Source organism: Vulpes lagopus, chromosome 16, assembly GCF_018345385.1.
Source record: "Vulpes lagopus strain Blue_001 chromosome 16, ASM1834538v1, whole genome shotgun sequence".
Taxonomy (NCBI): Eukaryota; Metazoa; Chordata; class Mammalia; order Carnivora; family Canidae; genus Vulpes; species Vulpes lagopus.
Window position 1 is genome coordinate 6,106,802 of NC_054839.1, and position 72,089 is coordinate 6,178,890.

The window sequence follows — 72,089 nt, forward strand, 5'->3', positions numbered from 1 at the left end:
CATGTAGCTAATGTAACACTAAACACTGTATTTTTTTCAGATCTATTTTTTGCTTCCTTTGTCTTTCCCCTCTGATACTTATATGTAAACCAAACATCAGGCTGAAAGAACTTATTCATTGACTTCAAGGTATTTTGACAATGAACGTAAACATCCTCAAAGTAAACTCAACTACCAACATAAAATGTTTTTCTCCTTGTTGTGATCATGTTCAGCAATGGTATCAAAGAGAAGGGAAACTTCCAAGTATCTAGCAGTTTGACCATGTTTTTCAGAGGTTTGTGGTCTTGTGGGAATGGGTGCTTTGTGCAAGAGACATGCTCTTCTGCATACCAGCTAGGGCCCTGACCAGGAAAGGAACATTAGAAGTTGGTTCCCTGTGCCTTACAAAGTAGACATTCAGCAACGTTTATAAATTCTCCTTTTAAAATGTAATAGCTCTAGAAAGGATTAACCTTATTAATCATTTACATCTTAAAATAGCTCTTAAAGAATGCTTTCTTCCAAAATACCTTACTTAGAGCAACTGCCCTGAGCACAAAGGCAATTGGTTGAGTGGAGGGTCTTGCCAAGAATTGAGTTACCTGGAGGCTCTTAGAAGAAAGACAGATCTATGAACTATAATATGTTGGCCTTTAGGTAGCCAGATAGAAATACAAAGATTCTGAATATTTGGAAAAGAAGCAAAGACCTTACATAATAGGATAGGATAAATTTTTGCCCAGGAGCCTACCCTTTCTGAAAAATCACATTTTATGTCACTTTTGTTTGAGACAGACCAAACATCTAAAGAATTGAATGAGTGTTGGAGTTTCCACTGATGTGTTTGGCTGTTTGGAGTTGCCTATTGTTCAGAAACCACCGTGGAAAAGGTACTATGGAAAGAGAGCAAATAAACAAAATATTTGATTTCTACTCTGCAGGAGCTTCTGTTAGGCTGAAAGGCTGAATTTAAGAGGTTTGCAGGAAGATTTAATGAACTCAACAATTTTTGGTTTAGCTTCTTTTGTGTGTAGGCACTGTTTTAGATTCTGGGCATATGCTGGCAAATAAAACACACCAGAACCCTTATCTTTGTGGAAATCACACCATGCTGGGTGAAGACAGACTATGAATATGATAAATAAGTAAAGCACATAGTGTATTAGAGATTGTTATTTTTATACAATATGCTGTTTCTAAATAATATGTTAGGCATTATCTAGTGTGTTAGGAATTGTCAAGTGCTATGAGAGAAAGAGCAAAGGTCACAAGGACATGTGTAGAGATTGTATTATCAAACAGGAGAGATGGTGAGGCTCACTAGGGAATGTCATTTAAGCTAAGACTTGTAGGAGGTAGAGGAACTGGTTATGCAGATTTTTTTCGGGGTGGGGGATGATTCTAGGCAAAGCAAACAGGCAAAAGGAAGGTTTTGAGGTAGAAGCAAGGCTGATCATTTAGGAATAACAAGTTGGCTGATGAAGTAGAATGGGGGAGTAAGGGAAGACTTGTAGAAATGTGACAGAAATATAACAGGGAGCTTGATTAGGAAGTGCTTCGAGGTCATGAGAGAGGATTCAGAGTTCATTGGAGGAACCCATTGGGAAACCACTGGGTGGTTTTAAGCACAGGAGTCACATGACCTGATTCACGTTTTAATGGGATCTTCTGGCTGCTGCACTGGGAAGAGATTGTGAGGAGGCAATGGTTGGAAGCAAGAAGACATGTTGTGGGGGGTGGGGCATTGCAATAATCTCAATGAAAGATTCTGGTACCTATGGATTGTAGCAATGAAGGTAAAGATAAGTGGTCACATTTGGGTAGATTTGAAGGTGAAGACAACAGAATTTCATTTTGGATTTGGTACAAGGTATGAGAGGAATTGTGTCAAGGATGATTCCAAGGTAGCTGGAGGGATGGAGTTGCTATGAACTGAGAGGGGAGAGGCAGGGAGCAGGTTAGCAAGCCAATATCAATATCAAATTAGTTTTTGTTTTTAATCATACATATGAGAAATCATTTGGAAACCATCTCATGAGAACTAAAATTAAGGAAAATCTTGTCCTGTTTGGACGAGCAAATGCATCTTTATTTAGGATAGTCTACCATAATGGGCTCTCTTTTGATGTGTCATTGTGGTACAGGATCTTTTTAATGTGGTGTTCTCTGATTGAAACACAAGAGTGACAGTGAGGTCTGTGTGGTCGGTCGAAGGAATGTTTATGCTTCTCGGATTTATTTATCCCAAGAAAGTACTAAAACATATTGAATTGAAAGTTATTTGTTTGGTCCTAATAAATCAGAAACTGAAGATTTATGTTTCAGTATTTCAACACTATTAATTTATGATTCCTGTGAGGTCATAGACATCTTCTGAGTTCTATAATAGCTGGTAGATTTTTTTTGAAGCCTACACAAATGTCTGTTTCCAACAACTCAGAGTCCAGATTTTTTGCCCAGCTTTTATACCTGTCCTTTTTCTTCTTGTCTTCTGTTGTCCTCCTTCTCCTCCTACTCCATGACTTCTAATCTTCCACCATAGTATCCGGAAGACTCTATGCATCTTGGTTTCTGGCCACTTCACATGCTTTGGAAAAAGTAGGTTATATCAAACTGGAAACATTGTGTCTAATATATAAAGTAAATAGCAGAGATCATCTGGGTTTTATATATACTTACTACTATTTTTGTATGGTTACATTCTACTCCAAAATCAGGGGGAAAATACCTATAGCATACAATTAGATATATCTCTTTTTTTTAAAATTTTTATTTATTTTTATTTATTTATGATAGTCACAGAGAGAGAGAGAGAGAGAGAGGCAGAGACACAGGCAGAGGGAGAAGCAGGCTCCATACACCGGGAGCCCGACATGGGATTCGATCCCAGGTCTCCAGGATCGCGCCCTGGGTCAAAGGCAGGCGCCAAACCGCTGCGCCACCCAGGGATCCCCTAGATATATCTCTAATTGCAAAAATTCCACTTTTCAAAAGCTACTAAGGACATGGTGCTGGATGGAACAAAGGAGCTCAGCTATGGAGAGAAAGCAAGAGGATTAGTTTGCTAGCGCTACATAATGCCACAGACTGAGTGGCCTTAACAGCAGAAATTCAATTTTCACAGTTCTGTGGGTAAGAAGTCTGAAATCTAATTGTCAGCTAGGTTGGTTTCTTTAAAGACTGTTGTCCTTGGCTTATAGATGGCCACTTTTTCCTTATGTCTTCATGTGGTCTTCCTTATATGTGTATGTCCTAATTTATTCTTATATGGACACCAGTCATATTGGATTATGGTCCAACCGTAGAATTTCATTTTACCTTAGTTATCTCTGTTTATGCCTTGTCTTTAAATATAGTCACATTCTGAGATACTGGGGCTTAGGACTTCAACACAGGAATTTGGCAGGGGTAAGGGGGTGGGTGGACAGGATTCAGTCCATATGGGGGGGGGAGGGGAATAGGCTTACAACATTTTACCCGCAGAGAAGAGCCTTCTGAAATGAAAGCCCAGGGCTCCAAGAAGAAGCACAAGGCACTAGAAATATCAGGGCATGTCCCTGCCCTTCTCAAATCTTCTTGCATTGAGATTTGGGAACCAGCAAATCAGGTCAATTCAAGGCATTCTTGAAGGACTTTTGCTCTTTGGAGATCAGAAAGCATGAAAAGAAAAATTGTTAATAAATGAAGCCAGCAGATTGATTATCCTTTGTTAGGGTGACAATAATAAACTTTCATAATCAGTGAAAACTTGTATTCTGTTTGCATCACTTATATAAAAATTCCTTCAACATTATCCATATGCACACCATTGTTTTTACTCTTTCTATCATTCAAGTAAATTGAGATTTTTAAGGTATAATGATACAATTTTAAAAGAAAAATAACTTTTCTAAAACAAAAAATGGTAGGAAAATGACATTTTTTTACACTGCTGTATATTGCTTTCATGTCAAGATTTAATGAAAGGCTACTGAATTCTCCTATCTGCTTCTCCCTCATTGCTTGCAACCTGTTGTTTTGGTTGGAATATATAAACAGAACCCAGCCTCATATAGATGGGGGGACAGGTATTATGGTTTGTTTACTGATACTATACCAACACTCAACCAGTGGTCATTACTTAGAGAGATTAGTTACAATGTTGAATACAAGATTGTATAAATAATTCCTGAGGTCATACCAAAAATCTGTTGATCTATCTTGCATTTTGAGTAGATCTTTTATCTGTTTTTATGGTAAAAATCATCTTCCATGAAAACATATTGATCAGCTGAGTGCTCTTCTTGAGACAACCATTGTACATGGGTACACAATAGAAGTGCTGTGTATGTCCCACTTTGCTGCAGGGAACTTTAAAAAAGACATGCAATCAAAGGTTGAGTTAAAGTTAACTGTCAAGGACATTGGACACAAGATTAGAAATTTCCTTTAATTGTGAGTGTGCAATGGTGAAGAGTACCATACCTGTGGGTACAGCTGGGTGCCATGGGCGTGAATCAAGTGAAGGGCACAGGAGTTTATCGACCATTGCTTTTGTCCATCAGTGCAAATGTCGACACAGTGGAAAAGGCAAATGATATCTTGCTATCATTATGAAAACAGTTTTGACCTGGGTCCTCTGAAAAGATCCCCTGAAAGATGTCCACAGAATGGATCGATTTTAATATTGATGTAAGGAACTGTTCTGTGTGTTGGAACATATTAAATTATTGAAGCCTCAAACTCACCTAGGAGTCTTCTGCTCTTATGATTTTGTAGATGAGGAATCTGAGGCATAGAGTCACACTGGTCCAAGGTTGCACTGTCAGTAATTGGTGCAGCTGGGATAGGACCGAGCCTGTCTGGCTCTAGATTTTGTAGCTTCAGCTACTAAACTGGCCTCATCTGTCTCTCCCTAATCCTCCACTACCTGATATTTAACTACCTTCAATTATGATGAGACATTCTCCTTCTCAAATATTATTTAGAATGACCCCTCTTTTTAAAGAAACGAGAAATATGTATTCACAGGTAGCTATTAAGTAATGCTCAGATTTTCTAACTACAATTACTAAACTACTCTCTTTTTCAACAGCTAACCATATTCTTTGTGTTAATATATTTAGAGAGAACATGTGTTCAACCATTTGCTTTGTGGTGAAACTACTTTTTGAATGTATTTATAAGCAGATTCACACAAACGCATGAAGAAAACCAGAAATCTATGCCATGCGACCTTTCAGGATTCCTTAGTACGCACGGAATGAAAGTTTTTCACTAGGATGTGAAAGAGGAGGAAGGAACAGAAGACTGCTGATGGCCAGGCCCCGGGCGGAGCATCCTTTGGGCAGTGACTACAGCTCTCGCTTTAGCACACAGTCTTTTATACGTTTCTGTCTTTTTTTAAAGCTTAAAGTGTCCTTTCTTTTCTTGGCAGTGGACAGTTCTTGAAATCCAGAGCTCAAGCCCAGACCAAGAGGGTGAGAGTCAGGCCCCTGGGAGGAAGGTTCACCTGCCACCCCAGGAGCTGCAGGGGAGGCGGGCCCTCGTGACCCTCCAGCCCTGCCCGCAGGGTTCCCTGCAGAAGAGCCCAAGGGGGTAACGCCAGCCACTCTCCCATCAGCGCCCCTGCTCTGCGTAGAGACACAAAACCCTTTCAGGGCCGCACTTTGGAGAGAGCACGGATCTCGGATCCCGAGCAGCCGGTCCCCCACCCGCGCTCAGGCACGCGCGCATGCGCACAGCCGCTTCCTGCTCATTAGAGGTAATTTGAGCTCATGCAGTCCAGGAGGCTTGCAACTTGTGACCCCACTATAACAGCTCCCCTTCCGCTCTCATAGGGCAAAACTAAAATAAAAGCAGTAACACAGGAAAAGGAGCTCGGATCCAAAAGATTTTGTTAACGTTAGCAATCCAAATAAGCAATGCACCTGATCGCAGGCAGCTCTAACCTTCGTGGAATCAGGAACCCTGCCGGTCTTTCCTCCTCTCTGGGTGACACAAATGCATTTTTGAATTTTATGGGATGTCAAACTGCCTCGAGTGGTGTGAGGAACAGCCAGACGGTTTTGAGTAAAAGGTTTCAGGCCATGATTGACAGGGCGCAGTCAGGGCATGGCTTTCCTGACAAGCTGTAAATTCGGCAGCGAATTACAGGATACAGGTGCCGCTAAGGAAGGCTCTGACCAGATAATTTGTGAACATCAGCCTGTACATCAATCGCAAGAGCTCGCAGATGGCTCCAGGATTGGATGCAGGCGCATCTTCTCTCTGCGACACGGGCTGCTTCCCCGCGCCCAGGAGAAGGCAGGCGGGGGTGCGGCTGCGGCCGTGAATTACAGCAGCCAAAGGGGGGGGCGGTTATGGATGATGCTGGTGAAAAGTGCAACCATCACTCAAGCCCGCTTTGACAGGGCCTTGCAATCAAGACTCCACTTCCTGGCCCTGGTGGATTAAAGTAAAAAAAAAAAAAAAAAAATGCTCCAAGTTCCATTGAGGACCATGCCACATCTTCATAAATAAGGCTGGGCCACAAAGGTGCTTGAGGGTGTACGCTCTCCAAACGTGGGCGACGTAAATCGAGAGTGAAATGTCTGTGTGAATCGCGGTGTCCCACTGACTGCTGGTTTTCTTGTTCTTGATAAAAACTTATTTTTATTCTCCTGCTAATGTCAGGTGTTTCTTCCCTCATTAGGATTTGAAATAAGACTAGGTTTCAAATGAAAGAAGGGGGATAGTAACTTTATTAGTGATATGAACATATTAGTCTATAACTATGTGTAAGAACGGCTCATTTTATTTTAACCATTCATGGGACAATCTAGGCAAAGTTTCTTGCCTGTCCTCACCGCGCTCCCCAAACTTCTACACTTAGTTTTCTGGTTATTTCTGTGAATCCCTTGATGTTTGGGTTGGAGCCTTTAAAGATCTTTTTTGTTTTTCTATTTCCACTGATGTTCAGTTTTAAATTAATCTTATAGGTGAAAACTTATGATTATTTCTTTGTGATTTTCTTTCCACAATTGCTTTTTGCTCCCAGAATCATATCTAGTGGTCTTTGTACTAAGCAAAGGAGAGATATATTATTTGAAAAAAATTCCAAAGGCATATTAGCCAAGCTCCCCTTCCTGCTCCCAAGAGACATATGATCCTACACTTGTTCCCTACAATATATACGTCCCCTTATGAAACATTAACATACAGCATACGTACAACCCTATTTTGTTTTTTCTAAATAAAATGACAAATCACTACACATTTTAACTTGAGTTACTTTAAAAAAATTAAAAGAATTTAAAGAAATAACTCACAAGTTAAGTAGAAGTTTCTACTGCTAAATAAAAAAAAAAGCTAGGAAAATATGATAAAACTGTTGATATGTTAGGAAAAGCCATTTAAAAAAATATTTTATTTACTTATTCATGAGAGACACAGAGAGAAAGGCAGAGACACAGGCAGAGGGGGAAGTAGGCTCCATGCAGGGAGCCTGATGTGAGACTTGATCCCGGGACCCCAGGATCACGCCCTCGGCCAAAGGCAGACGCTCAACCGCTGAGCCACCCATGCATTCCAGGAAAAGCCATTTTTATATTGTTATTTGCACAACTTTAGAATAAAATCAAAAGGAAAGTAAAAAAGAAATAAGTAATGCATGGCAAAATTAAACTGTTGGAAATGTACTCGGTAAGTTTTATTTCTCTCTTGGATTTTTATGTTAAGAAAATAAGATATGGCTAATAAATTTATTTGCTCTCTCCGTATGCATTATGCTTGATATAAAACAAATCTGGAAAATAGATGAGGAATATTTAAAAGGAAACCTTAAATATATCAGGTAACATCATTTATGAGGTTAGCATTACTCTGTTATCAATTTTCTCTGAGCATTTATTAAGGAATATCTTTTGTTTTAATTTGCTCAAGACAAAGCAGTTTAGAGACATTTACAATGAGGAGGGAGCTTCAATTAACCTTCGTTGCTGAGATATTTTATGTGCATGAATTACAATATAATAGGGTAATTACCTAATACCTTTTGTGAAGGAATTCTAATAAAGAAAGAAATTGATTCATGCATAATGGAATTCAAGCTCATCATTTCATTTCTTACCAAATTTTAAAAATTAAAATGGTTGTAAACTCTTATTTTGAGACCAGTAGAAAAAATTTCTAGCTTACAGATAATGTTGACGAAACTTTGGGATTGTAATTTATTTTAGAGTTAATCAATAGCCAAGCTACTTTAAAATGAGGCATCCTTAAAAGTCATTATGTGAAACGTGGTACCAAACTCCACTCTATTTTCTAGAGAAGTTAGACATAAGGATCTAATGTTTATTCATAGAAGTCTGAGTGCAAATATTATTTAATCAATAGGAATATATTTTCTGGACTTTTCCATTGCATAAATATGAATTTTGATCGGCTGCTTAAAATGATAATCCATGGACTGCTTTTAGCTTAATGGGAAATATGTATTTCTTTCCGAGGGTAACTGATGAGAAAACAGAGTGAATGCTTTTCAAATTACTTCAAAGTTTGAAAACCTCAAAAGTTGTTTTGAACTTATGAAAAACATAACTTATCCACCAGAGTTAAAATTACCCTCGTGTTTTCTTTCCGTTTCTTCTTAAACTCAGCGAGGAGCCAATTAATGTCACTAGTTTGCAACATGGGCTCTTGTCTTCGAGGAGCCCATGTGAAATGAATTTCCTAAGTTGGGGCAGTGGAAGAAAAGAGGTTTGCACATCTTTGCTCTCTCCGCGTGATTGTGTTTGTACCTCCACCCCCACAAGCGTCAAGAAAGGTTTGAAGAGAAAGGATATTGTTTATACCAGATACTTCAGAGCAAGCAGGGGAAGCTGAAAATAGTATCTGGAAAAAATTGTGACAGATTTCCCTTAATGAAAGATATTTAAATATAAAATTTCCTCATCAGATTTTTACGCCACACCTATTAATTAAAACAGAAGAACTATTCTTTGTGTTGATTTAATGCTAACAAAGTGTAGTGTGCACACACACGCACACATGTATGCTGTGTCTAAAACACATAAGAACCCAAAGATATAATAATTGATTTTAATAGTCATAATAACGATGAGATATTGTTTTGCAATTAAACTTGTCTTTTCTAAGGGCTATCACGAACCACATATAGTGAATACATTTGCTGCCAAGTATTAAAATGACTGAAAAACTCAGTGAGATGTTTTTTTTTTTTTTCCTTCCATTTTTCATTTGGCAGTTTGGCATTATATGAATAGAGCCTCAATGGAAGATTCTAAAAATAATGCTGGGGAGTAAAATTGTGTCTGGTTAAGGTTTCTCCACACTGTCTCTTCGAATTTGCCTGCAGTTAAGAATTTGCATGGACTGGAAGCAAAAAACCGAAATGCAATAACTTATGGAATGTGATGACCAGTAGCAAACCAGCTGGATGGTGGTAGTCTGCTGAAGACATCTCAGGGAGATTTCATGCAGAGGGATTGGAGTGGACTCCTCCTGGTTCCACTGGGAACCCCATCAACCCATGCTCCCCACACACCTTTCTTATTCAATCCACTTATATTCTGGGGTCTGAACTTGCTTATATTCACAGCAGCATTGGACAGTGTTGATCCTCTCTTTTCCTCTCTCCCCTTCTGTTTCTTAGATATTAACATTGTTTTTCTCTGCACCCCCTTCCACCTCATGTGACACTTTTTTTCCCCTTCAATGAGCATGCTAATGCAAACAACTTTGAACTTTAACCCTTCAGTCCAGACTTCTTTTCTGAGTTCGAGGCTTTCATGTTTAAGTGTTAACTGAACATCTTCACTGAATGTTGGAAACATTCTTAAATGTAGCATTCTGGATACTTCCTTCCTTCCCCACCCTTACTCTTCATTGGCCACCATGTCATATTGGTTCTCTCTCTTAAACAATTCTTGCATCAGTCCATGGCTTTCCATTCCCCTAGACCAGCTGTCAGTAAACAAAGACCTGCAGATCAAATCTGGCCCACTGCCTGTTTTTGTGAATAAAGTTTTATTGGAACACAGCCATGTCCATTTGTTACATATTGTCTATGGCTGTTTTTATGCTATTGCTGCCAAGCTGAGTTTTGGTGACAGAGGGCATATGGTCCACAGAGCTTAAAATATTTACTATGTGGCCCTTTATAGAAATGTTTGCTGAACTCTGTCATGGAGAATACTCACACACAGGTCACCATAGCAACTCATCCTAACTATCTCAACTTACTCCTAGAGAGACTCCCTGCTTGCTACCCCAAATCCAACTCTCTACAATACAATGGAAGTCATTATATAGAATATTATTCTCATTATGTCACTTTTCATTAGCCCTTCAATGGCTCCTCTCTTGCCTTTGGGGAAAAAAAAATCCAACTTCTTGACATGATCCACGGACTCTTCCATGAGCTAGCCTAGTGTCTCTCCTTAGAACTTGTGTCGTGACTCTCACTGCTCCAGATACATCAGGCCGCTTTCAGGTCTTCATGTGTGCCATGTGACTTCTTACTCTGGAATACCCACATGTTATTCCTTATGTCTGAATGTAGCCTCTGGATCAGATATTATAATTCACGGAAACCTCCCATTACCACTGAAATCTGAGATAGGGCTTCTCATTTGTGTCTTTGTGCTGTGTGTTTCTACTGTAGGCTCCTTGTTTCTGAATGGAAAATGGCTGATGTCTGCTTGCTACTTGTGATGGTTAATTTTAATTTTAATTTTTTTTAGAGAGAGAGAGAGAAGGAGAGTGAGAGAGAAGAGGGGAGGGGCAGAGAGAATCCCAAGCAGGCTTCAGCTTACTTATCCCAAAGCAGGGCTCGTTCCCATGACTCTAAGATCATGATCTGAGCCAAAGTCAAGAATCTGATGCTCAATCAACTGAGCCACCCAGGTGCCCCTGTGATGGCTAAAGTTTATGTGTCAACTTGGCTAGTCCATCATACTCAGATATTTGGTCAAACACTAGTCTAGATATTGCTGTGAAGGTATAATTTAGATGAGATTAACACTTAAACCAACAGACTTTAAGTACAGCGCATTATCCTCCATAATGTGGGTGGGCCTCATTCAACCAGTTGAAGGCTTCATGAGAAAAGACAGAGGTCCCCTGAGGAAGAAGGAATTCTCCAGATTGTCATCAGACTCAAAATGAAACATCAGCTCCTCTCTGGGTCTCCAGGCTGCTTGTCTACCCTGAGATTTTGGACTTGCCAGCCTCCACAACTACATGAGCCAATGCTTTAAAAATCTGTGTGTATGCATGTATGTGTTAATATATTTAATATGTCTATCTCCATCCATCCATTTGTCCATCTACATCCTATTGGTTCTGCTTTTCTGGAGAACACTGACTAATACACCTCTCCATATATTCCCATAGGAGGTAGGAAGCATGTTTATCTTGCTCATCATTATTGCATGAGAGGCTAGCGTGGAGCCGGGAGCATAGTAAGTATATTTGTAATAAAAATAAAGAATGGGAATATTATCTCACATAGACATGCAGTAGAAAGATAACATATGGGAGAGAAAAAAAATGATGCAGTAACATCTCAGGGCAACTCAAGACAGTTCTCTGCTGAGGCAAATGAAAGTCTCTGAATGATCTATGGGTTCCTGGTGGAATAAGAGTGCCAACAATGCCATTTTTCAGGGATATAGTATAAGTGCCAGGAACATAGCAGTGAAAGAGCATGAGTGAAAATCTTCCCATGTCTCAAACTATCATAAATGAGAGGAATAGGCCCATAAATTGGGAATTCGCACTATACACACCAATCCCTGGTGGTTTTGTTGTCCAGTCATTGTTATTACGGAAAGTTATTAATATTAATCTGATACCGTAGTAGGAACATGGGTTTTGAAAGTCTGCTATTCTCAGGAGCACTGTTAGGAGATGGTGCCAACAGTGGTAGTATTCCGCAAACTGTTTACCCACGGGGACTGGTATAAAAGGGACCGACCTGGATGTTGAATTAGCCTTCTACTTCATGATGGGAATTACAATGATCATGTGGCCTCTAAAAACATGTTCTCAATTTATAAACAATTTTCTCTTTTCACTCAGATACCCTTAACCACTATTTTCCATTCAAGGATTTAGCCACAGGCTTCCCAGAGAGGTGTGTTTTCTGGGGCACCACACCCTAGATATTATGTTTTCAGATTCTTTTTAATCTGATTTAGTCACTTTGTTTAATAAACACTTATACATAGTATTTATTATTTACAAGGCATTGTTCCAACTACTTTACTAATAATTAAATGATAGTAACACCATAAGATAAGCACTACTCTTATCCACATGTTGTAAAAGAGGAAACTGAGGCACACAAAAGTCAGGTAGCTTGTCCAGGTACTTGCAACGGTAAGCTGGAAGAGCAGGATTCATGCCTTGGCAAGGACCCAGGATCAAGTCTGAGTGGCTCTCCAAGCTGCAGGTTCTTCGCTCCATCTTGCTCTATGCCTCCTGTTGGGCCTGGTTGCATTACATTGTGCTTCCAGGCTTTCCCCAACTGGTCTTCATGACTGCTCAGTGCCCAGGATCCTCAAGCCAAGTCATGTCACGTTTAGGTTTTCCATTTAGACCTCATCTTGGTTCTCTTACTGGCTCACTGGTCACTGTAACTAGCTGACCACAGTCCTAGACAGGGAGGACAGCCACCCTGAAAGTACTCAGGATGTAAAAAAAAAAAAAAAAGTTATTTTTAAGAGAGAGAGGGAGAAACAAACAGAATTCACTTTTTGTATCTTGAGTCAAATCCTTGAATAAAATGGGATCTGTTTCGAAGTGCAGCCACTTGATAAATGAGGTGAGGTGAGTCACTCGCAGGTTCCAGGGAGAGAGGCACCACCTGGGTACCTTGGTTAATAGGCGTTTATTGTAATAAAGACAGAAAATATGTATCAGTAACCTTGTGGGCAGCATGTGGAAAACCAAAACATGATTCACAGCCGTTGCTCTGACCACTGGCTGTGGCTGCAGTGCTCTTGTGGCCCCTGATGTCCTGCTGGGCTCCAAAGCGAGCCTCCCACCACAGCCTCTGCCCCCGCGTCACCAGCCAGCCCTGCTCTGCCTCCTGGGTGCCTTCCATTCTCTCTGCCTCCTGCTTTCATGAATTCCCACTCCCCCAGGCTTCCAACTAAATGCTAAATTTGCTTCTATTAGTGGAATGGGACTCTGAGTCATTCATTTTTTTCTACTTCTTTCAATAGTCTTTATTTTATCAGGGAAGCATATATTATAAAGCTTTATACTTAAAAAAAACTATTGGAACATGCTAGAGATTGTTCATTGTAATATAGGGTCTCTCGTTTTGTTTTTGTTTTTTAACATCAGGCCCTCTCTACATGATAGTCCTCAAATACTTCGAAAACGAATTATAGGGCACCTGGGTGGCTCAGCGGGTGAGCGTCTGCCTTCAGCTCAGGACCTGATCTGGTGGTTCTGGGATCGAATCCCACATCGAGCTCCCTGCACGGAGCCTGCTTCTCTCTGCCTGTGTCTCTGCCTCTCTGTGTGTCTCTCATGAATAAATAAATAAAATCCTTAAAAAAGTGGATCATAGATTTTGTTTTTATGTCTCCAGCACTTATAACTAAAAAAAGAGGAATCTGGCCAGCTTCACCCGGTCAAACCTTACTCATCTCTCCTGTCTCAGGAGTTCATTGTTTTGTCCCCCAGGTTGCCGGGCCTCCCGGAGGCAGGCTGGCCGAGCAGCTGACGGTGCAGGCACAGCGCTAGCGCAGGGACACCCTGGAGCGCTGCTGCTCACCTGCCGCTGCCAAGGATGCACGGGTTGCTCAGACCTTCCAGCAAGGCAGCGCTGCAGGCAATACGCTTACTTTGCTTTGCTTTGTTTTATTTTTTTTTAATAATAAATTTATTTTTTATTGGTGTTCAATTTACCAACATACAAAAGAACACCCAGTGCTCATCCCGTCAAGTGCCCCCCCTCAGTGCCCCTGACCCATTCACCCCCACCCCCCGCCCTCCTCCCCTTCCACCACCCCTAGTTCGTTTCCCAGAGTTAGGAGTCTTCATGTCCTGTCTCCCTTTCTGATATTTCCCACACATTTCTTCTCCCTTCCCTTCTATTCCCTTTCACTATTATTTATATCCCCCAAATGAATGAGAACACCAAAACCATAGCTGGGGGCATCACAATGCCAGATTTCAGGTTGTACTACAAAGCTGTGGTCATCAAGACAGTGTGGTACTGCTTTGTTTTAATTCTGAAAGAAATCACCCACAGAAACATTTACTTGCTCGGGACATCTTAAAGTCGGTACCGGGATGCGCTGGGTGTTGACTGGCCTTCTTGTGCTGCATCACTAAAACGCGAATGGGGGCTGTTTACGTTGTGTGCCTGGCACGTAGTCCGCACCCCCTAAACATTCGTGGGGGGAATTCACAAGTGAAGGGAGGCAGGCGTTCCCTAAGCATGCATTCTCCTCCACAAGGCAGTATCGGCTCCAGAGGGTGAAGCAAAAATACCTTACTCTTTTCATATATAAAGCCTAGATATACGGACGGCACCCAAACACATGGACAGTGCACCTGTAGCAGGACCATTTCATAGTGAGTGGCAGTCAGAAAAAAAAAAAGGATCTACAACGTCTCTCTAGGTCAAGAAGGCCATACTGAAAAAGTGCTGGAGAAAACCCTTGCAACAGAATTGAGGTGATCCTATTTCTACGGCTTTGGTTTCCGTTCATCTATGAACGCGTTCATACCTTGCGCAGCGTTCCTGCGGGGCTGAGCACCTGCTGGCGGATTTTACCAAAGTTTAGGGCCATACCCCTCCTGTGAAAGTGGAGCAGTCATTTTCATTTCAAGGACAAATTAATCATGGACCTAATATAATTTGGGGGAGCAGACTTTATTTTTCTGGTAAGGCCTGTTACTAATTATACATGGTAACATTATGATTTTTAAGTGTAATTTAACAAGATGAAAGAAGAATTCTCTTTCCGTCTACACCCTTCATCCGTCATCTCCCGCTCAACAAAGTGTTCTGAAGGCCACATGCGGCTGACTGTGTTTCATATTACAACCTACAATTTGGGAGTTAATTAGGAAAATACTCTGTTAATTAATTTCCCAAGTGCTTCTTATCAGTACACAGGCAAACTGTCAAGCTCATTTTAAGGAAATATTTTAGTGCAGCCATTGGTATTTATTAGACACTTCATTGATTTCCATGTGTCTTTCAGGGAATGGTGGAGTATGATAATTCTAGTTCTGCTAAATTTCTTAAAGGCAGGGGAGTGGATTAGGCCAACATGACAAAGGAAAAATAATGAAAAAACAAAAAAGACAAGTCATATAATACTGATTTTAATACGTGCACATGGAAAGAATAGACTTTCAAAACAGAAGTATAATGCCAGCTGAAAAAATGTCAGACAATAGGCGCTAGTATCTTTCCACAATCTAAAATTTATTTAGTGTATAGCATCCAAACCCTGTATGAACGAGCACACCCACGTGTGTGGAATAAGAAGACTTTCCAGATACTGGAACTCTTAGAGGTTAACTCTGGCAAATGGTGAACACAGTTCTTGTGATATGGACTGGCTTGCTCATGGTTTTTGCTTTTCAGTATTGTGGTAGGCAGAGTAATGGCTCCTAAAGATGTTTACGTTACAGTCCCTGGAACATGTGACTCTGTTGGGTTATATGGCAAAGGGGAATTAAGATTGCAGATGGAAATATGGTTGCTATCAGCTGATCTTGAGACCGGAAGATATTTTAGATTATCCTGGGTTATCCAGGTGGGTCCAATGTTATCACACAGGTTCTTCTAAGTGGAATAGGAGACCGAGAGAGAGAGAGAGATTGAGAGATGGAGAGATTGAGAGAGAAAGAGAGAGAGTGAGAGAGAGTCAGCATGATGCAATGTGAAGATCTGACTGGCCATGCTAGCTTGAAGATGGAAGAAGGTCTTGAACCAGGGTATGTGGGCACTTGTGCACACTGGAAAGGCAAGATCATAAATTCTCTCCCAGACCTTCTAGAAAGGAACTTGTTCAGTCCTGTTAAGTGATGCCTTGACATTAGCCCATGAGCCCTGTGACAGACATCTAACCTAGAGGTTTCCTCACTGAATCTTTCAGCAAGTATATCAAGCAAGGACCGATCTTTCTTTTCTTTTACAAATGAAGAACTCAAGATGCAGAAAATTTATGTTGCTTTTCTAGATACCCAGGGCTGGTAGTCAGAGCCATAGTTGAACTCAGGTAAGTCTAACTCGTAAAATCTGTCTCCTTTTCTCTGCTACAATGGCTTCTTAGTCTACCAGTTACATAAAATATTGCTGGAAGCATCTGATACACAGTTTTTTTTTTTCAACCAACAAACAGGTTTATTTGTTTATTATTTATTTATTTTTAAAATACACTGTTCATATAGTACTTTAGTAAAAGAACACAAGACTTGCTCAATATGAGAATATTGAAAGAATGAAAATATAAATAAGCAATGAGCAAGTTTGGTTGCTGCTCCAAAGAGCTGTGTCATTTGAGTCAGGGGATCCTCAGGTATTAAGAACAAAATTATTGCTCTCTGTTAACCACTGGAGTTTCTCTGCAAACTTTCTCTGAAGTTGAACAAAATGAGTTGGTCATTCATATATGCTCAGATAATATATTTTCATACTCTTGAGAGAGCAGGTATGTATTTCTCGGTGTAAATTCCAAATTCCTTGAGGAGCTGGAGCACGTCTTCCTTATTTCTGGTATTAAGTACCTAGAGGAAACATCATTATGATGGAGCCTCTGGGAGATATCCTTTACTTGCAAGCACAAGAAACCAACTCTAGCTAACATGGGACAGAAGGCTTGATGATAAGATCTTGAGCAGCTCCTGGAATTGAAGGAAGAGCTGAACAACCAGCCATGGGAAGACAGCAAACAGAACAACTTGTTGATTTCCTTGCAAAGGCTCTTTGACTCTGGTTTTTAGCCACCTGATGACTAAGCTCCAGCTCCCTTCTGGCCCTGGGGTTTTTGATCAATATTCAAATGGCTAGGAGAATCTGAATAGTCTAGTTTGGGTCATGAGCCACCTCTGGGACCCTTGGCTCTCCCACGTGGAAGGCAGAAGAGATAATTTCCCCAGGGAAAGGGGGGGAGACCAGAAGGAAAGACAAAGATGTTCTGGAGAGACCAAAGTTACAGACACGTCCTTGTCAAAAGTGCTTTGAGTAAGACAAATATGGGTCCCATCCTACCTCTCCTGTTTGCTATTGATGTGACAGTCGTCATCTGAAATTCCTGTCTTCACCTCTCAAATGAAAATTATAATGGTTTCTTCCTCACAATGTTGCAAGGATGAAATAAGATAATACGTACATATGTTTTTGGGAGAGTACCTGACATAAAACATGCAAATAATAACATGTTTAAAAAGGGAAGGGTCATACATCAAATCTGGGGAGTCACGTCCTTGATGATGAGTGGGAAGAAATGATCCCTCTTCATTTTCTTCACTGAATAGACTGGCCATGGGATGCCATTTCAGTTGCTATAAGTCATCAAGGTGGCCCAGTGGGGCTGCCGAGAGGTTTTGTTTCCTGGCTGGTCCAGGTGGCCTGTGTTCTGGAACAACACAAAGGTCTGTTGGTGGGTAAGAGATCATGGACAGCACTGTGGGCCCACAAGTGGGTAAATCTACCCCCGGAGAAAACTGGGTTGACTGTATTTGCTTTTCATCAATTTCTTTTTAGTCACTCAAATTTGCCAGCTCAACACTGACCAGTTTCAACCCGCTCAACTTATGAACATCGATAAGATCACAGACATTATTCAAGAGCTGCAGTGGTATAATTTTCTCCTCCCATATTCATTCAAGTTGTCTGAATACTGTGGCATTCTGGTCCTTGTCTTCCTTCTCATTTTTTTTTTCTATGGCATTGTTGAAAAAACTAAAGCGAAAGCTTTTAGTTAGCTGATCTTTTTCTGTAGAGTTGACAGTCTCGTAAGGTTGGAATTGTTTTATTACAAAAGCAAACATTTGAAACCACAGATACACAGCTAAGACTGTTTGACTGAGCAGGTGACTTCAAAGATGAATAACCAGATAGAATTCTAGAGTTTTTCAGGTTTGATGAAATGAAGTGGAACCGTTTTTGTTTGTTTTTGAGAAGAGTCCTTTAAAATGTTTTTCTCTTTTCCCTGTTGATAGGATCAGTATTGCATATCAAAGAACTTGATTTCAAATAGCCGCAAATACACACACACACACACACACACACACAAAATCACCTGCATTTTGTTTCCTTCATTCTTTTTGAAGAAGCAAGCATTTTATGAGTCATAAATGATCAATTTTCCATGCTCCTAAACTGTACCAAGTTGTCCACATGAAAGGGTATTTCAATGAAAGGCTCAGGCAAGGAGGCAGAGGTGTTGTTCGAGACCTCCCCTCACTGACCAACTTCGTTCTGGGGAAGGGTTTGTACCCGGGCAACAGACAGAACATGTTCAAAAAGTGTAACTTCTTAATTAGAGGCATGTCAGAGTGGGTGCTTACTACATGAGAAGTAAGTCATCGTTATTGTTATTTCTTTTGGTACAGCATCAAGACTTAACTTTGATGAGCTCCAAGGATGAGACTCATTAGCCTCATCAGAAAACAAACACTCGAATGACAGAGGCAGTGAGAAGCTGTTGCTAATGATCCCTCCACCGTTGATAGGCTTCATTTGTCCCAGACCAATTATTAGGAACAGTGTGATATGGTGAGACTTAGAATACTTACTGCAAAGGTGCTACTTCTGCAGTCAATGATCCATTCACAGGGCTTCTTCAGCTACATTTCACACAAATATAAAGGGGGCTTTGTTCCCCAACAGAGTTAACTTTTTCCTCTGACAACTTCAAGTAGCAGAAGCAACAGGAATGTGACAGCAGAGAATTTATAGTTGAGACATGAAAGCAAAGTTAAGACATCGTCAGGACAGCAAAGATCTGCTCTGCTTCAGTAAACGAAACCTCAATCCTAGAAGTACCAGCAGGGTTTGTCTGGAGGATCGAAAAATGATTTGGCTACGGTACCATCGGTACCATCGTGGTATTTGAATCCACCACTGTAAAAAGGTCATTCAAATTCAACGCCAGTCTCCACCTCTCGCTAAAAGGCATGATGCCTGAGGTTCACAGCTGCCTCGTCAGTGTCTGAAAAAGTTGGCACATTGCTATAAATTGCATCTTTCTTACCAAAGTATTCAAAGAGTGTTAAGGAATGTTTAATTGCAAGTAAAGGGAAAAAGCCACATTGGGAACATCTTTTTCCAAGAAAATGTCAAAAGCTAATTCGCTTAATTAAAAGTCTGAATTACAGCACCTATTTTTTAATTGAATGAGAATATTATAATAATTAAAGACAAACAATGTTTCTGAGCAATTGAGGATTAACATTAAACTTAGAAATTCAATATCCCATCGCAGTGTTCATCTACGTTTCTGTGTTTTTTAGAATCTGTGCCCTCTCTTGTTAGGAGTCTTTTCATTAGCTGACTTTCTAGCCATGGCCACAGGTGGGGAAAGTGACCTGAACCCTATTCTCATGGTTTATATCTATATAGAAATGACGTGTTGTCATCCTAAAAGCAGTTCTTTATGGAGGTCTGTACAACTGGTTAGGAAACTCTTAAATTCTTATTTAGGAGAGGACACTCTGAGGTGATATGACCATTCCTATTAACAGTCTGGGTTCGCTGTTATTGAAAATTCTTTCTGGGAAGTCATTCAGTAGAATGACCGGCATTTCAAAGAATATATCTATATCTATCTAACTAATTATGAGAGTTGCCAGGGCTGGCAGGGAACTGCACCCCCCCGCCCCCGGCCCTGCTGGTGGTGTGAAGGCGAGGAAGGGGGTGTGGGGAATGAGTATGCCTCACCACGGAGGCTACACCAGGTGGCCTTCCCAGATGACATTCATCATCTCAAGTGGTACATGCTCTATCCAGAGGGCACCTACCACTGGACTGTCTGATTCTCTCTTGTCCTTGCCTTTGGGGTATTGTGTGAATCGAACCCATCCACGACCTTCAGGGCAAAGGCTCTGAGGACCACTCTGGGGTAGAGATGCAGTAATGACCAGTGGAAGGAGCGCTGGCAGGGACTTTGCCTGATTCTGGTACTCCCAAAGTCTTCCAATTGCAAATGGGAATATTACCCTCATGTTGCATCATAGGTATGCCAGGTGTGTGTCTGTACTCATGGGAGGAAACTGCCGGGTGCAGTCTCAGGGACGTGCTTGGGGCCCCGACTGTACCAACACAGCTGCGTCCTTCCTGTTGGCCTACAAGAGGCATATTGAACCTAGTCTCCCAGCATGGGCCTGGGCTGGCTGACAACATCCTCATTAAGAGTAACAAGCCAGGCTGGTGAGGCTCACCCTCTACCCTGGGTGGAGAGGGGCACTAAGATTAAGTCTACGTGGAGCTCTCTAAGCAGGAGAGCACAGAACCCCAGGGCAGGAAGGAGTTGGTTTCTCAGGGGCTTTTAGGGGTAATCTTGTTAAGGAACATAGGAAGATTATTTAAATACCTCTTAAGCAGCAGTTCCTCCCTCCTGATATTTTCAAGGCCAGTAATCTGGTCTTTGTTTTATTTCGGGGCTGCCAGCCCGACTAGTGATAGGGTTGGCATGCAGCTGATATTGGCAACGTGCTCATTGTCATCAGATGCCAGCTTAACTGGAAGCTGCGCGGAAAAGCCAGAATCCCGAGCTTCAAATGCCAGCTCTGATTTGTATGAAACCAGCAGGTAATTTTCTTTGTTTGGAGGGATGATTTTTCCCCCTCTTTCATGATTCATAATTAATTTTCTGGCTGAAAATAATCTCTGGAAATTATACATCATTGCCCATTATACACTAGTACATAAAATACCAGGTACCTAGGAGGCGATCAATAAAAGTGGCATTTCATGAGGATTATTTTATGTGTGTGTGAGATATTGCCCACGTGGGTTCTGGCTGATTTGTTTCCCCCCAAAAAATCAAACCCAAAAGGCCTTATTGCGCGGGTTAATGCTTTTCTTACCATGCCAGTAGAACAAGAAAAGCTGTTTAAATGTTTAGTTATGACCTGAAGAGTTTTTTTTTTTACAGTGTGTTTTAATTTAGTACCTAACCCCTGTGATGCATAGCAATAAACATAAACTTGTATAATAAATTGATAATAATAATTTCTTTTCAGATAGGAATGAGAATTTAAGGTATGGATTTGTCTTTAAACAGGTTGACATGATTCACTGAGGTTTTGGTTTGTGACTGCTTCCTTCTTAAGTAGCCAGTTAGCTGAGAAACCTCAAATTGTTCATTCTACACCCCCTCCCCTGCCCCCGCCCAGGAAGCCTCAGGCTGCAACACATGCTGACTATATAAAGCCATTCTTAAAATACACGGTCATTTTCTTGGAAGAAGTCATGGTGTTGGGTTGGAGATTGTGGAATGTGGATTGCAGTCAGTTATGCTAACATCTCGTCTAATCCCTTCAAAATTAAATAAATTAAATGCTAATAAAACTCTTTTACTGAGGTGTCTACCAACCCCGTGAAGGTCTCAGAGGGATACCTACAGCTGCATTTGGGGTTCCAATAGAGTGCAAGATTATTTTCTCAAGTTTCAAGCTTAAATAAGCTGAAGATTTTGTTGGTTCTGGGTTGAGGTGGGGGGTGGTTGTGTGAGGATTAATGGAGCCATTTTGAAAACCGTTGCTAATCAGGCTAAAATGAATCACACATTTATAGGAATGCTGGCCATCGTGCTTACCTCTCTGTGTTTGTGTGTAGCATACTGAGCCTACTTAGTATCTTTTGTGAACTCATTTATGTCACTGGTAATTCCTTGTTAAATATCCAAATCTTTGGGGAATCAAGCTATAATCCAAAATAAACTAACTGTGGAAGGTCATGTGTATCTGACTGTTATGGACTCTCGTGAAATTAGTAGTATGGTCATTTGATTTTCTACTTGACAACAGCCCACTATAAAGTAACGGTTCCCGAGGGGCCAAGCTTATTTAAAATAAAAGCATCTGAGTTATTTTCTGATTTGAAGGATTTTTTTTCTTTCTTTGAAGTATTTGAAGACACAATTGATTTGAAAAAACATGTGTGCCTACTAAATAATAAAAGAGGGCATTAGAAAAGATTTGTATGTTTACGAATCCATTACTTGTTTATTATATTTTTCAAAGCACCATCAAAACTGTTTTAGTGTTGTTACATGCAAAAAACTAACCCCTAAAATAAAATCAATTGTGTTTTCAAAAAGCCCTTTCATATAGATGCATTTTTAAGAATGTGTTTTTGGACAGTACTTTCTAGAACATTCTATTTCTGTGGCCAGAAATGGATATAAAGGTCCAGAACATGAAATCCTTTGTTTGCCAATACTTCTGATCACTCGAGAATATGATATCCTTGCCGATCACAGAAAATGTGGAATATATTTAGTTGCACAAGCTGAGTCTGTATTTTAACCATAATGTGTGATTTTGTAAGGAAGTTGGAGCTAAGTGGGTGGGGTAATTACACCCACACAACTCCCTTCCTCTCTGAGGAAGGTTGTGTCCGTTGAGGAAAGCTTGTGTTATGGACTAGCCTGTCTTTCTTGTGGCAGCTGTTCCCCTGGTAAACATTCTAATACGTTATCCTGGTCCATGGCTCTGAATATTTGAAAGATGATTTCCGTTAATGGCTGAAGTCGTTGGATTGTACACAATTCCTAGGCTTTCAGTAGCTTTACACTAAACTGATTTGACTGTAGTAGAAACTGCTATTCAGCATTCTGGGTTAGAAGGCAAGCAGGGGCTGACATATTCAATCCTATTTAAGCAGGATCAGAGCAATCCAAATAAACTCTAGAGCAGTTTCATCAGTTGGCTGCCTAGAAATGATTATTGTGCCTTATGTTTTCAGTTGGAGATTCATGGATAAACCTTACACGTTTGTTTAAAACTTTGGGGGTAAAGCAGAGTGGAATGCTGTTCAAGATAAAACTTGTCCTTCAATCTCTGGGTTTAGAGTATGTTAGGGTTTCCCTCCCTCCCCCAGCCCACTTTTGTAGACATTCAGGAATTTGATGAAGAAAATCAAGTGAATTTTGCTCAGTGAAGAGACATGGTCACAGGCAGCAAAACATCATAAAGTCCTAGGTGGGAGACGCTTCACTCCTTTGGCATGTATCATGACAGCCTTGGGTATTTTTTAAGACATAAGTCCTGGTGCAGAAATACCTCTGGTGAATCTTAAAGACAATAAAACTATGGGGGAGAAAAAGTGCTCTTTAATGACACAGCGACTGAGTTTCTATTGTACATTCAGCTTATCTGTTGGATGTGGGTTCTTGGTAGTGTTATTAATGTCAACATGTTACTTCCATGTGACCAAGCAGGAGGTACCCCCAATTTTAAAACTATCTTTGTGTTACTCATAAATGTTTGTACGACATTTATTTTATTATTTTTAAAAATATTTTATTTATTTATTTGAGAGAGATAGTACACGTGAACGGGAGTAGGAGGAGCAGAGGGAGAAGCCAACTCCCTGCTGAGCAAGGAACCTGACTCAGGGCTTGATCCCAGGACCCTGAGATCATGACCTGAGCCAAAGGCAGATGCTTAACCAATTGAGCCACCCAGGTGAGCCCCTAAAGACTCCGTTTTTGGTAGACTTCTCGACCAGCCCCAGTGCAGGGCTTGAACTCATGGCCCTGAGATCAAGAACTGAGCTGGCTTGTACGATATTTAAACTGGATGATGTTTTGGTCATTTGTGGCCATTTGTATGTTTCCAAGAATGAGGTAATCCAATATCTCGGTGATGTAGAAATATTGGTGTCGAATAAGAAATAAAGTAAGTCTCTTCCCTAGGACTCTGTAATACAAAATGATTATCCACCATGTTTTGTCTCCCTCCCCCGCTTTATTGCTGGACAATGATGACAAGAGTTAATCTCTGGAGTCACCACAAATGCAATTTTGATGCCCGGCTTTTCTTTATGGTCTCTAGGTACAGTTGATCCTTTAGCAAATGACTTTGGCCATGCTTTTTCAGGGAACATTCCTGTTTGGGTCTCTGCAGCTTTATGAGGAATGGGGCCTGAACGTGGTCTATTCATATCACTGACAGTTGAATGGGTTTAATCCTGCCTATTCATGCATTCAGAGGGTCATAAAAATCTTAGTTTTTAAAGGATCATTGAAGGTAATTCTAGACCAATCCCCTCAGCAGGATTTCTCCTGTGCAACACTCCTAAATTTGCTTTCAGCAGGGCTGAAAGCAAAGCCATGCTCTGGAGAAGCGGTGGTGAATATTAGTAAAACACTACAAATAAAGTCTCAAGGTACCAGCTGTTGAGCATCCCAATAATGGCCTCTGGAGGCTCAAGTGAGAAGCCAACTGAGCAGGAGTGATTTTAAGAATTTGAGGCCAGCAGATGACATAGGACCAGGTTGCCTTAAGTCTACCATCTTTAGTTCTCGATGGCTTTGAAAGCATGAGACCAACGTCTTTCTGGTTACTCACTGGAATATTTTAAATAAGTATCATCTTGTATCTGGCATTAAAATGCTAGAGCACTTCCAGGGATGGAGAACTTATTACCATAGAGGTAGGTATTTTGGTTATTTCTTACAAATATATAATGACAATCCTATCTTTTAATAGTATTCATTTTGAGTGACTTATTATTTTTGTCAAATTATCATAGCCTGATGAAAAAGTCCTGTTGCTTTAGAAAGTGGCAACTTATTGAATAGCGTATCATCCCCATGTGATTTATTAATACATGTATGTTTAAATTCGTGGTAATAATTAAGAATTCTTGAATTAAAAAATCATGTATCTTCTTTGTTTGGCCTGAAAATATTTATTATTTGAAATTATTATTATTTTTTTTATTTTTTTGAAATTATTATTTTTATTTATTTATTTGTTTTATTAGAAAGAGAGAGGGTGAAGGAGAGACAGCATCTCAAGCAAGTTCAAACACCCAGCTTGGAGCCCGACTCGAAGCTCCATCTCATGACCCTGAGATCATGACCTGAGCCAAAACCAAGAGCCTAATGCTTAACTGACTAAGCCACCTGGACCCCCCCTGAAATTGTTTTGGAGGATTTCAAGATCTAGAGGAGAAAAGGGCCCAAAGAGCTGAGAATGAAGGAATCCAAATTACTATTTCAAACAGCAACTTTCTAAGTGGATGTGGAGAACACTATGGTGTTGAACCCTTTCACTCATGGACTCCTATTTGTATTTTGATAATGAGCAACAGGTGAAAGTAGGAACCAGTCAGCAAGTATTAATAAACAATTATAGGAAATGTGAAGATTAACAAATTAGGCAACAGAAGAGGGAGAAAAGACAACAGAAAAGTAGAAGTGTTTTTGTATGTTTCTGTTTAGAGGTCTTGGGATGATTTTTTCCTCGTGGTGGCAAACTTGTGAATAGTAGTAGATCTTACAGATAGCTGTTGTAGCTACAAAGAGCTTGATCATTTTTGTCAACTATGAACAGTTGAGTTTTTTCCATCCACACCCTCGTTCACAGATTGTGATTTCTATCAAGTCTTCCCTCTCTGAACACCCAAGCTTTTGAGATTGCAGTAGTGCCCTTTTACTTTATGTAGCAGGTATACACTTGAGAGTTGTTGGGTGCTTGTTTGGACACACCTTGGTGTGGTGGAATGTCGTCATTAGTCTCCCAGGTTTCCAAGTGTCCTGAGGACAGAAATTCAATGCAAGTCCCTGGCAGTGAGATGTGTATTTGTATGGAGTGTGGCTGGGGGAGTCCCTGACAAATGTCACTCCCCACTGGGTTGTCCTCTTTTTATTTGGTGGGAGTTGAGATCTCCCAGTTCAGTCAGCTCTACAGGATGTTTGTTCCTGGGTTCCAGCAGAGCCACCTGAAGGAGTGCTCCCTGACAGCTTCAAGGTGATCCCACTACCTCCTCTTTCCAGAGTTTCTTCCTCTGTCTCTAGGCCGCTGTCATTTGCCTAGTCTTAGCAACTGGAGAAACAGGCTTTTCGAGTATGTCTCTGAATCTTTCTGTCTGGAGCCACTTTCATAGACCTTGTTTCTACAGCAGACCCAGTCTGTGAGTGAAAAGGGGTGAGGAGAGGATAGTCCTTTGGGAGAGCACTGAGAACATTTGTGTGTGGTATGAGGGAGAGAACAAGCAGTGAGGCTGGTCACGTGTGATCACATGTCCACTCGTAGAAAAACATCCTCTCTCTTACAGACAAACCACACTTTCACATCCAAGTGATTGTCATTTTATGCCAAGATGATAGTATTTTTCCTAATGTGTGGAAATGCATCTGGAAAAACTGAATTGTGTCTAGCATTTCTTTCGAGAGCATACATTTGCAGATGGCTTGTTAGTTGTATGCCTATAACCATTCTGTTTGGTGGCACTTTGTAGTGTCAATGCTTCCTTTGAATTGTTAGGCTGTCTTGGAAGCCATGTTAACTCCTTTGGGATGAGTAAAAAATAGCACAGTGAACACAGGTTGAGCACTTACTATATGCCAGGTGCTGTGGGGGAGTTCTTCATCCTCACAATGGCCTTGTATTGTCTTCATTTTATAAAAATAGAATTGAGGAACACGTAGGAAGAGAGTCTTGCCCCAAGACCACATAGGGTTTAGGTATCGGGATTGAGATTTGAAGCCCAGAATTTTGGTTGTAACATTTATAGCCCTCACCAAATACTATATTGCCTCTCAATAGTTTATCAATGGGCATCTCAGTTAGAGTGAGAACTATTGGCTCTGTCTGCTTAGCCTCTCTCTTTTCCCAAGAATTATCGTCCTTTTTCTGAAGAAATACCATTTCTCTTCTACTCAACTTGCAGGGTTACTGAAAAGCTTTCATGATAATTTAATATGGAGCCCCACTCTTATTACACTCTATAGCTAAGAACCTAGAAGAGTTGGGGTAAATGGAGAGATTTCCTGGAGATTCTGGAAGTGAGAATGAGAACGCACCCTTTCTCCACTGGATGAAATGGGAACAGGTACAATTTCAAAAGTATGGGTGTTAAACTTTCTGGGTGGACCAGAGAAGTGAGGTATCCGACATGATGTGAGAGAAAAGATTGGGAACCACAGCAAAGGGATAGAATGGGAGATGGTGGGAGCCCAGAAGTGCATTTCATACCCTTATTCCAGTTGTTCTGAAGACCTGAATGTGCTCCTTTCCTGGATTTCTGTGGGGGCATTCTTATATACTTTAATAAACATTCTGTTTGACTAAATTGGTTTGAAATGGTTTCAGTTACTTCTGGGCAAAAAAGTTCTAGCTAGTGAATAGTTATAAAGTTATGCCAAATATATCCATTTGCTCATTGAACATATAATTGGAGAGTCTACTCTTCAGTGCCAGGTGCTATTTGATGTGGATATACCATAGTGACCAAAAGTGGACAAGGTTTCTGCTCCCATGGAGTTTATACTTATGCCCGGAGAGCCCAAACATATAAAGAAATAAAGAAAAAGAGAATATTTCAGAAGGACAACAAATAAATGAAACAGAACGAGACAACGAACCATGAATGACTACAGCTAAGGTTGGCTCTGTGATTTGGGATGGTTTCTCTAAGAAGGGAACCTTGGGACTGAGGTGCAAATGACCGGAAGGAAGTAGTCTTGCAAGGTTAGGATTCCAGAATATTCCATGCAAAGGAATAGTGAATGCAAAGCATCTGAGGAGGAGTGACTTTGCCATATTCAAGGGACAGATTGGTCTGGAGAGTCATAGGTAGGGGATTGTAGAGGTAGGCTCGTGTCAGGTCCTCATGTCCCTTGTGTCTGTGAAGGAAGATAAACTGAGATCATTTTTCCCCAGAAAGAAATGCAGGCTAAACTAAACAAACCACCCACCCACCCACCCCTTGGAAGTTTTCTCAGGGCTGACACCTGAGACTGGAGAATGGAGAGAACAAGTTAACTAGTGTGTGATCCTGAAAAGGCCTCTTTTCTAGATAAGAAAGAAAAATTTAGGGCAAGGTAGGGCTACATGGAACATGGGAATAATGGTTTAGCCATTATTTCCTATGAAGAGGGGAATAGACTTTGAATAACTACCCATACCTTGAAACCACATCATATTTTTTAACCACATTGAAGATGCTTCTTACAGCAGGTTGTTACATTATGTTACATTATGCTCCATTATGTGGAGCAGCAGGTCTCAAATACCTGCTCAACAGAGTCACACAGAAGGCGTGTTAAAACACAGACTGCTGGGCCCCACATCCAGAAGTTTTGATTTAATAGGTCTGGGGTGGGAACCGAGAATCTGCATTTCTTACAAGGTCGCAGGTGATGCTGCTGCTGTGAGCTGAGAAGTGTTATTTAGAGAACCATTGGTATGAAGCAAGCCTCCCTGCATTTCTATCAATCCCCTGGGGGGTCTGGTCTGGGTGGAGGAATGCCTGATGCTGTATTACTGGCTGGGAATTAAGCTCTCTAAATACACCTACTGAGAGATTCAGTAACCCCAGCAAGTGTTCCATCCAAGAGCATCTTGAGTGGGGAGTGAATTATGATTGACTTTGAGCACTCTTCTCTTGGGGGAGTAGGTGTGTGAGGGGAGAAAGTGGTGATGGGGATTTCTCTGATACTGCTCCTGACAGAAAATGAATCTTGACTTTTAAAGGTCGTCAATCTAATACAATTCAAAGCTTTAAATTCACTAAATCCCAACTGTTTTCATTTTTAGGTCTGGGATTTAGATCCACTCTGATCTTGACCAAACTACTGAAATTATGAGCATATTTTTCCTTTTCCTCCACAATGGCAGAGACTTTTAATCACTTTGTTTTTGTATGAAGCTGTGTGAAATATTTTGCATGAATAATTATAATTATGTAGACTCCACTGCAAATTTTTTGTACTAAGTAAAATGGTTTTTACTCTAAGGACTTAAAAAATACTTGGCAAGCATACTAAATACTTTCATATGTCATATTACAATAGCATATAGTTTTTAAATTTGCAAATAATTCAAAGGTGACAATAATGCTATTCAGATTGCATATTTCTCAGTCTAGTAGATTTATATTTAATAGGAAGAACTGACATACATCATGAATGAAAAAGGACATTTTCTTTATGTTGGAGAATAGATGTACCTTATGCTGAAGGAGCATTAAAAAAAAAAAAAAAGACCAAAAGAAGGGAAAATAAGGGCCTGGACAGGGTATTTGAAATTCCCTATTCTGATTAATACTTTTATTATGCAATATACAACTATATGCATAATTTGCTAAAAGGATATATTTAGCTGTAGGTAAGCAGCTGGCTATCTAGTTATTCTGCTAAATATTCTAAATTCTTAGGATTTCATTCATTTTTTTTAATTTTTTAAATTTTTAAATTTTTTTAAATAATAAATTTATTTTTTATTGGTGTTCAATTTACCAACATACAGAATAACACCCAGTGCTCATCCCGTCAAGTGCCCCCCTAAGTGCCTGCCACCCAGTCACCCCCACCTCCTGCCCTCCTCCCCTTCCACCACCCTTAGTTTGTTTCCCAGAGTTAGGAGTCTCTCATGTCCTGTCTCCCTTTCTGATATTTCCTACCCATTTCTTCCCCCTTCCCCTCTATTCCCTTTCACTATTATTTATATTCCCCAAATGAATGAGACCATATAATGTTTGTCCTTCTCCAATTGACTTATTTCACTCAGCATAATAATACCCTTCAGGTCCATCCACGTCGAAGCAAATGGCTCTAGTTTTGCTAGTTCGTGTGCATTGTTGAATTAAATTACTTAATTTACTTATTGAATTAAATTGTAGAAGAAAATATGAATTGTATTAACGGGATGTCTGTTTCACAGGAGCTTAATTCTCATGGGAAGTGCCATGTTTTTATTGTCACCTGCCCTCTGCTCCCTCTGATGTATGCTGTGCACTCAGGGTCACACACATAAGGGGTTTCCTTTCTCTCTGTGGTTGAGGCAGCTCGGGATATTGTTTTGGGTCTTTGTTTTATAAATAGTTTTGGAGTGGTTTCCATCTTGGCATTACACCTGGCCCACTGCTCATGTCTTTTTGTAGACACAGCCATGGACTTCTGGTCATTTGGTGGTCAGCCTTCCTTCTGTGGCTCATTTTTCACAATGTGGGCTGCTCAGTGAACTTCATGTCTTTTTCCTTACTGGTTAGTTAATACACACTGTGACATTTTCTGAGTTATTGTATCTTCAGGCAGCTTTCCTTCCAATGTAGGCAACTTGTTAAAAATCAGGGTGCACTTCCTTGTTTTCTGCTGGACTTGAACAACATCCTTATTTCCATATGGTGCATCTTGTCTTCTTGCTGCTCTAAAGACTTGCCTGGTTCTCCTTTCTGCAGAACCATTTCAGACCACCTAAATCTAGATATCTCTTATTTTCTGTTACTCTAGGATGAAGAACCTAATTTTGATCTACAAGTCAAAGGCCTATGAGATTTTTTTGTGTTAAATCCAACTTTTACCCAAAATCTTAATTGTTTTTTCCTACTATCCTGATCTCCCAACAGGGTTAAGGTCCTGGTTTTTTTCTTACTCTTGGGTAGATATTGCTCTTTCCCTTATCTTTGTTAAAGCAGAAGTGGAGTGAAAGAAAGAAAGAGAACAAAGGAAAGCAAATTGACCAAATGTCTTATAACTTGGGCCATTTAAAAATCTTGTGCTAAATTTCCCTTGAAAATCTTTCCCTGATTGAATTCTAATTTCGGTTAGTATTAAAGAACTCAAGAGACCTGGACACCCAAAACTCACCATGTGAGAATATCAGCTTTGCTCCTTTGTTTCATTTCTGCATGAGCTTACCTAATATAAGGAGTAACATCAGCAAAACTTTGAAATCAGTAGAGCTTTACCTACAGGCAATAGTGCGTGTTTCTCATGAATGCAGTAGCAAATGAAACTCCATTTTTAACAGGTTTTAAATCCTCAATTAGAAGCTGAGTGTTGCCTGGATGGGAATGTTGAGGTTGAATTGAAGACTGTAGTTCAGTTTATAGATTTAAAATCTTTTCTTCATTCACTGTGAGGCTTTGAATGGATGGAATAAAATCCTACTGCACAGCTTATTTACATTTTTGTATTATAAATCTCCAGGCAGAGGAGAAAAAGCAGGTTTGAGTTAATTTATTTCACATTTTAGTTCCATGACAAGCATTTAGTTAATTTTTTATTTCTTTCTGAGATTTGGCCTTGTCACTTTTTTTTTCAGTTTTATTGAGAATTAATTGGTGTACATCACTGTGTAAATTTAAGGCCTACAGATGATGGTTTGCTTTGCATCTGTTGTGAAATGCTGACCGCAATAGGTTCACTTAACATCCACCTTCTCATCAATACAACAAAAAGAAAAAACAAAGAAGGGGGAGCCTGAGTATCTCAGTAGGTGAAGTGTAGAACTCTTGATTTTGGCTCAGGTCCTGATCTCAGGGTTCTGAGATTAAGTCACCCAAAGGCACCTGGCTCAGTGAGTCTGCTGGTCCATTACCCTCCCCCTCTGCTACTCCCCCTCTGCCCCTTTCCCTCTACCCCTCCCTCTCTGCTCCCGCTCTCAGGTGCACACTCCTGTGAGCACGCTCTTTCTCTCTCAAATAAGTAAATCTTGAAAATGAAAAAAAAAAAAAAAAGAAAAGAAGAAAAGAAAAAAATTTCTTCTGTGATGAGAACTCTTAGGATCTAATTTTTAACACCTTTCCTAGTAGTGTTAGCTACAGTCACCATGTTGTATGTTATACCCTTAGTACTTATTTATCTTACAAGTGGAAGTTTGCATCTTTTCACCACCTTCCTTCACTTTTCCCGCCCTCTAAACACCGCCTCTGATAACTACAAGTCTGATCTCTTTAAAAAAATTCTTTATTAAAGATTTATTTGATTCTCTCATATTATTGATTGAAAACATATGGAAAAAAATAGGAGTCCTTGTATGTGAGATGGTGCCCTGTAGTTCGAGATTATTCCATCATATTTTTGACATTGGGAGACTGAGACTTTTTCAACTTTAAATATGTTATCATGGAATTTTTTGCTATACCAAATTTTATCCATCATATTCATTAACAGCTGATCATAGTTGGAAAAATATGATTTTTTTTAAATCAAAAGTACATTAGAATAATATAAAAAGGGAAATACATGTTGACTTATACTTCTAATCATGTTATTTTTTAGGCTTATAAAAGACCTGTAGGTATTTCCCCCTAAATAATTCTCATTTGCTGAATCTACTATAAAAATAAGTTAAGAAATGAGAGATCTTGTTTTGTCTTTCTCTTCTCTTGAGACACATCTTTTTAGGACTCCACAATGCAGCATCTCAGAACATATAAGATGTATAACATTTCTTTGCAAGTATTGTGGATCATGGCGGAGCTTATGCCATACAAGGGAGCTGGTACCTTGCATGGGTGAGTGCCATCGGCAGATATTGATATGCCTCTAGATCCTGCTTAGGGATTAATTTTCTATTACAGTTGGATTTAGTCCCGGATTTTAATCAAATATTCTTCTGAGTCCATTCTATTAAAAACTTCAATGCATAATATTCTATAGAATTGCTTTCCACTGAGATAGAAACCTGTTTGAAGTATGAGAATCTTTGATAAGCCTTGATATCCTAGTCCCGATCATCCCTTTCCCCTTCTAATAGGTAACAAAAATAACCATACAATAAAAGCAGTTTGATGGCAAGACCAAATTTTGTTGTAATGAATTAATAGGAAATCTCCCCTGTTTGTGTAGTAAAATGTATTGATAAGATATTATGATATTATGATATAAAAAGGTAGAAACATCCAGAGGTATTAATCAGACGAAACAAATTTTTGACTGTTTACAGTCCCATTAAGCGAAATCGGACTTTGAAAGAGCAAATGTTGTATAAGTTTTACAGTCATGCTATTAAAGGCAATTGAGGCAAACTCTGTGGAATGCATTGAGTCCAGTGAAAAGTAGAATAACACCTCTCTTAAATTGCGGAGTAGTTAGAACATGTTATTCCAGTCAAATCATCTCATTTTACTTGGCAGCTTCTTAGAAGTTTGAATAAGTTGCTGTAGTTTATTAAACCAAGTGAGTTGCTAAAGAATGTCAGACTCAGAGATTGTGAACAGATAGCAAGTTTCAAGGTGTGTACTGTTCTCTTTCCTGTGGACGTGTAGTGTCAGAACCATGATACTCTCCGGTGGTTGGGGGAGCCTTCAAGTGCTTTTCCCTCCCATCACATGTAATTTCTGTAACACTGTGTCAATTGAAACATACAGCTAGAAACCTGTGTCCCTCCATCCCCCAGCCCTGTTCGCCTGCCATGATAAATCCTAGAACATACATATTAACTTTGCATTTGGTGCCAATGCTATCAAAAGCAGATGCATCAGCAAAGTTAGCTAATGGAGTATCATGTGGAGAGGGTGGTTTCTGTTTTTTTTTCTTTTTCGTTTTAAGTATCGTGAGCTCTGAGACCAATGTATATTTTCTTAGATCGATTCTTGGTCTCATTTTATAATTTTCCTCACGTTCATGTCTTGCTCTGTTTAATAGTGGACTTTTCTTGGCCTCTTACGTGGTAACTTCAGTGTTTTAGGACAAGTTGGAGCAGTATTCAGTTTGCAAGGGTCTTTATGATTTTTAATGGGCTAGACTGGTGAATAGTCATAAGACTTAGTAAAACAACCGGCAGGAAAAATTAGGATTTCTCAGGGAGGTTAATGACCATTAGGATTTTTCTTTGGATGGCCCCACCGCTGTGCCTCTGGACTTAATCAAAACCAAGTGAAAACTTTGAGCCAATGTCTAGAATCAGTGTTGGTGCCTTTAAAATGTGGATGGAAAAAAATCTAATACAGTTTTGAGTCTCTGCTGCTTTTTGATTGATTTTTTGGTGCATTACCCACTTAATAAACACATTTGTGGTGTGCCAGCTGTGGGGATACACTGAAAAGTAAAATCCAGAATTGTCCTCTAGCATCTCTTAGATGGCAAGGAGTGATAGATGGATATACACATGGGCACCGCACAATACAAGAAAGGAAGACAAGGTACAGTGATGGTTCCAGAGGGGATGATCAGCTTTTCTTGGAGAGAAGAGAGGTTTTTAGAGTGGGAGGTTTCTGAAGGATGGATAAGAGTTCTCCTTGTTGATGGGGCAGGAGAGTGTATTTCATATTGAAAAACAGCTTTGAAAATGAGAAAAAAGTAGGAAGAAGCCCAATGTGCTCCCCAACTGTTCAGCACCTGATGTGGCTGGAATGTGGGGCACCGTGTCAGAAGCGCGCAAGGCAGACAGTGTCAGGTAAACTTGGAGAAAGTGAGGCCAAGCCTTGCACGCCAGGGTAAGCTGCGTGGAGGGCTGGACCATGGAAGGGGATCACAGTTGACTGTGACATGGGCTAAGATATGGTTTTGAAGAATCACTTGAGCAGCAGAGGAGAGTAAATTAGAGCCTAAGGCAGAGGTTGCAGGTGCACATGGCCACCTGTGCATCTGGCTGCCTGGGCTGCAGAACTTTGGGAACCCCCGACTCTGGGAGGGTGCAGCCTCTGGTCATGGATGAGCCACTCACCAGCTGCACAAGGTTGAAAAGGCCACACTGAACTGTTAATGCTATTTGGATGGGTCAGTGTTTGTCCTATTTCACAGACATAGAATTGGAAGCAGAACAGAGCCACAATATCATAAATGCATCATTGCAAAGCATGCATCTTACCCCTAGTAGGGAATAAGCTTCACCTCAGTGTGTAAAGGCCATCATAGGTGTATCTTTGAATATTTGGTAAGTTTTCATTCAATTCAGCCAACTTTTCTGGAGCCTTTGCTATGTCTTGAAATAGAGACTCTGATAGTGAATGAGACCGAGGCCCTATTTAATTCTAGACTTATTCTAGTGGAGGAAACCATGGGCTTGTAGGAATTTCAAGTTAAGTACTCCAAGGAATTTCAAGTTAAGTACTCCAAAAAAACCTGGGGCGAGCTGACTACAGTCCACCTGGGGAGCATACAGCCTGGTTTATGGGTCACAGAAGGAAGTCACATCAAAGCCAAGACCTTAGGAGTGGCAGGGACTGGTCAAGTAAAATAAGTTGTCCATTTGGAGCAGAGGAGAAACCTGAGAATCCTGGGAATGTTTCTGTGTTGGAGTGCAGTACTCCAGGAGGAGAATCTCAGGAGAAGGAGCCCAGGTAATGGGAAGACTTGTTAGAGCAAGGGGTCTCATGAATTTGACAGCACATTTCCACTCTATGTGATGTGGGACATGTTTTGCAAGAAGCCCACACTGCACAAAGGAAAAGATACCCAAGAATTGGTGGCATCTAGTGCAAATGACACTGGAAATGGATACAAGTGGGTTGAGTGGAGAGATATTTAGTAGGTAGCATTGGCAAGACTGGGGATGAACTGGATGTAGGATCAAAACTAGGGGAGGGTTGAGGCAGATACAACAGGTTTGGCTTGTGCAATCAGGTACAAGGATATTCAGTTAACTGGAATGCATCTGTTAACGCACTACAAAAGTCACTCATATTACATTCATATTACATTTCATTGTACATTTTCATAGATTTATTTATGTCTGTTATACAGGTGATATAATGAAACACCTTAACTTGTTCTCTTAATGAAAGAAAACACATATCTGAGTAGTAGCATAGGGCAATGGAAACAAAGCACACAGTCTGTTCACAGAGACAATGACTCTGCGGGGAGCAGGTTTGGCAGAGAATGGAGGGTTCAGTTGTTGAGGAAGTGTCTGTGGGACAAAGGAATGGTCTGTGATAGGTAGCATGGTACCTGGGTCTAGGGAAAGAGAGGAAAGGAGAGGCGAGGTGAGGAGAGAGAGAAAGAGAGAGAGAGAGAGAGAGAGAGAGAGAGAGAGAGATCTAGACTGGACATGCATGGGCGCCTACCAGATCTGAGAAGATTGATCTCACATCCAGATCATCATCAAAACAATACTGATGTTTAATACGTAAAACTCCGTACCAAACTGGTATCATATAGAGACTTAAGGGAGACATACAGTTTGAAGATTGAAACTTGTACGAAAGAACTTCAGGCTCTTTGGACACTAGTCATTTGAATCTCTTAAAAAAAAAAAAAACAAACTCCTTTGATATCATTTGCCAATAACATTTGACTTTACCTTTGGACTTTATCTCCCTGGTAAATCTCTGTATATTTTTAGTGTACTATAGCATCATAATGCCATGGTGCTAAATTATAAATGTCTGTAAAGGCTTGACATTTGATTTTCACTTTCTTGAAAAAAATTAAATATTGTAAACTTGCTAACCTTGTGGAACTAGTTTTTGCATATTTCCCCATCGATAGTCCATTGTCAGTGGAAGGTTTCCTCTCCTGATGCAAAAATAAATAAATAAATAAATGTATTTGAAAAGACACTGTTTTTTATCTGTACATGGCTTTTTTTCTTTTGCTAAATAATATTAGCCAATCACACAAAACTTGCACTAAAACTTTCACGATCCCATATTTTAATTATTATGTTATACTCTAAAATTTGTGTTAGTCATTTGAATTACAAAATAATACAAGCTATTTTAACAAATTTACCAGATGTTCTAGGTATAAAATGAAACAACTCCCTTCTTCCCTTTTGCAGTGTTAACCTTTCTGGGTAACATGGTAAATAATTGTTGTGTACTCTCTCATCCTCTGGATGTTAAAATACGAATGAAAGTGTCCAAATTTTGTTTTTGGGTTTTTTTTTTTTTGTTTTATGAAACATTCTATATATGATATTATAAAATGTACTATTTTTTCCTGAACAGTTTTATCGTGGATTTCTTCCAAGTGAGTATGTATAGATCTATGTTAATCTTTAAATGCCCAAGCAGTATTCTAGAAGGATGCATCATAATTTAAACAATAAAGCCCTATTATGGTTCTCCAGGCTGTTACCAGTTTGCAACAATAAGGATAAACAAACTTATTCATGTAAATTTGTGACATAGTTCTTCGGTTTTGTGGGATAAAAGAAGCAAATAAATAAGAAAAAGACAAACAATTCAATATATATATGAAAAGATAGGACAGGATTTGTTACAGCAGAAGAAATACAAATGACCAATACATGTATGGAGGCAATGAGGCATTGACATCATTAGTAGTCAAGGAAATGCAAAGAAACATACACACAAACAAAACACACAAAAACAAAAATGAAAACAAAACAAAAACAACATACCAACTTCACTCACTATATTGGCAAAGGCTATAAATATCCATAACCTCCAGGGGTGGCAAGTATTTATAGCATCTAGTGGGGGGATTATAAATTATGTTATATTTTTAAAAGAGCATTGTCAGTATTTAATAAAATTAAACACGTACAAACCATATGACTCAACAATCTCACTCCTGGAAATTAAATTGAGCTATTTTTAGAGATTACCTAGAAACATTTGGGAAATGAGTGATATGGCAAAAATTGTCCCAACCATTTTTATTGATAAAAATAAAGCAAACATAAGAAGCTATGACAGAGCAATTGGGAAGGGAAACAGTGAGCAGTTACCCCTATATATTAACATTTATCCTACCCTGAATATGTTTCCTCAGAGTATTTAATGACTTCTTTTGAAAAAAAAAATTGATATGTACTGGTGTTTTCTAATCTGCTCACAATGCATGCATGAAGGGCATAAATAATTTTAAAACCAACCAATTAAGTCTTATCCTAGGTTAAGAGACGTGTGAATCCTGTTCAGTCACTCATAAAAATGCTACACGTGAGGCCTCATGGAGATTCTGGCTTTCCAGAATGAAGAAGGGGCTGGTTCTCTAAGCTCAGCCTGTGGCTCTGAATTTATTTGCAACTTGAGTCTTAAATGGGATTTTAAGTTCATCAGAGGATGTGTTTGATGTTAGAGAGAAATGGCAGGTTGGGAGCTCATTGCATCATGGGCATTTGGAAAGGCCTAGTGAGGAGGGGTCTTCACTGGGGGATGTGCTCAAGGGGGATGGGCCAGTTCTGGGGGGCTACCAGCTTCAGGGAATAAATGGAAGTCCAGTCAGGCAGGCTGAATGCACTCCTTTATACAGTATAAGAGTGGCAGAGGTGGTAGTCATGGCAGGTGTTGGGATCCAGGAAGGATCTTGGAAAGTAGCACCAGAGCAGGTGTTACGGACAGAGCCATTGGCAAAATGTGTGCCAAGATCAGGCAAGAAGTTAGACAGTTAGTCTCTGGAGAGTCCCTCTGGGCAGGAAACTAGTTCCCGGAGTGGCTAGAAATAACAAATTAAACTCATATCACCGTTTTAGCTTCTTAGAGCTGCCATAACCAAGTATCATCAACTGGGTGACTTAAGATGACATGAATTTAGTAGGACAGTTATGGAGGCCAGAACTCCAAAATCAAGGCCCTGATCCCTCTCCTATTTCCTGGTGTTGCTGACAATCTTTGGCATTCCTTGGCCTGTGGCTGCATCATTCCAATCTGCCTCTGCTGTCATGTGGTGCTTTCTCTCTGCATGTCTGTCTTCACATGTTCTCCTCTACTTCTTCTTTTCTTTTTCTTTCTTTCTTTCCTTTTTATTTATTTATTTTTTTTGAGAGAGAGAGAGAGAGAGGGAAAGAGAGAGAGCAAGCACATGATCAGGGGGTAGGGAGGGCCGGAGGAGAAGGAGAGAGAGAGTCTTAAGCATGCTTGATACCCATAGAGTATGGGTACTACATGGAGCTGTATGCGAGACTCCATCTCTCAACCCTGAGATCATGACTTGAGCCGAAATAAAGAGTTGGACGCTTAACCAACTGAGCCACTCAGGCTCCCCTCCTTTCTCTATTTCTGTATTTTCTTATAAAGTCTCAGAGTTGGGACAGAGTGCAACCCACAGGGAAGAAAGGTGGGTGGTCCTGGACAGTAGGGTTGTGTGGTGTGACAACTTGTATTCAGAGAAAAGGAGAGTGAGGGCTGCTAGTCATGTTGACATTTGTAGAGTATTACATGTCAATAGTTGGCGACTCATACAGATGTAAATTTCCAGACGTGTATGTGAGTAATCTAGAATCAAGAAGTAGAGTTTATACACTGCCAAAATAAAATTATTTACCAGAGTACTGAAAAATAGATTTGCACATATTAACTCATTTAATCCTAGTGACAAATCTATGGGTTAGGTCCTATTTTGATTGGTACCCCATAGACAAGTCCCTGGGTCATATGGCCAACAGGAGGCTGATCCAAGTTTTCAACACAAGGGTCTCATTGCTGAGCCGGGATTATCACTGATGCTCTTGGGAGTCACCTGGAGCTTCTGGAACATACACCTTTGCTTCACACTGTGAAGCCTCCCTAGGTGCCTCACCTCCCCACTTTCACACAGAAGGAATTCCTATCAGCTTGACGCCTATTATAGCACCATTATTTTATTCATGAAAGTGCCTCCCAGGCTGTGCCCCGTTGTACTTTGTAAGCCTCGAGTGGAATAAGGAATGAAAAAGGGCTCTGGACACTAATGTGCCAGCTACACATGAAGTATTGGTGCGAATGTCACTTCTCAGGGACTGGTTACTTGACCACTATCCTCACTCTCACTTTCTATTCTTCTGCTTGAGATCCTTTCTGAAGTCAGAGAAGTTCTGCAATTGTGGCTTTTTCACTCATATCTCTAAATAAGTTCTCAAAGCATCTTGGAGTTTGCTAACATTTTTACTGTTAGTAACACAGAAGGAGAGGAGTTAAAGTACTGTTTGTGAGCAATTTTGGAAGCCTTAGAATCTGGCAGTTAGGCATCTCTGCTTTTCCCAGGAATGGAAATGGAGCAGAGTGGGGGGGTCGGGTGAGAGGATGATTTTGGAGTCCTGACCTCCAGAACGATCCTACTAAATTCATATTATCTTAAGCCATCCAGTTGATGGTACTTGGTTATGGCAGCTGGACTAGTTCTCTCCGTTTTGCAATCTTAGGATGCCTCCATTTTCTCCCAGAGCTCCAAACCAGTAGTTCTCAAGATGGACAGTTAGACAGGGAGGAGGTCAGAATTTTTCCCATAATGTTAGAAATGAGATCCATTTGGGTATTTTGGGTTTAAAAATTCAATTGCATCTATTTCAATGTCATTTCAGGTCATGGCCTCATAGACACCACCTGTGCAGGAGCCCACATAGGAGCGAGGAGGTTTCTTAATTTCCAGTGCTGAGCAGGTTGAATGGAGCTGTGCCTCTGTCTCTCTTTCTGATTCTTTCTCTGGACATCAACCCCTCCCTCGAACACTTGGAATTGGAACTGTTAAATTATGCCATTTTCATGGAAATTTCTATAGCAAGAGTGAGAGGTGTTTGGTGTAGATTTAGTGTCAGCAATAACGCAAATCTCTCCCATAGCACCCGTGAGCAGAACTAGTTGATGATACAGAGAATTTATGACCTGGGAGATCATTTATTTCACATAAAATCAGAAAACCCAAGCACTACTTTGGGATTTTGGAAAACTTTACTGTTTAATTCTCAAAGTTGAAATACTTGAAATATGTAAAGTATCATTTCACAAAAAAACAATGGATTAATCTTTACCCTTGAATTAGAGCCAGGAGAAAGAGTACTAAAAACAGAGAATTCACTCTTCGGGGATAAAAAAACTTAGTTTCTTGCTTCTGGAATAGTCACATAGCCACCTTATGTAAGGTAACTGAGTAATCTTTTGATGTCATAATTTTAAGCTTTTAATAATGATATGTAGTAATGGTAGGTATCATTAATTGAGGGTTTACTATCCTGTGCTGGGAAGCCATGCTTAAATGCCACTTTGATTTTCTTTAGTTTTCACTATAATTTTATCAGGTAGTATAATATCTCTTTTACAGACGAGCAAACAGAGAGTTACATAACGTGTTCAAAGTCACACAGCTCGTCGGCACAAGGGCTGGATTTATAGCTAGGAATCTTATATGGTTTCACTGTCTGAGCTTTTTCTAAAATATTATGCTACCTTTCCAGAAACTGTTATAAGAATGAAGCTTTTCTGAGAAACATACTTGGAGAAGAATGGTTTACAAACTAAGAACTATCCAAATAAGAGTAAGATAGTAGTTGTCTGGAAACCATGATATAGAGGACAAGTTGAAATTACCAAGGTGTAAGGGCTACTTAAGAAGACAGAGCACTGTGTGTTATGCTATATTTTGGCAAATTGAATTCAAATTTTAAAGTGTAAAAAAAAATGAAATAAATTAAAAAAAACAAAAGACAATAGCTTTCTGCAAATACCTAGAGAGCCAGACAAAAGGCTGGATATACTCTGTGGGGTCAAAGGGTGAGTAACTGCTGATAGTTGAAGGAGGCAACTCTGACCCAAAGGAGGTCAAGGTGTTTTGAGAGAGCCTGCCCAGCAATGGGAAAGGAGTGAGTTGATCCTTGAGAGGGAAAACGATGCTTGCTTCCCGAGGGTATTAAAGAGTAGATGACAAGATTAGGTAGAAGGTTGGGCTGGATGGTCTCTGATACATATTTCAACTTGGAGATTATATAGATGTCAATTCAGAACACCTTGGTATGAATAAATTTGCCAGCTCCTTCTTTTTTGTGATTGCAGGAGACTAGAAAACGTGGAACCACAGAGTGCCTGAAAATGAATCTTAGAGACATTTTACCTGTTGAGTAATTTCATTCAGGGTTGGTTTATAGTTACATTTTCCATTGCAGAAGAACATGAAATTTCTAGTAACAGATTTTTCTTAGAAATTCTGTTTCTGAACTTTTTTTAGAAAAGATTTTATTTATTTATTCATGAGACACACACACACACACACACACACACACACACACACACACACACAGAGGCAGAGACATAGGCAGAGGGAGAAGCAGGCTCCAAGAAGGGAGCCTGATGTGGGACTCGATCCCGGGTCTCCAGGATCAGGCCCTGGACTGAAGGCAGCGCTAAACCACTGAGCCACCCGGGCTGTCTCTGTTTCTGAACTTGAAGAAAACTCTATTTCAGTTTTTGTAAGTCTGATGTTATTTTTGATGGATATGGGAGTTCTTGTGACTAGACACTTAATGAGTAACAAAGAACCTGGTGGGATGTGTTCCAGTTTGGTAATGGTGTAAGTGCATTGTGACAAAATCTCAGAAGGGACTCAAATTCATTGCAGACAGGAAGAATTTTCTCCATGAACCCTGAACATCAGTAAAGTATTTATGAATCAGTAATGTTAGTATATCGAAAGGCTGTATTTGAATATATGTTAGCAAACTGCAGGATAACTGTTTCTTACGTGGATGTTATTCTCACAACATTTTTAAGAGGCTCGATGATTAACACCCTGGAAAATACTTGAAAAGCCTTGGCGAAGTCAGGTTTGATTAAATAGTGGGGACTGCGTAATTTTGATGTGATGAGACTAAGAAAACTAGCCATGGCCCTTTTCTGGAAGAGCTGGGATGGTGGGGACATGTTAATTTTTTTATGACACTTACCATTTATTTCTTAATTTCACAAACACATTTAAATGGTGTGACTTGCTACGCCAACTCTAGGGACACATGTGATCACATACTCTTCTAGCTACTACTTTCTTGAGCTCTTAGTGTCTTCTTTGTGCTGAGGTTCTCAGAGAAAGGGACCAATCTTGTTTTCAGATGTTAGTGACTACCATTTTTTTTTTTTCTGAGACAGAGTATTCTTTTGAGGATTGGCCTGTCCCCCAGGGCACTCTTGTCCAGCATTGTAGGGAAACCATAGTTGGTCCCGGTAATTGCACTGGCCAGGTGTTGGGGCCTCAAAAATAATCATTTGACGCATAGTTTTTCTGTTGAATCTGAACCAACATAAACAAACATGGGGATTTCATTCCATGCTCTCACTGCCTTTCTCTGCCAATGAGAATCTTGACTGACGCACTCTGGTCTACTTTACCAGTTAACACAAAATTCAGTTATCAAAGAGCAGACATTTGGACGACCCTGGGTCCATTTCATAAAGAAGTGATCTCCCTCTGCCTCAGTGGTTAGTTTTTATCACCAATTACTGTAGATCTTGATTAGTTAATAAGAAGTCTGCTATTACTCCTTTGCCCACAATTGTACAATGATATTTGTATGAGGTACAGTCTATAGACACATGTATAATATTCATGTAAGAGTGGATCATCAGACATGTACTTTTGAGAAGTAGAAAGATGTTTTTCAAGGTGGCCAAAAGTCTCCATACAGAGAGCATAGAAGAGATTGGCATAAATTCAAGTAGCTCCTTCAAAGGGCATTTCACTTAATTTTAGTCTTAAATATCACACATGTATGGTGCCAATGACGATGCCATGAGCATTTACTGAGCACTCCTTTATCTGACAGGCTGCACAATAAATATTTCACATACATCAAAACCTTACAGCTATTTGCTATAGATATCATTATTCCCATTTTACAGATAGGAAACTAGATTTATAAAATTAAAAGCCACAGCTAGTATCAGCATCAAGAATTAAAACCAGCCTATGAGACTTCATTTCCATGCCCTGAACCACTACATGGGGAGATAGTCTCTTTTATGCCTCAATTACCCCACTGGTGAGCTTTTCATATTGATGGTCGCACACACATTTTTATTTTTACAAAAGGGCACACAGCAATGCTTCTTCTTTTTTTTTTTTTTAGAGTCCTTGTGTATCTGAAAATGTCTTTCTGTTGATTCTGTCCATGAAAGACAACTTGGCCAAAGACATCTCAGCCTGTTCCCCAGAGAACTCCAGCTCTTGTCTGGGGCATTCATTGTCAGGAAGTCCCAGAGGACTTGAATACTTGTTTCTTGGCAGTTGCATGTCCTCCACCTCCAACTCTGCCCGATGCTCACAGGAATTATTTTTCGCTTTCTGTCATCCTTATTACTATTTTTATTTTGGCCAGGCTGTATTTAGATGGGATGTACTTCTTCTTTTCTCCCTGCAACATAATGTAATCTCTTAAACTGTTGTTAGGGATCTTTTCAGCTCAAGGGATTGACAATCCCATCAATTGTCCTTTCCTTTTCATTTTTAAAAATTCTGGAATGCTAATGATCTCTGTATTACAGCTCTGTGCCTGCTTGGGCAGGGCTGTTCTTCACTCTGTAGCGGTCTTCACCTCTGTCATTGTTCTCTCCATCCTGGAGCATCCGTTTCAAGTTTGTCTTTGACGGCAAGGACTGAATTTTCTTCACTGTCTCCTGCAAGGATGTTTAATCTGGTATGTCATTCTTCATTTGCCAGAAATTTTCTCTTTTCTCATTTACCCTTCTTTTCCCTCCATTCTGTTGATTAAACTCAGTTTGTTCCCCGAATACAATTCCTGCCTTGTGTTCTCTAGGCAGCGGCTGGTTGGTTGCCGGAGAAGGAGGGTGGTGGTGGCGGCAGGTGGGATGGGGAGCAGTATTTGCTTCCCTTCACATCATCCTACCACACCTCTTCCCTGATTGTTTTTGAGGGTTAGGACAAGACCAAAAAAAAAAAAAAAAAAAAAAAAAGGAAGGCTTTATACATTTCTGAAATTTCGAGTTATAAATCAGACGTCGTAACAAGATGTTGAGTAAAAGATGTTTTACACTCCTGTCTTGACAAATACACCTTCATAATGTGCTGGAAAGCATGTCCAAAGTTGTAGTTTCTATATGAATAAATGCTAGCAAAGTGTGACTGAATTTCATGATTATTGCATATCTGGATGTTCCATTGATAGGTGTGCCATTGTTGTTTGAGGAGTTTAAAATGAAGGCATAGGTAATTCATAAGTTTCTGATGTATTCCATACAATTTCTCTTACCTTAATTTAACAAAAATAACTTTTTATTAAGAGAGAGTGAGTGGGGGAGGGGCAAAGAGAGAGGGAGAGAGAATCTTAAACAGCTCTATGCTCAGCACAAAGCTGGATGTGGGGCTCAGTCTCATGACCCTGAGATCACGACCTGAGCCCAAATCAAGAGTCAGGCATTTAACCAACTAAGCCACCCAGGTGCCCCCTAATTGCTTTTGTTGTTGTTGTTTGTTTTTTTAAAGATTTTATTTATTTATTCATGAGAGATACAGAGAGAGAGGCAGAGACACAGGAAGAGGGAGAAGCAGGCTCCATGCAGGGAACCCAACGTGGGACTTGATCCCGGGTCCCCGGGATCAGGCCCTGGGCTGAAAGAGGCTCTAAACTGCTGAGCCACCTGGGCTGCCCATTGTTTTTATCATAAAGATTGTCACAAAACTTTTGTACTTTTGAGACTAATGTCCTTAAAAAACTAGAATATGTAATTGCACTCAGAATGTTCAATCCTGAATATATTTTGATTAAAATATAACAAAATAAAACCTTTCATTTTTGAAAGCAATTCTTCCTAAAATTTCAACATTATCCATGAAATAAAATATAAATTATAAATAATGAGCATGGAAATTTCTAACGCAATTATTTAAATAAATCTAAACTTTTATAATTTGATTTTGGAAAACTTACATTTAATTTTTCAGAAATCTCGACCTACATACACAAAACCCATAAATTGCTTGATATTGCACAATATTCTTCAGCCACCATATTCAAATGTAGTAAATAAAAAACTAACAATGAAGCAGATGCCTGCCTCCATCAGAACCTGACACGTCATTCTGTGAGAATCTATTGTGTTCATATGCCATTGCAGAGGAAGAAAACCACTTGGTACTCATTTACTTTTTTTTTTTATTTAAGTGCTCTGATGTCTAATTGCTCCTGGCATCTCTAGGCTTTGCCCACCTTGGATGAGAGCAGAAACATACCTCACTAGCCACTGTGGCATTCAAACAAAGCTGAATTCTGCTTCAAGGACATAGAGCAAGAGCTGTGGAGAAGGGTTTCTAGGGAGCTGGGATGGTGTGATTCATGGGCAAATCCCCAGTAAGGAGCCGCCTATGTGTGTCAATGTATAAATTATTTCCCTGTGTGTGTGTGTGTGTGTGTGTGTGTGTGTGAGAGAGAGAGAGAGAGATACATAGGGCCTCAGACAGGCTCTCAGGAAGACACCACTCCCATTTTCCTTAGGTGGTGGAGTAACTGGATCTCTGGATTAGGCAACAAGTTTCAGAGGAGTCGGGAAGCATCTTGCTACCTTTTTTTTTTTTTTAAAGATTTTATTTATTTATTCATGAGAGACAGAGAGAGAGAGAGAGAGAGAGAGAGAGAGAGAGAGAGAGAGGCAGAGACATAGGCAGAGGGAGAAGCAGACTCCATGCAGGGAGCCCGACGCGGGACTCGATTCTGGGTCTCCAGGATCACACCCTGGGCCGAAGGCAGGCGCTAAACTGCTGAGCCACCCAGTGATCCCCTCTTGCTACCTTTTGGAAGGCCTTCTGTTCTCCCATTACTGTGCCCTGGGTAGAAGATGCTAGTCCTACAAAAGAAGCAAACATGTGATGAAAACTAAGGGAATGGATTGAATGTTTGCTACATTGTTAATTTAGGAGTAGAAATTCTTTAAAGATAGAATTTTTTTTCACCAAAAACATGAAAACTAATTTGTAACATCTTCAGCAAGGTTGGCTGCAGATCTAATGCCTCAGATACACTCTTTTGGAATGAGGAGTGACAAAAACCTCACATTCTGATTGCCTCATATTTAAATTGCTTTCTTATTACCAGTTACCAACCTTCAGATGTTGCTTTAACTATGAAAAATAGCAGTAAATTACTCCGTGGATGTATTAAATAGCATTTACAGAACTAAAAGAGTCAACTTGCCAAGCCTGTTATACTCAAACATGAGCCTGTGCAAATTCTAGGAGAATATACCTATTCAGAGGACAGTGACTAATGTGAAATCATCACAGGCTTCCAATTGTGTTGGTTTTGCGTGTGTGTATTGCAGATTACAGGTTCTTACCCAAATTTGGTCTATACTGAAGAAGTCACTTTAGATTCATTTCTGACTGAACTGTTGTTTTATGCAAATGATTTCAGAAACGACTCTCTTAAGTGATAATCTTCACTGTGCAGAACATGCCGTCCAGTCATTGACTGTGGCCTGAACATCCCTTGTAAACAGAAAGCAAAATAATCAGGATGCAGTTACCAAAATGCTTAAAAATTCCAGAACATCTTTTTTTACACCATCCATATTAAAGATCTTAAAAAATAAAGTACTTAATATTCTCTTTTTTTGGGGGGGGGGCGAGAGAAAGCCTCAGAACTTTGTTAAGTGATCAACTTTATTCTTTTTCATTTTTCTTTATCTACTCATTAAACCTCTTAGAATTTAAAAGATATACTTGTGATTTTAATAGTGGGATAAAGAAGACAAGATAAAGATGATTAGTCTAATAAACATTAAAAATCTTCACTTTGAAATAAGTGAAGAATAAGAAAGCACATTCTACAATTTTCCTTGAGCATTTAATGAATGAAATGGTTTGTTAGTCTCAGCAGGCTTCCATAATTCATGAAATGGACTCTGATTGGTTTTCATGATTGGAAATTGATCTAATTTTTATTGTTTTCACTTACATTATGATTTAGGACTTCTCTCAGAAAAATCATCCTTGTGTTTAATTCTTTCTCTTTGAGATGACTACTTCACACAGATTTTTTTTGTTGTTTTTTGGTATCACTTTCTTTTTCAAGGAGTGTACTGTATAATCACTGAACTCCTCTATAATTACATGGCAAAGACTATGTAAATACATAATTATGTTCATGCAGATTACTTGATAATTATACTTCCAGTTACCAAGTAATGAACAGAATAATCATCATGCAACTTGCAGCTCTTAGATTTTCAGCTTGGTCTTTGTTTTAAAAAAGGAGAGAAGTAGATAATTGCTCTATGGTAACATGGCACTTACATTGTCAACAGTCATGTATTTACGTTGTTATTATATGGTTATTTTTTACCTTGTAAAATAAAGTGGTACTGCTTTTCAAAGAAGTCCTTCCCTCCTCTTTTCAATAGGAATTTCATGTCTCACACTGATGAATAGCAAAGCTGAGCTTCTCTTTTGTGTATGCTTTAATACACGGGGCGGCAAAGAACCAGAACTGGAAAGGTCTCTGAACTCATATTTGCCAGAATGAAAGTAAAAAAGGGAGAGAGAGAGAGAGAGAGAGAGAGAGCGAGCGAGAGAGAGAAACTGTATGTCAAGTCTTATCAGTGATACATGAAACACATAGTTATTAATCCTAAATCCCGGAGGCTTGTTCCCTAGCCAGTGATGATTTTGTTTGTTTGTTTAGCTTATCCACAGTACCACTTATCCCAGGTTCCCTCCATCTGGGGTGAACCTCCTCCATGATTGCAGGAACCAGCTCTATTGCTTCTCTTTGGACACATCATTCCCAAACCCTCGTGTACATTCTATTTTCTTCCCCTGACTCTGTGTACCTGCCTTTATGATAGCATTTATTGTAGTGAGTCTTTACTTGATGTCCTGAATAAAAATCTGTTCAATAGTCTGTGACACACTGGTCTTCATGTGATCTCCAGAATCTAACACAAATCATTTATGAATACATTTACAACAGATAAATTAATTAACAGGTAGATGTGAAGATGGATAGAACAGAGACATATAATATACTAATATTATGCACCTGATTAATGAATTTCCAAATCATTATCTTTTGCTATTCCATTGGCCTGGTCTTGCCTAGACCCAATGACAAAATGGCATTTTTGACAATTTCAGTATAATTGTCTCAAAAGTTTTGGTTTTTTTTTTTTTTTTTTTTTTATCATTGTATGTTTTGTCTTTGACTTTGGGAACTTCATGAAGTTTCAAATAAAAATATATGACATTAGATCCATGCCTTCATATCATTGATCTGACGTTTACTTAATGCACATTATATTCTATGCTGTGATTAGCACAGAGGAGATTTGAAGATAAATAAGCTATGTTTCTATCTTTAATAACTGAACTTACCATTCACAGGGGAAGGAAGAACATCCATTTTAAAATGAACTATAATATAAAGCCGAAGCAACCAAACCGTGATAACCTCCTTCCTTGTGATTTCAACTAACTGTATATTTTACAAACTACTTTTATTTTTCAAGAGAAAATTGGCCCATGTTCTCTCAGAAAAATTAACCTTTCATTTTATGTGACCTATATATTGAGAACTTCTACTTAATTTTGTTAATTCCAGAAATTATAAAAACATACCATTGTGTTTCTGTGCTAGCAAACATTAAATGAAAATAGCCATTACTTTTTTTTGTTCTTCAGGGAATGTTAACTTAAAAAAAAAAAAAAACCCAAAAAACCTCTCTACACTTTTTAAAGGATGATTTTATAATATAATAGTTTGATGACCATTTAGGAATTTGTATGAAAATTGCTAGAATCTTTTTATTAAATTTTAAACTCAAATTTATTAATGGCATCTATAGATGTCAAATGATTTTATTATTTCGTATTTAAAGTTATTAAATTGAAAATAAACCAAAGCCAAGAATTATGCATGAATCAAAAGATAGAAGAAAAAATATAAATGGACATGAGAATTTAGTATATAAAGATTACATTTAAATAATTAGGGAAAAATAGCCACCTGGAAGAGATTACAACTAGATCTCTATATCACTATTATAGCAGCATAAATTAAAGATATCCCAAATATGGAATGCAAAAAAATCAACGTATAAAGCAGCTAAAAGAAAATGCGAAGAGACAATATTAGAGTAATATAGTCCTATTAGCTATGACCATAACAGAAAGATGAATACATTTGATTATATACACATTAAAAATTTATTCACAGCATAAAAGGAATTAATTTCTCAATATATAAAAGCCTAATAATTCAATAAAAAATTAACAACATGAAAGTTAGTAAAATAGGTTAGCAGATAGTTCACAGAGGAAAAAACACAGAAAAATCCTGTCAAATCTGCAAAATGATGCTTCAAAGCCTACCACAGTTAAAGAAATATGAATTAAAACAATTGGATTGGATAATACCACCTACTGACCAGGTTGTGGAGAATCCAGTTATTCCTGAGCACTGTGTTTGGAGTGTATAGTGATTGGAATAAATCTCACCACATGTCAGTCTTGAGGTAGTAAGACATCTTACCTCTCATTTCCAAGGAGACAAAGCATCTAGTTCCCTGGAAAGACTCAGCCCCAAGCTGTGATTGGTATTCTTCTGCCATATTGAATCTCTTGAAGCAGTGACAAGACTGGCTCAGATTCCAGGGGATGGAGAGACAGACTCCATTTATGCATGGGGGCAGCAAGTAACCTGCAGACATGCGGACATCTTTCTTTTCTTTCTTCCTCTCCTTTTTTTTTTTTTGAGGGAGAGAGAAGGGGCAGAGGGAGAGGGAGAGAGAATCTCAAGCCAGCTCCACACGCAGCACAGAGCCCACACTGGGGCTTGATCCCATGATCTTGAGATCATGACCTGAGCCAAAATCAAAGGCAATTGCTTAACTGACTGAACCACCAGGCACCCCTGCCTGCGGGGATCCTTCATCCTCTCTCTATATATGATATATCTATGTTATTTTAGGTCTATTTAATGACTTTACTTAAGAATGTGTCTGGACAAAGAGACCAGGAGGGAAACTAGAGAGATGCATTAGAACATAGTTTTCACTTTCTTCCCTTTTATGGTCTTTGAGCTTTTTTAAACATTATATATGCTTTATATTATTATTATTTTTTAAAAGCCAGTTTTATCTATGCATGCTAATATGGGACGCTCCCCAAGATGTACTATCAAGTTAAGGAAAAAGCAAACTGCACAACAGTGTATAAAGAATTCTTGTATTTACCAAAGTATGGGTGCTGACACCTCAATTATGTACATATATGGTGTGTGTGTGTGGAAGCCATGCAACACACTGTGAACACACACACCAACAAACAAAGGCCCTAAGCAAAGTTGTGTGGGAAAATAGAAGAAAGAGCAGTGTTCTCAGTTGCAAGAATCACTAACATGGAGGCAGTGAGGTAAGCCCTCACTATGTGGATTTTCACTATCTTCATCAAAACTGAGCTGTGCTGCAAAAGATCAATGCACCTTTATCTTCTTGTGGTGTGTTGCTATGTGCACACCATGAGGCTGATAAGAGCTCAGGATTCGGGGTGACGGAGCCACAGCTCATTTAGAACACAGGGATTCAGCACACAGATACACTCAAGCACTTTCTACAAAAACGATAAGCCTCTTATCTCCATTACGAGAATTTAAACTTCTGTCTTAAAGTTAATTCTACCATCTGCTTCTAGTTTCAGAAGTGAATTCGGGTCTCTCACAGATTCCCGAGAAAGCCAGGTTGTAAAAGCCAATAATAAGCAAGGCATTTTTGTCCCTGTGAATCTATGCTTATGGACTGCAGAGCCACCATGAGAATCTGATCTGCTGTGTGAGCTTGCAGTTCCTCATCTTCGCCAGTGGTGGTCCTGGACATTGAGGCAGAGTCTTTCAGAGGCACTTTGTTTCAGATCAAAGACTGAAGATGAATATGCCATTTTTACTTTAGTCAGAAAGTGCAGGCACTTCTACGGAGTCAATGGTAATCCTCTAAGTGCTAAGGTTCAGCCTAAGAAATTAAAAAAAAAAAAATCTGAAAACATGGCAACTCTTCTCTCCATTTTCTGCCATTAAATGACCCAACAGTTCTGTGGAGACTTGAGATTCTAAGATACAGCCCCTCCCCATGTCACTTAGCACCCCCTTTGTCTCTTCCCTCCCCCTACCATCACGCCCAACTCTTGCCTGTGACAGCTCTAAAGTTATTGATCAAATGGAACCTTTGAATTCTGGAAAATGCAAGAGATGTATCATCCCTTAGAAGAGCTAAAAATAAAAGTCACAGGGATTGGATTATTAGAGCTTCTCCTGCACAAATGACATAAAATGGAATACGTGTTTGGTAATCCCATGACAGTCTTTCTTTTGCCTATTCAAATGCTTTGGATCACTGAAATGTTCAATAAACATTGATGTGCAACATATGGGATATTCTGCTGTGCTACGGACCCTTAGTGAGGGTGGAATATCCTACAGTGTTAATGATAAAATTCTTCGTCAGGATCTATCATCATCCACAGTGGGTCTGTAAGTCTCCTAGGACTGTGTTCAGTGTGAATTTGTGATTATACACATTTTTTTCCCCAGAGAAAATCTTTCCTATTAACTTCTTAAAGGGGAGAGAGTTGTCCCACAATAAGTTAAGAGCATTCTGCTGAAGTATTTGATGCTCCATAATTATTTTTGATCAAATGAAAATAACAGACTTTAAAATTCTTGGACAAGACAAAATCTTGTACACATCAACATTATTATACTAAGGTAGAAAGTGCTGTGTGTGTGTTACTGGTTCAAAATTATTATTTCATTTTGGTGTGAAATTCAGCTATGTGCATTGAATGCGATTATTTGTTGTGGCAATGAGTTAGTGTTTTTATTTCACTGACCAACCACATCTGATAGAACTCAGACATGAGAAAGTCTCATTTGTCACTTCTAGGAGCAATTTGAATAGAAAACATAGAGTTATTCATAGCCAGGCACATTACTTATGACAGTTGTCACCATTTCTTTTTACATATTTCAAACTTTAAACACTCCATTTGTTTAGCTGTTTATGCCCTTCAGTTTAAAAATAAAATGTTCTTTCACTGCTGATTCAACTAGTTGACACTATTAGGCGGAGTGCCTATTGGAGGCAAAGTGGTAACCATTTTACACACAACAACTTTAATGCTAGAAGAGTCCCAAAGGTGAGTCTCTCGAGACAGATTAGGGTATGATATGGTAACAACAACAACAAAAAAATCACCAATACTTAGTAGCTCAAAACAACAGCAATGTTTCTCTTCTTTTTATTGCCAACTCTACAGGTCCATTCTGAGTCCTCAAGGCCTCTGCTCCACCTCAACTCCACTCAGGGACGCAGCTGATGGAGGCTCCTGGATCCACCTGGAAGGTTGCTCATCACTGTGGTGGTGGATATCAGCAAATGGCACAATGGCTCTTAAAGCTTTCTGCCTTTAAGTGACATATGGCACATGTGCTCACATCTGTTGGCATAAGTTAATGACATGGCCATTGCCCAATTTCAAGAGAATGGGAAGTACAATCAACCTTACTAGGCATCCAGAGGGGGACAACTGAGATATTGCTGAGCAGCAGAATGATTGCCATAGCAGAGGAGATGTTATTTTGTTTATTTTACAAATGGTTAAGGATCAGAGAATTTGAGTAATGCAGGTAAAATCACTAGCTGGAATTTGGGCAGCAAGCAGCATAATGAAGAAAGATGATGGTACCATTAAGAAGTGATTATTGGAAAATATGAAAATATGATCAACCTTAACATCAATTGAATGACTTAGAGTATGCTCAGGAGGGAATTAAAGTGTTCAGGTTTCCAGCGTAGCCATTAATGTATCATCATGGACCCTATTATTAGGCACTGTGACCTCTCACAAGGACATTGAACTCCTTCCTCCAGAACCCCCGAGAGCTCTGCAACCTTGGGCCATCATCCAACTTCCCTGAGTTTCAATTTCCCTCTCTCTGGTGGGGCTGTTGGGTTTGTAGATGTGCTCTCTATGCTGACAATCTACATACAAAGCTGAATGCTTGGCTGCCGGTCAGCTTGAAATTCTAATTCTTCTTTTTGTTTTGATAGATGAACCTGATATCCAGTGAGTGGATTAGTAATTGAAGCTTATTTGCAATTCTAGCATCACTTCTTAGACCCCCAGTTTTTATAGCCTTTTTATAACTCAAATAATCTAAAGTACTCTCAAGGGTTTTCCCACTCCTCAGAAATAATCCGCCTCATAATGGTTTTTCTAAGTGCAATCCAAAATTGAACTGCTGTTTTTGAAAATATTTTAAAGTCACTATTGAATAACTATATTTTGGGGGATTCTGGGTGGCTCAATTGGTTAAGCATCTGCCTTCTGCTCAAGTTGTGACCCCAGAGTCCCAGGATACAGTCTCACATCTGGGACTCCTTCCTCCGTGGGGAGTCTGCTTCTCTCTCTGCCCCTCACCCCACTCATGCTCTCTCTCTATCTCTCAAATAAATACATAAATTAATATATATATATATATATATATTCTGTTCTACAATCTCTGAATATTGGCTAAAGTGGAAATAGCATATGGGGTATCGTGGGGTTGCAGAGATAATTGGATCCCTTTCTACTCTCAACAGCTACCATTTATCCTAGAGAATACTAAGAAAAAGTTTTAGAGCTATTGGTTACTTAGGAAAATAAAACATTGCCAGAATATAGAGCCTTTGGACCAAAAGTTTTTGGGCTTAATATAGAAGAAAAGTAATTCTGAAATAAACTTAGATGTACCATATGTATACCTTCAGTTTTCCCAGAAAGCATTTTCAAGGCATAGTTTAAAGAGATATTTTATAGAAGCAGAATAAACTAGAGATAAGAGACTGATAAAAAATTGTGATGCATTTGGATTAGATTTGAGTAAAAATCTAAGAAGAGTGCAATATGGAATTACTTTGTTCTCACCATAGAAGCTCTTAAGTCAGGACTCCCTACTAGTTTCATTTGCATTAAATAAAGAGTCTCTTTTGCTGTCCCTGCCTCTTCTTTAGTCCTTGTCCCTTGGCAAGGGGTCAAGTGATTGAGAGCCTTGCGGTGGCCGGCTGGAGGTCCTGATGCCTCACTGATGCATTTTGCACAAGTGGCAAGAGCCTTCATGAGCAATGGAGCCTTCCAGAGCCAAAGAAGCACTGGTGTCTGGGAAAAATGCTGTGCAAAAGAACACTGCACAGGGCAGGCTGCCTTTAAAAAAGAGGCAGTCCTGATTGTGAACCTTACACAACGCCGACTGGAATTCTTCTTTGCAAGACAATATTGCAGGGTACTTGGGAAATTGTTTTGCATTTCACATTTTCTCGGTTGTCATGGCAAAGATATTATGTGATAATAAAATGACCCATGAATTTTTTTTGACTTGCAGTTTTGATTTCATGTGACTTGAAAGGGGGGATACCATTTGGCTGAAAGCAAAAGGAATCTCCTTCGCCATGTATAAAGGGCTCCTCAGGCACCTCACAGCCACAGCAAGAAAATGTATTGCCTAAGTAAGAGGTCTCTCTTCAAAGCTGGCTCACAGAACAATTTTGTTAGTATTGTGTTGAACAGGTTCTGCACATGCCTTGTTGTCTTATTACTACTGCCTCTTTGCCTTGCCTTTGTGTACCACTCACTCAGCAAAATCATATTTGTGTTTTGTTTCATGATAATACCTCAAGGTAGATGGGGCAGGCACTATGATCTCCATTATACAGATGAGTAAGTCAAGTGTTAAAGGAGCTAAATGATCAATCAAGATCTCATGGACACTAACTGGCTGGAAACATATGAGACCCCATTATTCTAAATCCATGGCTTGTACTCTGTCTAGCAAATGATTATCACCCTGTAAGCCTCACAAGGGCAAAGATCTGGACTGATTTGTTCACCTCTGTGTTTCTGTGACTTAGGATTATGGTCACCCAGAGAATGCACCGTAGCAATGTCCACTGATTGATTGTGTTCCGGCGATCATTCCTTTTAACTCTATAAAATTGAACGTCTAGGGGAGGGAAGAAGTATCCTCATTAAGGAAGTGCTTGTCTTTGGGAAAACTCTTAACTTCTCTAAAAAGGTGCTGGCACTTGAATAAATGGCAGAGTCTTTCATTCCGTTGGCTATTTTATCATCAAGTTATTCAGTTGAAAGAGATCTTTTATACTCCAAAGTCCAGGAAACAAAAAAAGGATCTCATCTGTCAATGAAACATATGAAATCGAGCATGAGGTTCAGTTAACATTTGCCACTTCAAAACGTTTCTGAAAAAAATAAATCAACAATTATATTTAAAGATGGGAAACAGCTTAACTTTAAGAAAAAAAATTATAAGCATCTGGCAAGAATTTGGATTCATCCCTTTGCTCCTGACCTATCTATATTCTGGCCCTCGCTCAAGGCTACTTTATGGCCCTAAGCCACAGCATTTGATCATCGACAAACTAAAGGCGCATGTTGCTTACACCATAAAGAAGCTAGAAGGGAGATAAGGTGTGGATGGAGTAAGCTTAGCCTATTTTCCAGGAAGGAAAAAACAGGAAGGTAGGAGAACCTCAGCTGATGAAGATGTCAGGAACTGGACCTCCCAGGAACTTGGTTACTGAATCTGGGAAGTGAAATGAGGGTTTTTAAGAGAGATGAAAACCAAGTTTGTTTGGGGGAACTAGAATGGAAATAGCAAAGATAGATGCTCTTCTGATCTGGTTTCACTCACTATACCAGGGTATCCCAACGTCTTTAACTGAGAAATGAATGGTCTGGGGAGCTAAGGGCAGAGTGTATATGTATGTTGGAGAGGTGAGATACACATGAAACACCATCCCCAAGGGCTGGAGAGAAACCAGAAAGCCAAGGGCTCAGTCCATTTCTAGTCTGGGACCTTGTGCCTATCAGGATAAACTGGCTTTTTGGTTGTTGAGGCAGAGGGGGAGATTCTGAGTTAAGTTCTTCCAGCTGTCATGCAGGTGGCTGGTACCCTTGTCATGCAGGCGACCTTTGGGGATATTGTGAAAAGTAGCCCATAACACTGGCCAGAGAGCTTACGAGAGACACTGCCATGGTCTCAGTGCATAGGCCAGCCAGGCCAGGATAGAATGAGATTCTTAGGTGGACTAGAGTCTCCCAAAACTGTGAGTGAGCCCAGCTGGGTCTGGGCCAGTGGACACCCCACCTGGTTCTGATCCAGACCATTAGGAACTTACCAGCTTTGGGCATCACCAGCATATAAGGGGCAAGCAGAGCTATGCAGGGCCCCAGGGACATTTTTTGTCCTAATGGTCAAGGAGGATGTGGAGAAGAATGTTCACATCAACTTCCATGGTGGCCACAGAACAGCTGCCATTGTTGGGAGCAGTGGATGGGAGACACTTTAAAGACTTGAAAGGGACTATTATGGATTGAGAGAGGATGCAGCTGGAAGCAGGTAAGCTAGTGTGAACTGGCCAATTTGTCATTCCGCCCCTCTGTGGAGGGGGAGGTGGCAAAAAGATGAGCTCAGTTCGAGAAGAATGAAAAAACCTCACTTTCTTTGCACCTTTGGGCATGCTAACTACATTCACATCACGCTACATATGTACCCTTTTGAGACTAGGAATTAAGTGGAGGATTTGATGTTAAACTGTGAGAACATTCACCTTGGTCCTATAAGATCTCGGAGAATTGTTAACCCATTTTGAAGACTGAATAAATGGATGAAAATGCAATTGAAGTTTGAAGGCACATTTACTTTTCTAAAGTTTATGAAGAAAACATGGCTCAAACAGGAATTACCTATGCTGAATGCATGGGAACTAATGTGCATATTATAGGTGGTTATATTTATGTTTGCGTATTTATACCTTAATACGTGTGTTAAAAGTATTAAAAAAGGCAGAGCTAGAGTAGCACAGAGGATGTTTCTCACCCACCTACAGCTTTTCCAGCCTGCAGTGCTCCCAGAAATCCTGCCATCATAGGAGGTTACATCCCCTCGATCTTTCCCTCTTCGTTACATTATATGCTGCATGATTAATAAATGAATGAATTTCAGTTAAGTCAATTGAGACACTCCTGCTAAAAGAATCCTAATTCCTGAGACAAAAGAAATTTTGTGGATTGGCAGTATTTTCTTAAAACACTGCAATCCACTAGATAAGAAACAAATATATGGAGCATGCAAGTGAGGAACTATGCATTTGAAGGATTTTTGATCCATATCAATAAAGAGCATCACCACCTGGGAGCAATAGTTATGGTTTGCAAATAAAGCCAGGTGGATACCAACTTAATGTACAGTTAGCATTGTTAGGAAGGAACACAGCTTAAAATAGTGAATAATTCTGCCTCTGGCTTTCAAGCCGGTTCTTATGTTGGTGTGCCCTGAGTTAACACGGTTAGATGAAGTCATACTGTTTCATTGAATTAGGATTTCTGTTATAAGTTGTCAAATCCCTTCAAATGCCTTTCATCAAAAGGCCACTTTATTCATATGGAGGTGACCTTTATTCTCACTCTTCCTTCCAGGAGGAGGAGAAATAAAGAAATACAAGTTGGCTTATCCATCTTGCCCTGGTGAGAGTCCCCCCCTTCCGTGGTGAGCCAGGATGCTGCCCTCCTTGCTGCATGCCAGTGTAGACCTTCTATCCCACAGAAGCCTGGCCGGGCAGGGTCAGTGTAAGTGAGAGTGTGAAGATTAATGAGGGGTTTTTAAAAGCACCAGAGAGGTATTCTTAATCCTTTGAAAGTCTTAGCCTCTCTGATACAGCAGCCGGACTCCTGGGGGAACCCGCACCGTGTTCTGTACACTTGATAAGGAGAGTGTAAGGAAAAATGCAATGAACTTAATGACCCAGAAATGATTATCAGAAGAAATTAATACCATCTTCAGGAGATTTGTGTCACTTACTATAGCATTTGAAAGAAGTAAAGATTCCTTTATAGCAAGCTGCCTTTCATTTTAAGTATAAACACATGCATTTGCACTCTGCCACATGAAGATTAAAGACCTGGCTCTGAATTAGCAAGGGCTATCTAGGGCCGGGGCAGGAGCCATGTGGCAGTTGTGGGTGGATTTCCGAGAGATGTGTGCATTCCTGAGTTCCTCTTCAGCTCTCTTCTCAACAATCATTTAACATTGGGGGTATAATTTTGATCTTTTCCGATGATGACTTCAGTATTAGAGGCTTGGCACAGGAAAAGGTTTAGTTGCCGTGTTGTCCTCCACAGTGCTGCAACGTGACACAACACGAGTGAATATGTACAGAGCCCACCTGTCCTGTCCACTCAGGGTCGTCCTGTCTACAGGGGCTGAGAAAGGAGGGTGCCCAGGAGCTAAGATGTGAGTTCCTTCAGAAGGCTTTCCCTTGTGGCTCACATGGTTTCTATGGCCTTTGGGGGGGCCACCTCCACTTCCATCAAGAGCTAAGAAGTGGAGATTAACTGTGCTTCCCATTTTATCTGGGCTGGAGATAGAGGCCTGATCCTGCTGTGATTTTCCTGAGAATGCTCAGAAGCCAAGGCTCATAAGCCCTTCACAGCAAACAACCTCCCCCCCACCCCCTTATACATAGAATCATGGAATTTTAGAACTAGAAGAACCTACAATTATTTTGTTGAAGCCCTCCATTGTATAAAGGAGACTCAACCAAGGGAGATCAAATAATCTAATCAACACACAGCTATTTAGTGAGAAACCAAGTTTTTCTTATTATTACGTTGAGGTTTTTTGTTTTGTTTGTTTTTGGGTTTTGGGGTTTTTTTTGGAACCCTTTCCTTACTCAAATTTTTGTCCCCTTACTCAAGTTTTATTTAATTTTTCCAACAGAGTAATCGGAATTAATTTAAATTAATTTAAATTATTTTAAAATTCACATTAGGTTCCATCTTTCTATTCTGGAAAGCAGCCTTTCTTTCTTTTCCTTGGAAGACAAATGGAAGCTGGGGAAGAGGAGCTGATGAGAAGCAGGGTTGGTCATACATTCTAAAAGCCTTTCCAGCTATGGTTTTCTTTTTTAAAATTCCCCTGGCTATTCAGGGTCTTTTCTGATTCCACACAAATCTTAAAATAATTTGTTCTAACTCTCTGAAGAAAGTCCATGGTATTTTGATAGGGATTGCATTAAACGTATAAATTGCCCTGGGTAACATTGACATTTTTACAATATTAATTCTGCCAATCCATGAGCATGGAATATTTTTCCATCTCTTTGTGTCTTCCTCAATTTCTTTCAGAAGTGTTCTATAGTTTTTAGGGTATAGATCTTTTACCTCTTTGGTTAGGTTTATTCCTAGGTATCTTATGCTTTTGGGTGCAATTGTAAATGGGATTGACTCCTTAATTTCTCTTTCTTCAGTCTCATTGTTAGTGTATAGAAATGCCATTGATTTCTGGGCATTGATTTTGTATCCTGCCACGCTACCAAATTGCTGTATGAGTTCTAGCAATCTTGGGGTGGAGGCTTTTGGGTTTTCTATGTAGAGTATCATGTCATCGGCGAAGAGGGAGAGTTTGACTTCTTCTTTGCCAATTTGAATGCCTTTAATGTCTTTTTGTTGTCTGATTGCTGAGGCGAGGACTTCCAGAACTATGTTGAACAGCAGTGGTGAGAGTGGACATCCCTGTCTTGTTCCTGATCTTAGGGGAAAGGCTCCCAGTGCTTCCCCATTGAGAATGATATTTGCTGTGGGCTTTTCATAGATGGCTTTTAAGATGTCGAGGAAAGTTCCCTCTATCCCAACACTCTGAAGGGTTTTGATCAGGAATGGATGCTGTATTTTGTCAAATGCTTTCTCTGCATCTAATGAGAGGATCATCTGGAGGGTATTATGCTGAGTGAAATAAGTCAATTGGAGAAGGACAAACAGTGTATGTTCTCATTCATTTGGGGAATATGAATAATAGTGAAAGGGAATATAAAGGAAGGGAAAAGAAATGTTGGGAAATATCAGGAAGGGAGACAGAACATAAAGACTCCTAACTCGGGGAAACGAACTAGGGGTGGTGGAAGGGGAGGAGGGCGGGTGTTGGAGGGGAATGGGTGACGGGCACTGAGGTGGACACTTGATGGGATGAGCACTGGGTGTTTTTCTGTATGTTGGTAAATTGAACACCAATAAAAATTAATTTAAAAAAAAAAAATAAAAGCCTTTCCAGGATACCTGAAAGACTTGAGCACCTTGTGATTTGGAATCTACCACCAAAAACTTTCCCTAGAGACCTTGTTCTGAAGGGGAATTAACACATCTCCAATGCTTCTTCATCCTCTTTTTATTCTCGAACAGCCGAGACCCAAATATCCACGAGAGGATATTGGTTCTATTATACAAATTAGTTAATTTCCTCTTCATGGAATTTTGTAGATTCTAGGAGTGAACCCACATGGAATAGAACCAAGTTTCTTGCTATGGAGTCTGAAGAGCATCTTTGTCATAACACAATTAAGCCAACATATAATTGTCATTTGCTTTATTCTTATGGAAATTGAACATTAGCATGTGTATAATTGATCTGAAGTCCAGACACATCAAAAGCCATGAATCTATGTATCTAGGTGCTTTTAATCTAATTATAAGGAACTACATATGTTCTTACTCAAAACCTGTGTTTGCTTTATTTTTTTTTTCTTTTTTTTTTTTTTTTAATGAGAGGAAATGTCTTTATTCCATGCCCCTGCCCCCGGCTTTTCAGAATCTCTTTCCTTTTCCCCTCAAATGACTGGACCTCTAGTCATGAGCCTCTCTAGGGCCCTTGAAATGAACACTTATTCTTTTAAAAATCATCAACACAGGGTCTGTTGCCAAGTGGAGAAGCCAATTCTTCTCTCCATGCTCTAGGACGTGTTTCTTTGTAGCTCTGCTGGCACAGAGAAAGGGGCCGTGGAGCTGGGTATTGAAACCGCTTTAAGAGAATTGCGATTGGATACAGTTTATTTCAGAATTCAAGCAAATGCAACCAGAGAGTGGAGTTAGGATATTCAAATATAAGCACATTAAAAATTATAAATGTGATTACATGACTATCTTTTCCATGAGATCAATAGAAAATGAAGATTATTTTCTTTATTATCACCAAGTAGATTTGCTCTTATATAAATAATTTGCTTCTATATTAATAATTCTACCAAAGTAAGATAATATACTCAAAGGTTAGAACAAAAATTAATTGTAGGTAATATGTAAACAATATATGTTTATTAGACATACATCTATAACTAGATATATGTTTCATATTTCTAATGGTGATTACAGCATAAATAAAAATTCTTACATAGAGGAGGATGACCATAAAGGTAGATGTATAAAAAAATGGGACTATAGAAATTTCAAATTCAACACAGTTTCTGGGATTCTTTCATGTGTTTGATACATGTATGTAGTTCTCTTTTATGCATAATGTGAAAAAGGCATGCTTCTATTTCATATTAGTATGTAGAAAAAATTAATATCCTGTAAAACGAGACAAAATTAGTATGTAGAAAAAATTAATATGCTGTAAAATGGGACAAAATGTGTGTAATTCTGTGAAAGGTGAACAGATATGTTTTTTTTTAAGATTTTATTTATTTATTTATGAGAGAGAGAAAGAGAGAGGGAGAGACACAGGCAGAGGGAGAAGCAGGCTCCACTTAGGGAGCCTGACGTGGGTCTCGATCCTGGGTCTCCAGGATCACACCCTGGGCTGAAGGCAGCGCTAAACCGCTGAGCCACCCCGGCTGCCCAGATATGGGATTTCTTAACCTGATTTTATTAGTTGTTGCTAAGGTTTCCAAGAAGAAAGAACTGATATTTTTTTCTTTCTATATTGATGCTTTCCATTTAACAAGGGAAGCCTCATCAAGTTAAGATTTGTTACTGGAATTGCAGAGCAAGTATTTTAGGTTATATATATACATATACATGGATATCACAAAATGTGTATTGCTCTGGCACCTGGGTAGTTGTGTGTGTGTGAAGATAGAAGATGTTTCCTTGTGGGATCACATGCCAAAACAATTTTAGTAATAGCTTATATAGAATAATTTGCATTCTTGAGATTAATTTAAAAATTAATTTGATACCTAACTTGTTCACATTGTATGTGGATATTGAAATTTTTTAGCAAAACTTTTTTAGCAAACTATTTTTAAAACTTTAGAACAACTGCTAAAATATAAAAGTCTATATATCCAACTGTCTCTTGACAGTTCTCACATGACAAACTAAAAATGTATAAAATAGAGAAATTGCTTTTTCCCACAAATCTGCCCCTTTCCTCATCTTCCTCATCTCAGTAAATAACACCAAACTTCACTGAGTTGTTCCAATGCATTTTAAAAAAAGATCTTATTTATTTAGTTAGTTAAGAGAGAATGAGTGAGAGACTGAAAGTCAGGGGAGTGAGAGGGTCAAGCAGGCTGGATGCTGAGCATGGGGCCTGACCCGGGGTTCAGTCTTGGGACCCTGGGATCATGACCTGAGCTGAAATCAAAAGTCAGATGCTTCCCAGGGGAATTCTATCAAACGTTTAAAGAAGAAATCATACCTATTCTACTAAAGCTGTTTGGAAAGATAGAAAGAGATGGAGTACTTCCAAATTCATTCTATGAGGCCAGCATCACCTTAATTCCGAAACCAGACAAAGACCCCACCAAAAAGGAGAATTACAGACCAATATCCCTGATGAACATGGATGCAAAAATTCTCAACAAGATACTAGCCAATAGGATCCAACAACACATTAAGAAAATTATTCACCATGACCAAGTAGGATTTATCCCTGGGACACAAGGCTGGTTCAACACTCGTAAAACCATCAATGTGATTCATCATATCAACAAGAGAAAAACCAAGAACCATATGATCCTCTCATTAGATGCAGAGAAAGCATTTGACAAAATACAGCATCCATTCCTGATCAAAACCCTTCAGAGTGTTGGGATAGAGGGAACTTTCCTCGACATCTTAAAAGCCATCTACGAAAAGCCCACAGCAAATATCATTCTCAATGGGGAAGCACTGGGAGCCTTTCCCCTAAGATCAGGAACAAGACAGGGATGTCCACTCTCACCACTGCTGTTCAACATAGTTCTGGAAGTCCTCGCCTCAGCAATCAGACAACAAAAAGACATTAAAGGCATTCAAATTGGCAAAGAAGAAGTCAAACTCTCCCTCTTCGCCGATGACATGATACTCTACATAGAAAACCCAAAAGCCTCCACCCCAAGATTGCTAGAACTCATACAGCAATTTGGTAGCGTGGCAGGATACAAAATCAATGCCCAGAAATCAATGGCATTTCTATACACTAACAATGAGACTGAAGAAAGAGAAATTAAGGAGTCAATCCCATTTACAATTGCACCCAAAAGCATAAGATACCTAGGAATAAACCTAACCAAAGAGGTAAAAGATCTATACCCTAAAAACTATAGAACACTTCTGAAAGAAATTGAGGAAGACACAAAGAGATGGAAAAATATTCCATGCTCATGGATTGGCAGAATTAATATTGTAAAAATGTCAATGTTACCCAGGGCAATTTATACGTTTAATGCAATCCCTATCAAAATACCATGGACTTTCTTCAGAGAGTTAGAACAAATTATTTTAAGATTTGTGTGGAATCAGAAAAGACCCCGAATAGCCAGGGGAATTTTAAAAAAGAAAACCATAGCTGGGGGCATCACAATGCCAGATTTCAGGTTGTACTACAAAGCTGTGGTCATCAAGACAGTGTGGTACTGGCACAAAAACAGACACATAGATCAATGGAACAGAATAGAGAACCCAGAAGTGGACCCTGAAATGTACGGTCATCTAATATTCGATAAAGGAGGAAAGACTATCCATTGGAAGAAAGACAGTCTCTTCAATAAATGGTGCTGGGAAAATTGGACATCCACATGCAGAAGAATGAAACTGGACCACTCTCTTTCACCATACACAAAGATAAACTCAAAATGGATGAGAGATCTAAATGTGAGACAAGATTCCATCAAAATCCTAGAGGAGAACACAGGCAACACCCTTTTTGAACTTGGCCACAGTAACTTCTTGCAAGATACATCCACAAAGGCAAAAGAAACAAAAGCAAAAATGAACTATTGGGACTTCATCAAGATAAGAAGCTTTTGCACAGCAAAGGATACAGTCAACAAAACTAAAAGACAACCTACAGAATGGGAGAAGATATTTGCAAATGACATATCAGATAAAGGGCTAGCTTCCAAAATCTATAAAGAACTTATTAAACTCAACACCAAAGAAACAAACAATCCAATCATGAAATGGGCAAAAGACATGAAGAGAAATCTCACAGAGGAAGACATGGACATGGCCAACAAGCACATGAGAAAATGCTCTGCATCACTTGCCATCAGGGAAATACAAATCAAAACCACAATGAGATACCACCTCACACCAGTGAGAATGGGGAAAATTAACAAGGCAGGAAACAACAAATGTTGGAGAGGATGTGGAGAAAAGGGAACCCTCTTATACTGTTGGTGGGAATGTGAACTGGTGCAGCCACTCTGGAAAACTGTGTGGAGGTTCCTCAAAGAGTTAAAAATAGACCTGCCCTACGACCCAGCAATTGCACTGTTGGGGATTTACCCCAAAGATTCAGATGCAATGAAACGTCGGGACACCTGCACCCCGATGTTTCTATCAGCAATGGCCACAATAGCCAAACTGTGGAAGGAGCCTCGGTGTCCATCGAAAGATGAATGGATAAAGAAGATGTGGTTTATGTATACAATGGAATATTACTCAGCAATTAGAAATGACAAATACCCACCATTTGCTTCAACGTGGATGGAACTGGAGGGTATTATGCTGAGTGAAATAAGTCAATCGGAGAAGGACAAACAGTGTATGTTCTCATTCATTTGGGGAATATGAATGATAGTGAAAGGGAATATAAAGGAAGGGAAAAGAAATGTTGGGAAATATCAGGAAGGGAGACAGAACATAAAGACTCCTAACTCGGGGAAACGAACTAGGGGTGGTGGAAGGGGAGGAGGATGGGTGTTGGAGGGGAATGGGTGACAGGCACTGAGGTGGACACTTGACGGGATGAGCACTGGGTGTTTTTCTGTATGTTGGTAAATTGAACACCAATAAAAGTTAATTAAAAAAAAAAAAGTCAGATGCTTAATTAACTGAACCACTTCGGCGGTCCTGTTCCTATGCATTTTTAAATTTAAATTTTGTGTCTGTCTGTAAAGGAGAAGTAGTCTGAGGCATAGTCACTGGAAGTTTGCCATATGTGGTCCAAGCAAACGTTATGAAGTTCCTCTTAAGGGGGAAATCTTCGTGTGGAGACAGAAAGACTCAGAGAAAGTTTTTCATAAGCAGTGGTACTGGATCACAAATGCTTTGCATAGGCATGTATACATTCATATTTATCGAGTACCTACAAAGTGCTAGGTATCCTTCAAGCACTCAGGATTCATGTGAATTGATGTACCCTAGCTTGACAAAACAAAAACAAATGGACAAATCATACAATCTCATTATAGTCAGCTCCACTACTATAGCTTCCTATTAAAGATACATATGCAAAATTTCTATATTTCTGTCATTAAGAATGTCTAATTTTGGATAGAACCAACTAAAAAATTAAAGGTAAGATGGGGAGAAGATAATCCAGGCAATCTATTAAGTCAAGATGAGCTAATGTAGCTTATACAACATATCTGTATATATATATATATATATATATATATGAGGAAACAGAGAAAATAAAAGAACATGGCAAACTTCAAATAAACACATACTGAGAATTGGTTAACAAGTTGATGCACTTGGTAAGGCTACCTATTGGACACTGTTGTGGCAATTTCTTGTCTCTTTCACTCAACACATATTTATTGAGGGCCTCCTGGATGGTCGACAGTAGGCAAGGTGCTGGGAATAAAGGTGGGATAAGACACATTTTTGCCACCCTGGATTTCAGGCAAGATTGACTTGGTCTCATGATAGAACTATTTTCTGAATCACTTTCTACTTTCTGGAAGCTGATATTTCTTGTTGCTCATAGGATAATCACCTCAAACTGTAGTCACCATTACAAGTCACCATCTATCAAACTCAGGGCAACCACACCAGGATCAGGCTCATCCCAATAGTGGTTGTAAGAGTCGCTGTGAAGTAACTGCCTCTTTGGCAAGATCTCCGGGCCTGATCTTATGTCCGGACCTAACCACTGGGCATGGACATGTGTTCTACTCTTCTCTGTTACCCACCAGGACTTTTTGGAATTTTGAAGTATTGTTGTTTTTAGTCTAATGGCTTAAGCCTTCAAACTATGGAGTGGGGTTGGATGAGCTTTGGACTGGGGACCAGAAAACCTTCACCTGAGTAGTGACCCTGAGCTATGTGCCTTCAAGGCGGTAGCCTATACCTTGACAGGTACAAAGACTTTAAGGAAACTTTTGGGATTCCCTGGGTTTCATTTAGCTCTAATTCCTCTTTTTTCTCCAAACAACAGTCAATGGAAAGAAGAATTCTGTGACTCTCAGATGGTCTGAAGAGCCTAAGAGCAGAGTATTTGCTCCCTCAGCTCTCTTGTAGGTGTGAATTCATGTCACATGCCCATGATGATGTGAGCACTGGTATTTACACTAAATCCCTTGCCCAACTCACGACTGTTGGGCAATGAAATGTCCTCTCTATCACAGAAAGTTAGAGCAAGAAGGGATCTTAGCAACCAACCATTCACCCTATTGTATGATGGATGGAAAAGATGAGGTCTGAAGGTATCTAGGAGAAACAAACTCTACAAATCAGTATATTATACTGCCCTCTAAACTTAAACTGATAGGCTAGGGTTTTTAAAAAGTAAAATTATTGATGGGAATACTTGAAAAATGGTATTGTACTTTGCCTTGTTTCTTAGATTAGTAACAAACTTTGACTTTTTGAAAACTCAGGGAATATATCATGATGAACTTGGTGTAATAGTTAATTGCACATTCTCTGGAGACAGCTGAGTTCAAGTAGAGTCATGGTTTGCACTTTGTAATGTAATACATTTAATCTCCCTGATCCTCAGTGTTCTTGCCTACAAAATGGAGGTAATATCACCAGTACCAAACTTATTGGGAGCTTGTGAGAATTAAATGAGATAATGTGCATGGAAAACACTCAGCAGGAAGCTTGTCAGATAGTGAATGTTGGATCCCCATTGGATATTGGTATTATGGCTATTACTATCATAATTTGGAACTTCTCTATCCCTTGAGAACTTTCTTAGAATCTTTACCAGCCAGTATAAACACAAGGGTCTTTCCATAGTTTCTCTTAAATCCCAATACACACTCCCTTCTTAAGGCAATTCTTTTTCTGTTCCTCCATTGATGTAAGCCATCTTGTTGGACTTGTGTATACCTTTATACCATGCTGAACCAAGCATCTGTAAAGGTGCCCCTTGACTGAAGATGTGGTAGCTCACAAGGGAGGGATTGTGTTCCAGTCTGCACAGCTCCTGACTTCAGCCCATCTGCACTCATGTCCTACTCCTTCCAGAACCTAAAAGCCAACATGTGCCTTACCTACTTTCTGTAGCCCCTGGTTGGCTAATTTATTCTGACAGATTTAATTTAATTTAAATCAGCTTTTAATTTAAAACCATTAAATTGGTTTTTAATTTAAACTGACAGTTTTTCTCTTGATTACACCCAACTGTCAGGACTTTATTCCTTGGTCTCCCTGGAATGCTGGTGAATAAATGTTCATTCTTGTTACTTTCAGACCCATTATTGGATTACATTGGACTTCGACGGACTGCATTAAACTAATACCATAACACCTTTAGTATGTGCCTCTACTCTAAAGGGACTTCCCTTTTCCTGTTTCAGGAATTTGCTTTGTGCTCTGTTGTTATCAGGCCAGGTACTTCTCATGGATGTGAGGTGCCTTCCCTAGCTAGGCATCACACCCTCTGTCTGACACTTTCAATCTCTGGTACAGTGAAAGCCCAAAGACAAAGGCAGTAAAAGTGTGTGTAAAGTCCTCTGAGTACAGATTCAGCTCTCTCCTATGGGAGGAAATATTTTTATTTTATTTTTTAATTTTTATTTTTTTAGAGAGAGAGAGAGAAAAGTGCCTGTGAGCGGGGTGGGGGAAGGGGCAGAAGGAGAGGTAATCTAAGCAGGCTCTACACCCAGTGTGGAGCCTGATTTGGGCCAATCTAAGAACCCTGAGATCATGACCTGAGCCAAAATCAAGAGTCCAACACTTAACTGACTGAGCCACCCAGGCACCCCTCCTGTAGAAGAAAATAAACAAGCTTCAATACATGGGCTTTGGGATGACTCTTTTGGTAGTTGACAAAATGTTTTCCTGTAATTCCTATTTTTCTATATCACTAACTAGTCAGGATTGACAGACGAGCACACTGTCAAATATAAGTAGCATTATTTGTGTGGCATTGTTGGAAAATGAGGTGTTTCCTGTAAATGCACTTTCCAGATAATGGGAGCTTATCATTTTAGGTACTGAAACTTTTAAACATTTTAGTAATATTTGTTGGAAAGCCACAACACTATATGGTGCAAGATCTATAACATATGATTAATTCATACAAATGGGAAAGTGGAAAACACTGGTTAAGAGCAGAGACAGGAGGGGGATCCCTGGGTGGCTCAGTGGTTTAGCACCTGCCTTTGGCCCAGTGCATGACCCTGGAGTCCCGGGATCAAGTCCCACATCAGGCTCCCTGCATGGAGCCTGCTTCTGCCTCTCTGTGTGTGTCTATCATAAATAAATTAAAAAAAAAAAAAAAAGAGCAGAGACAGGAATCAATGTGTCTGGGTTTTTGTTCTGTTCACCACTGACCAGAGGTCCTGTACCGAGCCCAGTAATCCCTCCTTGTTTGGTTTGAAGATGGACATGCACATCGACAGGAAGCACTTACAATGGTGCCCAGCACTTTGTAATGCTCGATAGCTGTCAGCTCTTGTTGCTCGTATTACTACTGTTAACGTTTTTATTTTTATAAATTAACAAGAAATACAAACAACCCACCAGGTGGACTAGTACTAGCAAGTAATTAAGAAAAGAAAAAAAAAAAAGCATGATAATCATTTGAAAATATATTCAACTTCATAAATAACCAAACGAGCTCAAATGAAAATAAGAAGATATGTAATGTGGCACTTGTGCTAAAATGTTCAGACTGGGGTGCAGGTAGGAGAATCCACAGCTGCAGGAGTGGAAATTGTACCAATTTCCATTGGTACAATGGTATTGATAGTTAATTTGGCAGCATTTACAAATGGTGCCTTTTGAGCCACAATTCAAATTCCAAAAAATTACTTAAAAATATTACTGAACAAATATGCAAAGATGTGTGAAGTATTCTAACTGCTAGACTGTTTGTAATAGCAAAATTCTCAAACTTGTTACATCATAAGGATGGTATGGTTAAATCCATTCAGGCATAACTATGAATCGGAATATTATGCAACAATAAAATTTTTTCAAATAGTAAGCATCCCACAGGCTTCTTCTGAGCTTCTTCTGAGGATGTGTTAAATTTAGTAGCAACCCATGTGGGTAAGTATTTGGGAAAATAGTTATCAAAATTGAATTGTTTAAAAATCAAAATCAAAATTACTATCATCATGTGTTATAGATCATACTGTAGGAAATTTTTCACTGGGTTATCTGTATCTGTCTTTCTAATAAATAGCATGATTTCTAAGTAACTTTCCTCACCCAGTCAATTCTTTCTTCACTCTTTATTTCTATTGACTGGTACAAGTGCATACTTGAAATCATAGAAAAGATCATGAAGGAATGTTTTGGTTTCACCTTTCACTTATATGCTGTATGTGAGCTCCTTGAATTTGGATAGCCAACCTACTTAAAAATAGTCTTTTATTGCTTATTTGTTCATGTAGTGGGAAGTAAAGAAGAACTGTGTGTTGAGTGGTTGTATTATGTTTCAATTTGCACTGTATTTCCTAGCACTAATGTTTATTTGTGGATTACCATCAGTTCCCAGTGAATAGTAAATATTATATAGATTGGCATTTGAGTACAAAACTTTTATTTATGAAAAAACAATTTTCCTTATGCACTGACATTTAAGGACGTTTATAGTAATCATAGCATATTCCTTCCAATTTATACCATGGATCGTAAGTAGCCATAAGCTAAGTGAAATATCTCTTCTCCTGTACTGGGAACATTCAACAACAAAAAAAAGAATACGGGTTTTGAGCACTCATCCCTCATACATTTGCTGCATATAACCTATGACCTGATTTTTATTCTACACATTAGTATATGCACCCAATTATGAAGCAAAATGTGTGTAAGGGTGTCATGGGGAAACACTGCTCTTTTGCCTTAAATGCCATTGATGTCATGTGACTTTGAGCAATATCATCTCATTGATGAAACATGCAAGAGTTCCCTCTGCCTTCTCTCCAAGCATATTTGTCATTAATTTTTTTACTGATTCTTCATGTTTCTCATCAGTTACATGATTTTTCACCTGTTCTTTTGATAAAAGTGAAAATTTGGAGGTTATTTATAATCTTGGTCTCTTTTTGCTCTTAGCAAATTAGTTTCTCACTGAAAGTGGTATTTTATACTGCTTCTATAAAATCTTTGTTGACTTACCCAAGATGTTACTCTGAATTACTTTTTTTCTTTTGGAAATAACAAAAAAAGCTTTGGTGGCTTCATGCCTTTATTTGAAATGCTTCTTAGTAGATAGCATACCAAATAGTGTGGTAAATAAATGATATCACAGAAATTTCCATTCCTTCTTTTCCTGTTCTTTTCAGCTGCTTTTATAATATTTCACTTGTAGATTCTCTTGTCCTAGCACATCTGAATTTGTATTTCATATTCCCATCACCTATGCTGATAGTAGTTACAGAATTTATGTCTCTGTTTTTATCATTATTTGCAAACCCTAGTTTAAGCCACTGCTATACTTAAGCAGATTTTTTCCATAGGTAGCAGTTAAATGCAAAATATAAAACATTTTTTTTAAATATAAAACATTTTATGCAAATGATACGATGTTTGATGAGATGATATGCTCCATAAAAACTCAACATGAGCTGAGATAACCTAAGCAAAGCCATTTTTAAAAATTATTTATTTATTTAAGAGAGAGAGAAAGCACAAGTGGGAAGGGCAGAGGAAGAGGAATAAGAGGGAAAAAGAATCTCAAGCTGATTTTGCACTGAGCACAGAATTTGATGCGGGGCTTGATCTCAAGACCCTGAGATCATGACCTGAGCTGAAACCAAGAGTTGGACACTTAATCAACTTAGCCACCCAGGCACCCCTACACCATTTTTAAGAAGATATTAATTCTAAGTAACCCCAAATGATTTTTCAAGAATCATGATCATTCTTACATTTAGATTTAGGCAGCATAAGAGGATAAAATGGACTTTAACTATGCATCTGCCAAACTAGCTATAGGCCTTTCATAGGCTGAGGTGGTCTGCAATCATCTCGTGGGAGCTCTTTCCTTTCCACTATTACTGGTTCTTCTTTAGCGGGGCACTTTCTACCTTCATTCTTTTACTTCTAATCTAAACTTTATCACTTGGTAAAAATTAAAGA